We start from the raw sequence: 72,089 nt of genomic DNA, 5'->3' as shown, positions 1-72,089 counted from the left end.
CTCTACCACTTTTATCTCTTTAACTCTTCCAGGAATTCTTGTTGAGTTGGGTCCAATTAGCATTTTTCTTTGAAGTAGCTATTTTCACATTGTTGCAATGTCATCTTCTGAGTTTATGTCTTGGTCTTCCCTGACACCATAGTAGCTTTTCATGGTCAATTTTTTTGGTCATTTACTCATTTTTCCAGTCTATTTCATAACTTTAAACTTTTTGTTAAAGTTGGGCTCTGCTCATCTGGGAATGGGGAGGCATTATCCCAAGCTTCAGCCTTTATCGTGCTGCTGTTTTCAGAGCTAGTTCTGGGGGTCTGCAAGTTTTTAGTGCTTCCACACAGGCAGTGTGACCCTGGGAGTTATGGTCAGTGCACTCCTGGTCTGCACTCTGGTCTTTATCCAGGAAAGGTCCTTGGTCCCCTGGAACTACAAGTGCTATCACTCCTCTTTGGTTTCATGAACAGGAGCCCTGCTACCCTGCGACCACCAATGCTCCTCTGTGACCTGCAACTGACCCAGAAATGTGTACCGGAAACAGTTGCCAATCAGCACTAGTTGTACCCAGTGCCAGCAGGGGGTCCTCTGTTTTCTTCGTGGCCTGACTCCCCTTAACTGTATCTGGGCTGAGAGCTCCTGGACCTGCTGCTCCTGTTGCAGACGTGAGGTCCTGCAGGAGGTCGGTTGTTGACAGACCTCCACCCTGGTGACAGATTTCTCCAATTTTCTTAGCCTGAAAAAAGTATTTCAACTTGACCTTTTGCTGGCTCTGCCACTCCAAAATTTGATTTGAGGCATTATTTTAAAGTTGCTTGGAGAGGAATATTGGGAGAGTTCAACTAGGTGGCTCCCCCTAACCCACCATCTTGGCTCTGCCTCCTTACTGTATATTTTAACTAGCACAACATCTCTTGGAACATGTTTTCACGTGGTCAATGGCAGGTTGCAATTTTTGAAAATTGTTCATAGTCTGACCACCTACCAAATGGAGATATATCCTAGTGTCATATTTGTACTAATTCTCCAGTGTTGTATATTTTTGCCAGCAGACTTTTATTGGTGATATTTGATGTAAATTTTTTTCTACTTTTCCTTTTTACTTTCATTGATTTTATTCATGTAAAAACTTGGTGTAATCAAAATCATCTCTTCTCTAACGATCTTTATCCCTTAATTCTTCTCCTAGCCATGGTTATGAACAGTATCTGACCTAATTTGTTTATGCTGTGACCATTTATATTCAGGTGATATATCCATTTTGCTTTTATTGCAATATATGGAGTCCTTCCCTCAGTAAATTGTGTTCATGGGACTGGATATTATTTCTACAATTCCAACTTGTAAAATAATAATAGCATTATGGCAGCTTATGTTTATAAAGTACTTTTTGTTTTTGTTTTGTTTTTGGTTTTTTTTGTGAGGCAATTGGGGTTAAGTGACTTGCCCAGGGTCATACAGCTAGTAAATGTCAAGCATCTGGTCTCAGACTGGATTTGAACTCAGGTCCTCCTGACTCCAGGGCTGGTGCTCTATCCACTGCGTCACCTAGCTGCCCCTATAAAGTACTTTTAAGGTTTGCAATGTATTTCATATAATTATTTTCAGTCATCCCTTATAACAGTCCTCTGAGGTAGATATGATTATCTTCATATTATGAATGAGAAAAACAGCTTCATTTAAGATATAATGACTTGCCATTTGCAGTCACACTGCTAATATAAGTCTGAGGCAGAATTCACAACTGGGGGCAGCTAGGTGGTGCAGTAGATAGAGCACTGGCCTTGGAGTCAGGAGGACCCGAGTTCAAATTTAGCACATAACACTCACTAGCTGTGTGACTCTAGGCAAGTCACTTAACCCCAACTGCCTCACCAAAAGAAAAAAAAAAAAGAATTCACAACTAGATCTTGCCTGATTTCAAAGTCAGCAATCTTTCCATGACACCACACTGCCTTCCCAAGTTGGAGTCTGGTTTCAGCTGAGCATTTAAGTATTTTTAATCTTTTGTTTTACAGCCCTGATGAAGTATTAAGGTATTATGTAGTCAAGAGTTCTAGATAAACTCCTTTTATTCCAGTACACAGTCTCTTAAATAGTGTTTTATCTATTACACTGATACGTGGTCACTATGGCTTATGATTGATAATGAATCCAAGTGTATCTGAGCTTCCTTAAGGAAAGATCTCTTTTTAAGATTTCTTTTTAACAGATCCACAGCAGATAGCCAGAGCCAGTTAGAGTGCTAACTTTTACAATGTAACAGAAATGTAGCTGCACTGCTGCTGAAGAATGAGTCAAGCATTAACTTCCCTGTTCAATAATCTAAGACTTCTTTTCAAAAATCTACACATTACACTTCATCAAACTGGCTTTCAAGGAACAAAGTATTTGAGGAGTGACATTAGGGCTCACCCTTAAACCATGGTTCAGGGGTTTATGGAGTCCCGATATCATGGAAAATTTGGAGCAGAGGAGGATCCTGCTGCAAATGCTATGCTTGACTGAACCCTCACAGGGTTTTTCCTGTTGCTGGAGAAATGCCAAATAAAGCCTAGACCATTTTGGCTCTTTTTGTGAATGCCGGCAAATCTGATTTGTCCTAGGGGACAGTGGGCAAGTGTGATTAGCAATGCTAGGCTCAAGAGAATCTAAACATGGATCTAAATGCATAGGATATTACTTTATAAAGAGTATGGAACAGAGAGACACAGTTGTGTGTGGAAGAAGGAATTGAGTAGGACACTACTCTAGTGCAGGGGTAGAGAACCTGTGACATTCCTGGTCCTTGCGTGAGGCTTTTGGACTGAGTTCAAGTTTTACAGGACAAATCCTTTTATTAAGGGGATTTGTTCTGTGAAGTTTGGATTCAGTCAAATGGCCACACTTGAGGACCTAGGAGGCCACAGGTTCCCCACCCCTGGTAGTCCAACCAAAGATCTTACCTTTGGGGAAAGACCCAGATGAAAAGATAGCAAGCCCAACTATATCAACTACCTGATGTACGTTAAGTAAGAAAATGGAATGGTGGCAAAGATTCCAGGGCAGTCACAGACACATGTAAGAAAAGGGATGTAGTTATAAGGGCCTTAAAATTAGGAAGAAATAGGAAGATATCTTCATTCTATTTTGGGGCCAGACATACAGGATACTGCTCCAATTATAGCATAAGGACACTGAAATGGACAAAGCGTAGGGATGGGCCTTGTAGGGTGCTTTACATATTTATTTCAAAAGAGAGGCACATCCAGTGTGATCATCTGTAGGAGTGTGCCCAACAATCTGAAATCCAATAAAGCCTATTTGTTCCTTTACCTTGTGACAGACCAGATAGCAAGTTACTGAGCCCATAGATAAAAAGTGGTTTTCTCCATAGGGGAGAGTTGCATTCTTGCATCCAATAAACACAACCATCAGCTCAGTTCTACTATTATTTATTTTTTTAAATATTTTTGAAAAAATATAATTTTTTTACAATATTTTCAACTTAAACACTATTCACACTGAACACGTATGGCAGCTTAACCTACCCAAATATGAAGTTTAAGAAGCCAAAACTGTTCTAGCTTTGTTAAAAGAAAAGTTGTTGTGCTGTAGACTATTGTGTAGTGATGATTAACAAAGCAAGGGAAAAGCACCACTCAAATCAGAATGCTAAGACTTCCTTGGTTCAATTTGACTAAGTGTTATATGCTAGAATTTACATAGACACAGCTATGAAGTACTAGGGAACTTGGAAGATGACATAATTTTCAAATTACACTCCTTGGATGTATAACTAGGAGTGGGTTTCAACATTTCTAACATGATAACATAATGCAAAAATCAGGGGATAGTTTTCATCTGTTTGTTACTTTGTAACTTCAGGAGCCATTCGAGACCGGCGGGCTTGCGTGGAGCTCTTTTGTTACCAAATCTATTCTTGAAGTACAATTTTCTCTCCGTGGGGACAAATACAATAAGTAACAATACTGAAATCTGAACGAAGTAATTTGTATAACAATTAGAACTTTACTTTCAAAATTGACTTTAAGTTAAGGCATTAACAGGTGTTGGTTAACACCAAGTGACCGGTTTAGTCTCAATTAAAACAAATCATTTAGTCAAATTTCTAAATCTCTTTCAGAGGTTGCCTGATTTGTCACAACTTGACTGGTGCTTCTTTCCTCACTGTCTTTTCACATCAAGCCAAGGTCCAACTATTTTCAGTAAAAGTTTGACAGCTTTTTACTTAATAACAGTCTCAGCACTTTTATTAAGCATGCAAGACTAACAAAACTTTGGCAATGCATAAGTGTAACACAGTGACAAGAAGGGAGAGCTTTTACAATTAAGTCTTCTAATACTGCCTTCACAGTGTGGAAATTGTGCTACATCCACCAAAAGAGGGCCCCGTCTACTCAAATATTTAGTACTTCACCCCAGGAACAAACTCCTTTGCATTTGGATTCAGATTACTCTTGACCTGGAAAGTAAGAAAGCAAGTTTACTAAAAGACTGCTCTTAAAAGCTCGTTAGTATTCATTATTTCCTCACATGCAAAAGTTTTAAGTTCAAGACAGAGAAACTCAGGGTTCATAATGAACATCAGTCATTAACCCCACATCTCTAGAACGACAAAGGAAGTGAGAAACAAATGTAATATTTTCCTGAGATTAAAACAATGTAAGCTATTCTAAACAGGTTGGAATTCAGGGAAGTTATATTTTAACCAGAAATACATACTCTATATTAACTGATGGCATAGCTTTGCTCAAGGCTTCTGGTGATCTAATCATAATGCCTGCTTTTCTTTGAACACCAAAAAACTTAGACCACAAAGTTACAGGTAGTGTTACCGGGTCTTTAAATATTATTAGCAAAAGTTTCTGATATGATGCATTTACTGGAAACAGCTGGCCTGTCAAGTAAGTAATTATGATTATGAAATCTGCAGATTATCTGAACCCTGATTTCTCTTTGCTCCTCCCTTTCACTGACTGCCTTTTAGGAAGCCGAAAGATGTAAAATTCAAAATTAGTCATTCTACTACTTGTGAGTATTAGGAACGAGAAAAATATTAAATCTGTTAAGTGAAAAGATTAATTGTGTTGTCTCCTTCAGTATATAAAAAGCTAATGCTTTCTAAATCTTTTAGGCAGTATTTAGTGGAAAGAAGCCTAAGCTGGGAACCAAGAGAGCTAGGTTCTAGTCCTTCTTCCCTAGTTCTATAACACTAGACTAATTGTGTGACCTTAGGCGCGTGACTTCCTTTTTATATGCCTTAGTTTTTTCTTCATCTCTAAAATGTGGTAGTTGGGCTAGATGATCTCTAAGGTCTTTTATAGCTCTAAAATTCTATTATTTTTTAGGCTTTCCTCAGTCCTGCAAGTGCACAAACCAGAGGACAAGGCATAAGGGAGCAAAGGGATGCCTCTGAATTCACAAATTCTTCTACCACTTCTTGATATGGCAACCGATGAAGAGAAAGGCATCAGGATTGCACTACAGGGCCTGGGACACCTGGGCCTGCTAGATGAAATCTGGCTTTTAGGTTAACGGCTAGAAGCTGTCCATTATTACATACACAACGATATCGTGTGGCAAGAGCTTAATACCATTTTCATATTCAGTACATAGTAAGCATTTCCTTGGTCAGGATGTATTCCCCCATCCCAAGTAAAAATACAAAAAAACTCCATGTCATAATAGTTTGAAATGCATACACATCTTTTGGCAACTATAGAGAAATAAGATCATTCATATTTTAAGTAATACCCAGAGGCATTCAAGTTGAAAAATTCAAACACTATACTGTAGAGTCATGAATGACATCCAAAATTGTATTCTTTATACCTAGGCACTTCCTTGCACAAAGAAGACACTTGATAAATATTTACTTATTGACTGAATTAATAATGTAGCTCTAAACAGGCAGACATATCAACAAAATACTCAGAATAAAAGTACTTGTTCCAGCAATAGCTCTGTGTTTATTATAACAAAGGACACACTTACACTGTAAATTTCAGTGTTCTCTAGTAGCCCTTCGGAATAGTACTCAAGCTCAGTGACCAAGCAACAGCTGCAAATGATGTTTCAGAGACTGGGAGTGAATTCCAGAGTGGCTAGGGGTTGTAAATAGGATAGAAAAGCTGGCATTCAGTCCTCACTAGGTTTCTAGTTTGATTTTAGCCTTATTAGTTATCTTAACCTAAAACTGAATTTAATCAAATAAAGATTTGATGGGCCCCATACTAAATGCTGTTATTTAGTTTACAACAGAATTCTGAGGGGTTTTCTTATTGCAAATATGAATCCTGTATATTAACAGCTGTAAGCAATGAAAAATGAAGGAAAATTTTAAAAACACACATTTGTGTAATATATTTTTGTTAAGGGATTATTAAATTCAAATCTAAGACCACAAATGATGAGTTGGGAGTATCTGAATCAAAAATTTTAGGTTATAAAAAGATCATTGATACTAAAATGACTGAATGGTTATGCAAATATTTAGAACCAAAATTTAATCTCTCAAATTTACATAAACCTGTTCTCAACCAATTAATAATAATCATGGCTCTCCTTTTAAAAGTTAATATAAATGAAGCAATTCCTTAAAGTCATTTAAATATCTTAGAAAGGGAAATGAGGCAGGGAAATTAAGTGACAAGAATAAATAAATGTTCAATATGAGACTAGAGTCAGAGACCCCAAACTTTACTCCACATTGGGGCTGAAACAGTTCATACCAGTATAATCCATCACAGAATCCCAAGGTTTGGAGAAGGCACCACAACAATTCTGGCCAACAGAACTACTTCTGAGAGAAAAATGAATTAGTAGGATCAGAGGATTTCAGAACTGGTAAAACTTTAGAGATCATCTAGTCCAACCCCCTCATGTTACAGATGAATAAAGAGGCTCAGAAAGATTAAGTGCTTTGTGTAAGGTCATACAACTATTAAGTGTAACAGGCAGGGTTAGAACCTGGGTCTTCTGAATGACTGAGATCTACTGCTCAGTACCTTTTCTCAGAGTATATCAGGTTTTCCCACAAATTAGCAAAAATGAACTAAGTTTTAAAAAGATGAAAATAGTATTTTTTTTACCACAAGATCCTCCAGAGAAGAACTGTCACTGATGACAAGGTCATTAAACTGGTCCTGGATTTGGTCCATAGTTTGTGGGAGGTCTCGAGCTGGAATGAACCACTCATGTTCTTCTTCTTCTTCCAGCATTTCCTGGAAACAGCGTTCAATAAACTCTTCTTCCCACAACTCCTCTTCAATCTAGCAGTATAAAATGAATATTTCAATTAAAAACATTAAGACACATTTTAAAAACAAATAATAATACTCCCTTTGCTTCTGTTCTAATGAGATTACTTTTTAAATTGTTGAAGCATCAGTTAAGGTTACTTTAGGAATCAGTGCCATAAAGATACTAATAATTAACAAAATATTTTTCTTTCCTCCACTGTTTGTGTTTGACAGAGAAGAAGTAACAAGACAAAGCAGAAGGCATTACTTTGAACATGCTCAACTGATGTGAGGAAGCCATACTGGTTTCTGGTTGACAATATCATTACTTAGAAGTATTCACTTGAAGATCAAGCCCTAAGAGGAACACTACCAAGCCTACATTGTTTTTTTAATGATAATGCTGAAGAAACTGGCAATGTCAAATGCAATTTTAAAAGGAGTACTGCATGTACCATTGTCCTGAAGTTCAACTGCCAGTGTTAAAAGAGCAGTGACTTAGGATGAATTGATAAAACATGTGTCTGATAACCCAAGAAACTCACCATTTTCAGAGAGACAAGTAGCTATGGTAACTAAAATTTGAACTTGAAGAAAATAAGGCTTTTGTGAAGTTGGCTAGGCTCCTGCCCACATGATTAACATGATATGGTAACCCTGGTATAATTAGATTGTGTCTTACCAAATTAAAGTCCAAATTTCAGAGAGTAAATATATATTCATAAAAGCCTGTGTTGTAGAGTAGACAGAGGGTCAGTCTGAAAGGCAGGAAGACCCATGTTCAAGTTCTTCTAAGAGCCTGCCTGTGTGACCCTGGGCAAGCCACTAAGCCTTTTAATGCTTCCGGTAACTCAAACACTTCAAGTTGCAGAGAAGGAGCTGACCTACATTGGTACAAGGAGTTCCTTCACCTTGGCATTCCCTATACCAATGAACCCAGAGCCGTATTTGTCTTAGTTGTAAAATATGAAGTAAGGAACTCAATCCCCAGGCAAATACAAGTCTATTTACTCCAAGGCTAGAGAGAACACAAGACTGGGAAAAAAATCTTTACACAAAACATGACTACTAACCTGTCTGTTGAATTCCTCTTCATTTTCCATCCACATGTACTCAGCAAATGGATTATCATCTTCATGAGAATGACCATTAATAATCACATCTTCATTGATGATGCTTGGGCTAGTACTGCTGCGACTTGGATCTTTCATGGTTGTATGTTAGTTGTTTTTGTAACCTTACAAGAAGAAGCTTAAAATTAGTTCAGATTGCCAAGGAAACACCCTATCAAATGAATTACTGAGGTCACGTAAGTCAACAAAGCACTTCAAAATGCTTTGTTAAGTTCCAAGAAATATCTAGGAATCGCGGAAATTTGCCTAAAACAATTCGGATAAACAGGTTTCAGGTTTTTTGGTTTTTTTTTAAGGGTATCTCAACATAGATTGCACTGGAATGGAAATACAGAGACTTGAGCTCTAGTCCATGCCCTGCCACTAACACGAAGCTCTGTGACTCTGGGCAAGCCCATTCACTATGCTTCAGTTTCAGTAAGCATAAAACAGAGGAAGAGGACTACATGATTTCTAAGGTCCCTCAGAGCTCTACAAATTTTTGTTCATTTTACTCATTCATTCCTTTGCTTTACAGAACTAGGCTCACCCTGGAAAACTAGTGGTCAAATTAATTTCTACAAAGCCAATTTTATTTTTATGATGATTCCTATTTTATAAACCAAAGATTTTTTTAATGGGGAAAAAACACAAAAACTCAAAACCCCAAATAAAACTGAGTTCGTGTTCAGTCCCATTAAATTCAGGTTGTTCTAGAAGTAGTGTATTTGTAGCGCTATATACTTTCTGGAGAATGCTATGATGTACCATTCTAGAATCCCTTCTCTGCTGTCACCTCCCTTTCTCCTAACACCCTCTTTCCCAGGACCTGGGAACTTACATACTTCACATTCAAGGATTTTGGCACATAACCACCTTCCTTCAGATGTTTACAATTTTTATTAAAGCTGGGATGTATCACAATCTAGTAATAGATACTATTATCTAACAGACATATGATCATAGATTTACAGATGGAAGCATGTTGAGAGGCTATGCATTCCATCCCCTTCATTTTATAGAAAAGAGAACTGAGCATAAGTGAGGTTAAGTGTCACACTGGTAGTATAAGAGGCTGGGTATCATACAAGCAAAAATCTTTTAAGTTTAAATTTTTATGTTTTATAGTCTTAAGAAATTTTACAAGATTACCATGTTTAAAGGGAAATTTCGTAATAATCTGAGCAGTCATTTGAATGAATCATGATAAAAGGGAAAAATGACAGTACGCAGTTTAAAATACCTATTTAGTCCTGCCTTTCCTGAGGCAGGAACTTAAGATTTCCTACCAGAAATGTGGCTCTTTTGGGTAAAATTCATAGAAGTTGATCTGCCATGTGTGACACCTGGACTTTTAAATTCAGTCTAGAGCTTTGTCTGTATCCCCAAGTATTAATATTCCCAAGTAAACCTGAAAGTTATTCTTAATAAACAAATGTTTACCTTATGACTTCAATCTTTTGTTTTATGTAGTTTTATGTTGGGAGCAAGGCACTGCAGGTGATTTAAATGATTTTTTTTCCCCCAATCAATATCCCCCAGGCTTTTTGTGGGTTACTGCTCACAATGTAGCCATACAGGTCCTCCCCCATTACCTTAGAGCCCCTTAATTCTAGTTAGTTTTAACTGGGGTGAGAGAGGGTGTTGAATAGTAACAGAACACCTATAAAAAATTATCAACACACTATGATACAGAAAGTTCATTTGCCTCTTTCACTATGATAAAACCCAAACCATGTAGTAGAAATCTATTCAATTTTTCCTTCCAAGTTCAGGATTCTTTAGTCCACAATAGATGACAACTACAGAAAAAGAAATTTCAGTATCAGCTGGGGTGGGAAGCATGGTACTCTGAAAGCAGATAAGACAAGGATTCAGAAAATTAATTTTTATGGTGGAAATATTTAGCTGTTGTATTTATAATTAAAGTCAAAGGAAGCAAAGATAATTTCAACTGCTGTATTTGCAAGCTGAGTTCAAATGTTTAATAAAATCCTCTAACTAGGAAAGAAATTCAAAGAAAATTGCCTATTTTAATTTTTGTCAAATACCCAATATGCTCATGAAATGTACTTTTGACCTGACTCAAAAATACTGCTAATAACCAGGATCTAGCCTGTCTTACAAATGGACTGAACTAAGTCTAAATGGAGAGTATTCAATATCCTCTGTAATTAAGTTACATTTAAAGGTAGCCTCTAACAATTTTTAACAGTATCTAACTTTTTCATCCTCCTACCTAAAATTTATAGAAAACAAATCGCACTTTTCCAAAAACTTCATTATTAACATACAAAGATATCTTATCTCTTTGAATAATGCAACACAAAATTCATAAGCTTAGGGCATTAAAAGAAAAGACCATCCAGAATTAGATCTGTACCAGTCAAAATTTAACTTGCCAGAAACCACATACATGGGCATGAGATACAAGTACTGAAATACTTAATTTGGTTTCAAATATGCTTTAGCTAACTCACTTGAGTATCATACAGAATCAGATCTAGCAAAAGCCCTGAATTAAAGCCTTTTTCAAAAGTGTTATGGGCAAGTTTGTGCCAACACAATGAGAAACCTGCCTAGGCAAGTTCTGGAGCCTAGAAAACATAAGGGGACTCCTTTCCTTTCTTGATGGCAAGTAGTAAAGGACAGCTGGGTAAGGAAAGGATTAGGAAATAGGTCTTAAGCCTCAAACAATGCAGTTAGACAGGAGGTCAGCTTTTTGACCATTATCACTTCATCAAACCACCTCTGACTTTGAAGGCCATAAAAGAGAAGCAGCTGACCAGGATCACTTTTAGTCAAGTAGGGCTGTTCAAGTAATTAATAATTGCAATAAGCAAGAATTAACAAGCAAGAAGTGACAATACTGACGATGATGACGATGACTACTACTACACCATCTTCCCATAAGGGAAAGAAACAATTGCTGACTAGATTTTGGTCCCTAGACACAAATGGGAGCCAGAGGGGTGAGTGTCCCCTACTCCCAGAATATGCTATACACGTGAAGGGGCCTGATATATGATGAGACTGATGTTTTACTCCTTCCTACAATCAATCCTTTACCGTCCTGGAACCACACATATCCTTCAAGGTTACTTCCATTGAACCTCATCAGTCTTCAGCTTCATGTTCTCAGCTTTGTCAGAAATTGACCATAACTATTATTAGAGGACATCTCCAATGCACTTTACAAACATTTGATCTTGACATCTGTCCTGTTGTGGAAGGAAGGGAGGTAGAAAACACAAATGAAGTAACTGGAGCTCAATAATTTTCCTTTTATCTTCTACTCCCAAAGTAGGCATGACTAATCTAGATCTCCCAAACTAGATAATTAAGTGAGTAATATTAGTACAATAGTGCAGGGCTGGCGAAGAGTAGTTACAGGAGACAATTCCCTAAATTAAGTTCAGATTTGAATGGCCAGTACAAACTTACAAAAGCTTTTAGAACTGGAGAAAAAATATGTGCTGGAAGTAACAAATTCTAACCAAAAATAAAACTCCAAACCTGGACTTTTGAGTTGGAAGGGACTCAGAGGCCATTTACTCCAATACCCTCATTTTACAGTTGAGGAAATTGGGAAATTGAAACTTGCCCACTGTCAACACAGCTTAAGCAGGTATCTGAGATAGGATAAGAATGCAGGTCATCCTGGCTCCCAAGTTCAGCACTCTATCCATTACATAATTTCTTCAATTTCAATTAGGGAGAACTTTTATTTGGTCTTTAGATTTCTAACTTGATAATTTTAGTTTAATTGAAATATGGGTATGTGCTGAATAACTGCAATTATACAGAATTAAGGAGATACAAGACAGGGCATAAAGCTATTATCAAACACTCTATAGTGTGTTTGCATTATAATTTTATCCAGGGGCTACTACTGCATAGAGAAAATTTCCTCCAGAACTTAATTCAGATATATTACCAGGTTAGCATATCTTCCTAACTAAATGTTCTTTTGAAGAAAAGGAATAAAGATTAAAAGAAAAAAAATACCAAATCACACTGGAATGTAGGGTCATTTGCAGATGATACCATGCTAGTAGTAAAAATTCTATTTTCAAACACTGATCTGTTGTTATTTTTTCATCAGTATACATGACTTAAATATGACCCACTTTAAAATTTGAGGGAAGATTCTTAGAAGAAATCCCAAAATTCTAAATGGTATAATTTTTAAAATCCTCAATTGTTGAGAATGAAATTATGAGACTCATTTTTTTCTTTGTTGATTTCAGGGGGAAACTATAATTTTGACAGGATAACACTGACTTTAAAAAAGTATTCAACCCCTTTGCTACTTCCTGCAAGAAATGTTTCCTAAATGACTACTGCAAGAAAATCTGAGTAATCTTTACTAAATAGCTTAACAGACTAACACCATGTTAGATTTTATCAAAGACAATTAGTCAGAGTGCAAACATCTGAGATAAAATTTATTTGCATTAATGTGAAAAACATGCAAATTGTACATATTTCTGTCTGAAAATGTAGTAATAGTAGTAGTACACTAACATTTTACAAATTATAATATTTCAGTTCTATGTTCATTTGAATAATGTGTTTTGGGTCCATTATCAACTTAGACCATTACCTGTTATTTTAATGAACGTGAAATTTTGGTCTACAAAGACAACTCCATTCATTCTGTAGCAACAAATCTGTACCCCTAACAGTAGTTCAACAAGTGGGGGACCATTAAGTATATGGATAGCTTGGGACTATAAGTAAGACTCAAAGGACACATCATACTAATGAAGAACTACATTACATAAATAAACCACAGATATCAGCAACCCAATCCTACTGAATGTAATGATAACTGAGATTTTAAAAGGGATGAATTAAAATAATTTGAAGTGTAAATCAAAGCAAGTGTTTATGTCTAAGGTTGTAGTGCTGGAATTCTAAACACTGGAACCAAGTGCACTCAAATTTCTAATTCTGAGGTATATATTTATTTATATGAAAAGTTCACTAATGAGCCTAAGTTCCTTGAAGACAAAAGTTAGATCCATTTCCCTGACTTCTCCAGTGTCTATGAAATACTCAAGAGCGAACACTTTCTATCAGATCTTGTGTCTGGTTCTAGAGAATTAGTACAGATAAACTCTGATGTAACTTACACTCTCCTAGTTCAACTCAATTAGCTTCTCAGTATCCAGCTTTGCACAGGCAATCTGTGTGTGTTTCCAACTATCCTCTACCCCCAAACAGAAATATCAAAATTTCTTTATCTACCATTATTCACCTCATCCTTCATTTTTTATGCATGTGCACAGGGCAGGATTATCAAGAGACCATCTAGCACTATAATGGAGCTTAACCAAAATCACTGTCATATTAACTTGAAACACATCCTGCTCTATCCAAATCATGTCTTCTCCTAACTATAAGGTGCAGTCAAGTTTATGTAAGTCACAAGTTTTCAAGAGTGACAGAGGAAAGAATTCCAAACACTCCCCACAAAAATGCTTGTTGTTCGTAAATATAATCCTTAATTCCACAAAGGTGGCAAGAATAGGTAGAACAGCCAATTACACTAAAAACAACCCCACAAGATTTTTGTATAGAGGGCTTAATAAAAATTAACTTGAAAAAGTTATTAACAAAGCCAACCTTCTTCCCAAAATATTGTGTCTGCATCTTTCACAGAAAAAGCTCAGAGTTATTGGTGAGTAGTCTTAGTGATTTGCGAAATCAGCTGAAAACTAGAAGCCAGCATAACTAGAAGGTCCTCCGGAAAATGCCCAGGCTGGTTGCTGCGATTCACTGTGTCCAGCAAGCCTTGTCCCAAGTGAGGGACAGAAACATACTGCAGCAGCTTGGGGAACCACAGGTACCACTGGTATGTGTAGCACCTGTATACATACCCCAAGCATGTGCTACAATCGCCAAATTCTGAAAGAGTGGTGGGCGGGGCAAGAATGGGCTCAGAGAGAACAGCAAAGCTTCCAAAGGTCTACTAGCAGCAACTCTTATATTCCCCCCGGAGTACTTTGAGGAGTTCCCACTAGGACGCCCACCCTTCTCCGGTTCAGCAGTAACTGCGCAGGCGCGGCAAGGGTGGCGGGGAAGGGGGGAAATGTTGCGCGTGGTGAGGCGCAGGCGCAGACAGGCACAAACAATGCGCTTTGTTGCCCGGGCGGCGGTGGGGTGCGGAGGGAGTAGGGGAGAGAGGTGTGTGCGGAGAGGGGGGAAGCGAACGGAGGGAAAGGTTGGTATCCCGGCAGCCCCCGCGCGCCACCAAAGACCCGGATGGAAAGCCGCGAGAACCCAAATAATAAATCATGACAATAAAAAAAAGTCACCGCCATTTCGTGGGGGAGAAGACAGAGCCCTCCGCCCCTCGCACCCGCGAAGGCCAGGAGGGACCGGGGCTCCCTCAGCCCGCAAGGCCTCTCAGGCTCCCTCAGCCGTCATGGAGTCCCTCTCCGCTGCTGCGCCGCTCCCTCCTCCCGCCGTTCCGCCCGGAGGGGGCCCCCCTCACCCAGTGCACGGCAGCGGGGACGGCAGCCAGCGAGTCCTGTCGGCCTCAGCGGATCTCCACAGGCAGCGCCGCTCCCCCCGCTCTACGTGCGCTTCACCCGCCGCCTCCCTTCCCCAGTCCCAAACAAACACCCAGCCCGGAAGTGACCTCACTTCCGTTACCGGCCCCGCCCCCATTCTCCTCCTCCCTCCCTCAGCCTCCACTAGAGCTATAGCGCCAGCCTACCCTTCTCCTCTTACTTAGCTCCTCCCTCCGCACGCCAGTCTCGGGCCGCAAGGCGGGGGTAGATCGACCTGCACCCGACTCCTTCAATGCCCATTCCTAGGTCGGGTGGTATGAGGGGAGTCAGGACTTCTGGGTTCCGCCTAGGGTAAGGCAGTAAGTATCCGTGTGTCAGAAAATCCTCTACGCCCATTCTGCAGAAACGAAGACTGAGGACCCCGAAAAAGAAGGAGGCTGGGCGGAGCTCATCCACTGGGCTGGGGAGACGATGCTCTAACCTCTTATAAGAGGTAGCCTGGGGGAAGATTGACAAGTGATCGACTCCGAGATGACTGACAGGTGCACACAATGGTCAGCGTGTCAGTATTGATTCAGATAACTTAGCCACAAAGGGAGACCGTGACAGGTCTTCAAAAGGCTTTTGGGAAGCCCGATCGGAGGCCTCAAGGGCGGATGGGATGCACCTGGCTACGGCCCGGGAGGGTCGTTCTCACTCCGGATCGCCCCTTTACTGTCTAATCGTTCCCCTTGGCGGCTGATGATGTGCCCAAACAGGGCCCTTTTCATCCTGTCTATTCCGAGTAACGATAAAGAACTTGAGTCTTTTTTCTGCAGCAGCAGGATTTTAATGATGCTTTTTAAGTCCAACATCTTGGGTAAAGTGTGACCCCATAATGTAGGGAAAAGATCTGGTCTCTCTAATCTGGAGAACACTGGCAAAGAACCCATCATATTTTATTGGAGAAATGAGGTGAGGTCGTCCTACCAGTCTGCGGAATGGGTCATCAGGGAACAGCTAAGATTAGGTGGCAGCCCAAGTCTTGGAGGTAGCAAAGGATCGGGTATGAAAAAGCTGAACGAAGACAGCTGTGACTGACAAACCTAGGGGAGGGGAAGGGCTGGGCAGAGTCCCTAGTAGCTTGGTTTCAACCCGTTAAAACTTGTCAAGAAAGGATATGCAACTACTTATGAGTATCTGAAATAACCTTATGTTAGATTTGGCCATGTTAATTCTCAAAGCCCACATGATCGTTTTCAAGCCTTAAAGGCACTAAGGAGCTGAGATTTAAGTACTGAAATGTTACTTTGTCTCCTTTCACCTGACTAGCTTAAAGCCTTTGCCTTGTCCATTGTACAGTTGAGTTTAGGACCACCCAGTTGGTTCTTTATTTGACTAAGTGCTTGTGTCTGCTACCTGCAAAAAGGGAATACTTAAGATATTTGGACAACGGTTGCTGTCCTAGTATCCCAAAGCCCTCTCATGTGAAAGCTTGACAAACGTGCTTGATAAAAGTATTTGCTCAATGACACTTTCCTTCTTGTTAGATCCTTCATTTGGGGAGGACTGCAACTTCAGAGCAGGAAACACTAAGGTTTACTTCCTTTGGCAATGTTTAGACACAATCCAGGTATTCACTTGTATCTATACTGAAGTGCCAAGCAGGAAAAGAACCTGTGGAATTTTAAAGGACTAGGGCTATTAAGGCACATGTAGCATAGGGAACTGGGGATTGAGGGGTGGAAGCTGGATGGTAGCATTTGCAGATGTCTTTTCTGTGACTTCATTTGCATGCTACTGCATAAGACCATTTCTAACAACATTTTGGCAATGCTCTGTAACCCAAAACCAGTGTAATTAAAATTTCAAACACCACACAAGATATTGTCACAACAGGGGCCAGTTCCACACTTCACATGTTGGACAGAGAACAGTTCAGTTGCCAGTATGTTACAGCAGTTTGTCAGAGCTGATAAGAGTTTAGGTAGGAAAAGACAAAAAAAATTGGTGGTGGTGGTGGTGGTGGTGGGTTTGAGAACAGAATGCTTGAGGAGTTCTTCTCCTGTTTAGTCAAATAACTTAATAAAACTATGCCCATTTCTGACTCATGCCACCCCACTCCCACCCAACTGCAACCTCCCATGAGGCCAAGGCAGTTATAATGGAAGTTATGTGAATAACTAATTTCTCCCCTCCCAAACCATCTGAGTCCGTGTAAGCAAGTCTGTGTAGCTCCTTAAATGGCAGCAGTTATTCCTCTCTTTGTAGTCTGAGCCAGTCCAGAAATTATCTCGGGTTTGCCCAATTCAGTTCTAGCTACAGAAAGGGGATAATCCAGACAGACAAGTCCAAAATAAGTAGGAATAGCCAGATAGGTCCACATGAACCTGTAATTAAAGTGGATGGGCCATTTCACAGAAATTTTTAGAGTTAGATGACTTAAAGAAAAATAAGGGACTAGAATTGTTTTCTTTCTGTAATAACCACACAGATAAAGAATGGATTACCAGTGTACTAAGTTAAAGCCACAAGGAAAGCTGTGGAGGAAAATAAATCCTTTAAAATAACAGAATATTTGATTATTTTAGTGATTGGACACGACTCAATTATTCTCTTGAGTAAGTGCAAAAGTCATCTACATCCACTAGATTAAGCTCTTTGTGTGGAAGAAGTTTAAATTCTGAGGAACAGAAAAATAAAAAAAACAGTGCCCTACATAAAAGGCACCCAATTAAGTATTTAGATTTTAATTTATTTTTTAACCAGTGTCTTTTCTTTCCAAACTTCTCAAAGGGTTGCCCTTTCAAAGTACTATCATGCATAGTATTTCATCAAGCCTCAACTCTCTGATACTGAAATGGGAATTATGGTCACCATTTGTAAATGGGACCTAAGTCAGTGGATTATCTGTACAACTATTGTAACAAGTGTGGTGCTATATGTATTTTCAAATTCTCAGTTTAATCATTTGAATATTCCCAGGGTTGCTGACTTCTATCCAAGCCCACAGGATGAGAATTCTGCCAAGAGAAGTTTAAACTAGAAATGGAAGGGAAAATAGTAAATTAGTGAGACCTGGGCCAAAAAGTAATTGATCAGTTCCCAGACTGTCATTCTTCTGCAAGCATTAAACTAACTGGACTAATAATTTCCAATATGCTTATACTCAAATGAGAAATCTCAAATGATTACATAGTTTTCAGAACACTAGCCTAATTAAAAAGTGCTAGTAATTTCTGTAGAAATAGTAATTTATGAAGAAAATGGAGAAAGCATTACTGGACATCTTGTCCACACAAAGCAAAGGGGAGCTTGAATTCTAGAATGGTCAGCTCATCTCCAAAATGAAAAATCCAAAGCAGTAGCAAATAAGTCTAAGCTTCTGTTTAAATTTCTTGACAGCCTTTTTCACCAATTTGAATAAAGTCAAATGCATAAAAATTGAATTTTAAACTTGACCCTACAGCTCAAAAATGGCCACCACTTAAAATACCTGATTATTAGTGCATGTTTACCATTTTGCTTTCAAACCAGAAGCACAGATTCAGCAGGTCATTCTCAATCTATTCTACCCTCCCCTTTTTGTTTAATATATATGAAGGACCACCTTCTATTTGGATGTCACTTTACCATATTTAGGGATCCTTCTTGCCTTAAGTGACCTCCCATCTAGCGTGGCTATCCAATTTTCCCATAAGGGAAAACATTTAAGAATTTAAATAGCAGACCATTTATCTATTTGTCCTCTTCCTACAAGGATAACTTAAAGTTCAATGAAGGACAGAACCAGATGATCTTAGTTTTTCTAATTATCTCTCTATTAAAAAAGGTGTACAGTTGAATAAATCAATAGCTTCAATAAATACAGGTAAATTCTGGAAAACAGCAAATTTTCAGAAGTCAGAATCCACTGTTTCTTATGGCCTAATTATGGCATACTGCTACCATCTATGGTAAAATAAAATAAAAAAAACACTTCCATCTACCTTTTTATACTAATCACTACAAATACAAACTCAAAATTGCTACTAAAAGAAAGGAAACCTTTTAAGTTTCAAGGTTCCTTCTAGCCTTAAGTATCATGATCCTGAGGTCTATGATCAACTCTGCAGAAAAGGAAACTGAGTTCTAAAGGTCAAGTGACATGATCAAAGGTCAAAAACAGGTGGGATTGTCTTATAATTGAAGGTTCTTCCAATAATCCCAACACTGCCTATCTATTATGGACATTATTGCTTTATTGGCAAAATTTGCCCCAATTTTAATTATGAAAAGTATTTTCACCAATAGCCCCTCTACACCCTTAACCATATTATAATGAACATTTATTTAGGGCTCATTATGTTCTAGCTATTAAGATAATGAAATTTTCAACTGTCCTACTGAAGCGTGACATCCAAACACTAGCTTTTCATTACGTTCTCACCAATGGAATTTTAAGCTCACAAAATAATTTTAACATTAGAAAAAAACAGATCCAGCTTACTGGGACCATAAATTCAATGGCACCAAAGAAATGAACATTTTAGTAGCAGACACACCCAGTTTTAAGAGTAGTATTTCAACTAAAAGCATGCAGAGGAAGAGAAAATCTATGAATAAGCCACAACTGACGTACATTGGTTAATATTCCAAACATATATAACCAATTATTGTTGCCTAGGGTTTGTTTATTGGTAATCACTTCAGTAACTTGAATCCACAGATATAAGCAGTATATAATCAGAAAATTACAAGTAAACACAGATTATACATGCAAATTTCTGTTCACAAAGGTCACAAGTGCAGGTACATTAATTAGAAGCGTGCTTCTGGGATTATGACCAAACTGTTTTAAAATGCAGATATGTAAAATTACATTTAAAGAATATGAAGAGATGATCTACACACTTCAAAAATCAAATTTTGCTTATACCAGAAATGTATGACAGCTACAGGATTCAAGTAACAAGCAATAAGAGCTCAAGAAATTAATACTGGTCAAAGAGAACGGGACTTTTTTGTTTTTGTTTTGTTTTACATTTCACTGAAAATACAACGACTACATGAATGAAGAAAAAATCTAGTAGGAACTTAGAAAAAAAAATTACAAAATTTAAAGCCAATTACTTAATAGTTTTCTAACATCTAAGTAACAGCAATGACATTAAAAGAAGCTGCACCTGCATTTTTAATTTGCCAACTTTACACTTAAGGACGTTTCCAGAAATGAAATACAACTAAATAGCTTCACACTCCAAATGAAAAATCTGCTAGGCTCAGATCAGAATGTGGAATGTTTCAGATAAAATTAACAAAAATACAATGTAAGTTTTTTGTTCTTTATTGAATGGAATCAAAATGACAATTCTTTGAAGCTGGAAACTAATAAAATTTCATTTCTTTGAAGGTTACTTTTCTTCACACATCCACTTTTTTCGTAACGGTGCAAAAGTTATCTTGAGTGGCTCGAAGAGCCAATCTCTACAAAGCACTTCTGTCTGTTGCCATTCTCATAAAACAAAAGTTATTCTGCATTAACTTAACCGTATATGCATTTTTATTGTAACACTTAACACATGAACAGACTATTTTTCACTAAAACAAAAGAGTACAATATTTTCTTCTACTAACTATCTGTACTGCGTTTAAAAAAGGTTAACGTTAAAAACAAAGAACCACTTTTCCTTGGAAACCCTTAAGCGTCTTGCACATCTTAAGCTTCTTTCTTTTGCCTGCGATCTTCTGCCAATTTATTCAGAAATTTCTGGGGGAAAAAATAAAACCAATTCAGGGACATATAATTCTATCTAAATTAGCAAGATTAAAAGACAATTGTAAATTGTAACTGATTTTTGGACCCTAATATATAATTTAATGTATCTCTGTAACAGGCTTTTGCAGACTAATGTAACTGCTGTAAATACTGAGCAAATGGATCAAGAAAAGACAGCTTTATTAAAGTATTGTGATGATCAGAAATAGAAAGTATTAATTTAATACATTTCAATTGATCAGCACCCTCAATTTATAAGACTGATGAACAAGGCACAAAAAATGATAAGGAAAGCAAATTAGTAGCTCCTTGAGGTATAAAATTATTTCAAAATGTCTAGACCAATATATCCATTAGTTTAGGGGTGGGGAACCTACAGCCTCAAGGCCACATGTGGCCCTCTTAGTTCCTCAAATGAGGTCCTTTGACTGAATCCAAACTTGACAGAACAAATCCCCTAAATATTTGTTCTGTAAAACTTGGGACTCAGTCAAAAGGCCACAGGTTCCTCACTGCTGCACTACACTAAGCTATAAACAAAAAATTATTTCACAGGATACGCATACATCAGCTGAAACCTATAGTAACAAATGCACTGTAACAAAACTACTGTAACTACAAATTTAGAAAGATTTATCATATAAAACGAATGTCAGTGTTCCCGTCACTGCAAAAACTCAACATTTAGTATTGTTTCAAATACATGCCAAACCTTATCTTGAAGTCTAGTTTATACAATAAAATCCAAGTGTGGACTTACAATATCTGGTTTGTTTCATTGTGTGCTTATAAATCGACGAAATTTCCTTTATTTATTAGCTCAATACTGGAAAATCAATTCTCATTCTCCTAATTTATAGATAGTTAATGAAATCCCATTGAATTAGAACATGGATGAAATTCAGAGTCATTTCTAAAATTTCATCTTTTTTTACCCAGAAAATTTCAATTCTAACTTTAAACTACAAAACACTGAAGAAAACTTCCCAAAGAGCATTATTCAACAGATACTAACATAATAACTCTTTTGGTAAAGCTGTGTGAAAATCCATTCATTTTTAACGAAAACTGAATTTCCAGTCAAATTAACAAGCATTTAAAGTTTATGTACCAGGTTTTCCTCACTACCAGCTACAATTTTAAAAGAACCTTCTCTGTATTTTTTCCCCATGGTTTTTTCCTTTTAGTATGTTTCTTCTTTCACATTACTAATATGTTGCACATATATGACCTATAATCAAATTGCTTTACCATTTCGGGCGGGAGAAAAATTTGGAACTCAAATTTAAAAAAAAAAAGTTTAAAATTGTCTTCACTTGTTATTGGAAAAAATAACATACTACTTAAAAAACCGAAAACCTTTGATTTCAGATAACTGCTTCTTTGATTTTGTTAAAAGGCAACCTTCTTAAACTTGGGTTCCCCCTTTACTTGCTTTCCTAGTATAACAATTTCATTTTTTCATGCCTTTGAACAGATCTGACAACACACAATGTTGGAAGGGTTCAACATTGCTATTATTTCAAATCAAGACATAACATTAAATACTGAATGAATCTTTCAATGTTAGTTCCTTTAACACTATAAAAAGTTTATATAATTTCATTTTTGAGCTGACTGGCCTACTAGAACTTCCTTAAGCTTATGAAATAATAAAAAACAAAATCCTTTCATTGTACAAAGGTTTTAGAACTGTTTTTAGAACTAAGGTTAGATTTAGCAATTTCCGTATGCTAAATATCATTCTATCCCAGATAAAGTCTGCTTATATCTCTAATTAGCATTTGTTAGTCTCTCACCCCAATTTTCCTTAACTTCTAAGAATTTGTTTTACCTTTAATTTCTGATAATGAGGCAAGCTGCTGCAGTGAGTATTTTTTGCAACTTCCTCATTTGTGTAGAAGAGAGAACAGAGTTTACAGTAAAATCCTGTCTTGGGTATCACATAGTCCACGCCTTAGGAAAAAAACACAAATAATCTCATCAACAGATTAATTTAAATATTAAGTGTGAAGTAAAACATTTTTATTATTTAGCATTATCCAAGTAACATTCAAAATTACACTGAGAATGTATTTCTTGCGAATAGGTATCTTTAAAACAGCATGAAGAAAATTTGTCCAAAAAAACCAGACATATAGCATGAAGTCCTACACAGCTTACTTAACATCTCAACTAAAAGGAGACTGGATTAATGCTAAGATAGCAGTATAACGCAGAATTAAGTTCTGAGACTCTTGGGCAAAGACAAGTTTACAACAATAAAGAATACGTGTGCATATATGTAAGACAAATCAGAACAAGGAAAAATAGACAACAGAAACAAATCTCTTCTAAAATTTAGAAAAATTCAATTCTCACCAACAGGAACATTGGGTTGATATGGTCCAATTCTATACTCATCTGGGATATCCTCCCTCTTAATTTCGTTTTCACCATCTGTATTTTCACTTGTCTCTTGGTTCGGATCCATTCCCTCAAGATTCTCGGCAGATTCGGCACCTCCAGGCTCTGTACTGTCTTCATTTTTAATTCCATTTTCCAACGATCCATCATTCTCCTGATCAAGTTCCTCCATCTTGTCCACCTTAATTTCAACCAAACTATCGTCATTTTTGTCACCAGATTTAATTGCCATTCCCGATTTACGAAGTTTCTGAAGTTCCGAATCTTCCTCATCACCAACCTCATCTAGAGTGACAAAACCTTCCATACTCCCTGGAAAGCGACGCTGTTAAGAGAGACAAAGTTTACTCTGCAACAGTTAGTTATCCTGCAGCATCCCTTCCATTTGCATTTACTTAAAAAGGAAGGGAAAAGCGTCTTTTTCTTTCCTTCCTTGTCCTTTGGAAAAAAGTTGGACAACTAAGCTAAAAGCTTAATTTAAACGGTATGTTACAAGCAAGCAGATAAGCTGTAACACACAGATGCTACTTTTGTAGGGCAATGACTTTCTAAGGATATGGGGTAAAATTTTGTTTGACTCAGTTCCTTAAACTTCCCAATGCCTTCTTGTATTTTTCACCAAACCTATTTAAACACATCCAACCTAAACTAGGGCTAAATGTAAATTATCACAATATATACAGTACATATGGTGTGCCAAAATAATTGCACACTTATAGGTGGGGAAAAAAATGGATTTGGACTACAAATCATTTGAATTACCCAAAATACTTGAAGTGCTCCACGTAGAGGACTTTCTAACTAACCTTTGTAAGCTATAATTGCTCGGAATATACAAACTGGAACAGCACCCTTTTACTAATGCAAGTTATAAATTGCTAACACTGATTTGAAGAACGCCACTCTTGATCACGCAAAGGAAGAAGAACAGTATGTTATCTTTTCAAAAAGTGCATTTAAGATAATTTCTAGAATTCAAAAATAGTGGGCACAGCAAATTGTCTAAATTTTCACCTTCAAGTTTTAAAATTAATTCTCCTATTAAAATTAAAATATGGAAAAACTAAAAACAAGAAAAATTTTCTCTAATGTTTTTACCTTTTTGAGTTTCTTCTTTGCTGCTGCTGAAGAACCAAGACTCATTTCCATTTTTTTCAAGGCTTTTTCTGAAGATTCTTTTTTAATATCAGCAGCCACATCACCTAAATTAGCAAGGTCAGTTTCATCCCCCACTGAGCTGCCACTTTCTAGCAGTGCAGCTGCTTCTTCTTCATCTACAAGAAGCTCATCTTCAGATTCAAGAAGCAAACCAGGTTCTTGCTCTGCCTGTTCATCTTTTATATCTTTATCAGCATCTTCACTTTGTTTCTCTTCCTGTTCTTTTCCTTCAGCTCCACTATCACTCTTCTGGCTGCCATCAGTCTTGGACTTCTTATCACTTGGAGAGTCTTTGCCATCTGGAGAGTAAGATCGCTTTCTGCAATGGAATACTCCTCAATTACTTTCTAGTCAAATGTTTCAAAAAACACCAAAATACATTTTACACGTATTTGAAATGAACTTACCGAGATTTATCTTTCTTTAACAGATCAATTCCTCTGTTGGGAATCTATTTGAAAAAAAGTTAATACAATTAAGATCTTACAGAGTTAATGAACTAATAATTCATATATGACCACGGACTAGTAATCTCTTCAATAGGTGAATTTAAAGTGCTTGATTAATCCCTATAGACTTAAAATTCATACTATTTTATTTAGATTTGTTATCCCTAGCACTACTGATGCCAACAAGGTCATTTAAAACCTTGTTGATGTTATTTCAGAATGCAAAGTCTCTTTATTTTTGCTAACACCCTGGGTCTTTGGTGAGGTGACCCCCCCCATCCAAATAAATCTACTCTCAAGTATTTTGTTGGTCAATTTTCATTTCAAGGCTAAGGAGAAAGAGAATATAATAGGGAGACAAGAAAGCCCATGAAGAAAAAAAGCAGAGACCACATTGTTTTAGGGTTCTAAACTGAGGAAGAAAAATTGACAGTAAAAAAACATACCCGCAACACCAGTTTTTTATATTTCTCAGATAAGTCAACCTTCACATATCGGCCCTGGAACCAAAGTGCCTTTTTTGCACAGTGCTCGACCATGGCCATGGCATCCTCTCGGGTCTCCATTTCTATGAAAGCCTAAGGAAATTTTGAAAAGGAATTAAGGAGTACTAATTCCACAAAAAAACCCTTCAGCATCCATTTTGTAATTAGATAATTTTTAAAAAAGTAAAACAATTTCATCTTTAAATATTTAACAATTTTTTACTTTAAATGACAGTCTAGGAGTCAAGAGTACCTAGGCCCTAGTCTCAACTTTGCCATTACTTAAGGTTAAGTCCCTTAGACTCTGTGTGTGCAATAGGTTTTCCTTCTGTAAAATGGGAATACTGTCCTCACAAATTAAGATAAAATGAGATGTTAAAATATATTTTAAAAAAACCACACATGGCATTTTCTAAATTATCATTTCTATAGTGCATCAAGGCTTCCAGAGAATTTCTTTCAGTATAATATTAAGGCATGTTATGCAAATACTGTTTATTCCCCAATAAAGAAACTACCATTCAGGAAATTTGCTTAGGGAAAATCACACAGTATCAGAGCAGGGATTCAAAACCAGATTGCTCCTCACAACCAGTTCAGTTTTTTTTTCCCCCATTATACTACACTATCTCTTGAGTAAAGATTACTTTAAAAGTTCAATTATAAAATCCTTCATTATTGTACCTGGCTCTTCATCCTCATCAATATGTAATTCTTTATCTTTCCATAGGGCTCAGCAAGTTTGATGACGGCACTGTCAGAATAGCCAGAATGGGGCAAGTTGCTGAGATGGATCACCCGTCCAAGCTCAGGCTTCTGTTCAAATTTCTGATCAGGTTTTCCGCCTTCAGGTTTCTTTAATTAAAGAAATAAGAAAAAAGTCAACTATGCTGACCATGATATTAACTTTTTGTAAATTAAGTCAATCCACCAACCAGCATTTAGTGAACAATTTTTATGCCAAGCAGTTAGCTAGGTTGCTGAGGTCACAAAAAAAGAGATACAGTCCTACAGGGAAGACAACATACACATACAATGTTACTTAAAATATAAACAAATAGTGTGAGTGCATGTAGGAAAATCAGGAAATGCCTCAGGGATGACCCTTAAGATGTTTAAAAAAAAGAAAAAAAGCTAGGTTATTCTAAGTGTTGTCCATAAGGGAAGAGTGCATTCCAGGCATGGCAGAAGACAGTTTATGAAGAAAAGATACTAAACAAAGAACAATAAAATAAGTTCAGTGTAGCTAGAATACAGTATTGGGGGGGGGGGGAACCAAACACTAAATACGTACTGTGTGACAGGTACTATGCTAAGTACTTCACAATCATCATCCCAATTTTATAGTTGAGGATACTGGCAAGCAAAAATTAAGAAGTAACTTGCTCAAGAAAACACAGTCAATAGTGTTCTTATCTACTGTGCTACCTAGCTGCCTCCAGAGGATTAGAATAAAACACTTCAAAAGAAAGGTTTCTAAGGGCTTAAATGCCAAACATTGGCATTTGAATAAGAAGCCAATGAAGGTTACTGGGAAGGTGAAATGACATATACGTGCAAGACACAAGTTGCTGCTTTTGGAATACCACTCTGGAGGGACAGCTAGGGTGGTACAGTGAATAGAGCACCGGCCCTTGATTCTGGAGGACCTAAGTTCAAATCTGGCCTCAGACAGATAACACTTACTAGCTGTGTGACCCTGGGCAAGTCACTTAACCCCACTGCCTAACCCCCCCCCCCAAAAAGAATACCACTGTGATAGCTATACAAAGAATGGATTGGATAATAAAGAAATTCTAGGCAGTGAGATCAATTAGGATGCTATGGCAATAAGAATTCCAGGAATGAGAGGTGAACTAGGGTGGTGGCTACATGAAGTGAGAGTTTGTAAAGGATAGTGGAGATTATGGAGCTAATTAGAATTGACTAGACTTAGCAAATGACGGAACATGGAAGAGGGAATGAGAAGTTGAGGATAACCCCAAAGTTACAGACCTGAGTGACTAAAGAGATAAGGAAGTTCAGAAGGATTTTTTGTGGGAAGAGACCAAAGGGGAAATGGCATGCAGCTAAGTGTAAAGATAAGGAACTACATTTTGGACATAGTGAGTTTGAGATGGGACACACAGTTCAAAACATCTAATAAACAGGCACTGAAAGATGTCACTGAAAAATAGGAGACCATATGAGCCAGCTGTATAGCAATGATAACTGAATCTGTGGGCGCTGATGAGGTCATTAAGAGATTCTAAATTATGGCCTGTGGATGATGCCCCAAGAAAGGAGAGTCTAAAGAAGTAAGTCAAAGTGGCAGGAGAACCAGAAGAGAGTAGAGTCATGAAAACCTAGAAAGGAGAGGTTGGTCAGTGTCAAATGCTGCATTAGTCAAGAAAGATTAGGTTCACAAAAAGACCAGAAGATGGTGGAACTATGATGCCTGTAAACTTTGGAAAGAACATTTTTAATTGATGATGAGGTCAGGAGATAGACTATTAAGGACTGAAAAATGAAAAAAATGGGAGAAAGTGAAAGTAACAAATTTAAAAAGCTTTGGCTATGAAAGGGAAAGGGGATAACTTGAAAGGATGATGTCAAGTGAGGGTTTTTTTAAAGACAGAAAAAATATGACCACATTTGTAGGTGTCAGAGTATCAGCCGATAGACAGCGAGAGATTGTAAACTGTGTATTAGAGAAAGAGAGGGTGACGGAAGCATTCTAATAGAGGAGCTGGTGGGGGGTGGGGGGAAGAGATGAGATCAAGTACTCAAGTAATATGGTATTGCTAAAAAGGGCCACCTTTTCAAAAACTAAAGTACAGGAAGAGAGAAAAGGGAATTAATATTTATGGTTTTGGAGATGTAGAGGGAGGAAATGACATGATGGCAAATAGTAACTTTGTTTTGCTAAGTATTCATGAGATATTTAACTAGATTTTATTCAACTTAATCTTTGTGAAGTAATTCCAACTAATTGTTACAGATAACTTTGACAGGGGAAAAACATACCTTTATTCTTTTATACTTCTGGGATAAATGAACTCTTACTGGTTTGCCAAACACTAGTGCTGGAGTGGTTGTATAATAGTCCACTGCAGCTTGAGCATCTTCTGTGGTAGACATTTCAATGAATGCCTGAAATTAAAGGAACAAGTAATTTCTAAATATCCCAGATGTACTACTTTGTAAAAAGCCTCCCAGAAATACCTTACAATATTGTTCAAAGGTTATTGTTTAAGTTCATCATATATATGTGCCTGAACAATACAGCAATGTTTTTTGTCGACAACTATGATAACTCTAGGAAATTAAATTCCGATTATAGAATTAACATATTTCATATTTGTAAAGTACCTCACTTGCAATGCTCCCATAAGAATAGTGCCAATATTATTCTCATTTTAATAGGAAACTGAGGCTCAGAGAATAAATTATTTGCCCAATATCATGTAAATGGCAAGTACTGCAGCCAGGACTAAGGCACAGGTTGTATACCTCCAAATGCAAAGGTTCTTGGTAATGATGCTATGCTTCCTCTCAGACAAGGCCCCAATGAATCAGGAAAACAAATCTATCACCACTGAAAGAGTAAAACAGGCTTCACACTTTACCCTTTTGGAAATACAATGAGAATTCGCATTTAGGTGTAATCATTTCGTAAAATGCTAATGCAATGTATTAACCATTTTTTCTTACAGTACATCAATTTAACTGACAAATAGAATTAAGATCTAATATTTGAATTAAATCAGATTATTTATGTAGTAGCTAAGTAGTGTATATAAAGTGGCTTCCTAACAACCAGCCTGCAAAAAATATAAGCCATATAAATATTTTTATTCCCATTCTATGGTTGGGAAATCTAAGGTATGAAGTGACTGGGACTTGTCCATACTCACAAAATTATCATGTGCCTGAGGAGCTAAAGACAAACCAACTTCTTCTGATTCTAAACCTAGAATTCTTTTTGGTTTCACTAATAAGCATCTATTTACTACTATTCAAGGAACACAGTCCTTAATCTAATAGGGTTTATAAATTTAATAAGGGGGTAAATGCACTTTGTAATGCAAAATAGCGAAGAGGTCAACCAAAAAAATACAACATAATGTTAAAAAAAAAAATAGCTAAGAGGTTAAAAAAGACAGGTACACTGTTGCATTCATTTCCTGTCTTCATTCCCAAGAATTTAAAAATAGTTTAAGCCTCACCTCGTTGATTTTATTTAAGATCAGATGATTTGAAATTACTCCAAACGGTTCAACCAGCTGCAAAAGTTGGTATCTCAAGTTTTTCCCCCGCTGAAAATCCATAATGTGAACAACTCTGCTAGTTTCCTATCAATAAAAAAGAAAGTGTTGCAGGCCTCAACTTAAATCAAAAGTACATGGCACAAAACAGAATAAAGTGATTAAAATAATAACCAATAAACAATGTTTTAGTGAACTTAAAACTCACATAACAATTCTAGAACATTTATAGTATTTTCTTACACGTACAATAAATTTATATACAAATGTAACAGTGAACATGAATGGCATCCCTTCCAGTTCTCTAGATATGTGATCCTATGTATATAAAAACAAAATCAATTTTTACTTGGCTACCGTATAAAAGAATCTATGGTTCTATATACATTCAACAATTTTTTAAAAAATTGTAATCCTCATAAAAATTTAATCCAGAAAAATATCTGGGCACTGACAAGTACCATCGTTTCTACTTCAAGGGCAAAATTTGTTAATATCTTTAAAGTGAAAATGCTCAGATTATGTAAGCTGATGACACTACCTTAAGGAAAGGATAGATGAAGTAACTGCTTTAGCTATATAAACTGTTAAATTGTCATTATGTTTCTATAAAAATTTCCTATTAATTCAGAGGCAGATTCTGGTGTTATCTTGTACCAGTGTTATAGATCTACCAAAAAGTACCTTTTTAAAAGGGAAACATGGTCATGGTAACTGATGTCAATTTATATACTCCACCTCATCAGAGCCATTTTTCTGACCATATTAAATTCAACAGTCCTTTCGTTTCAGTAACATATCCGCAACCTTTTATATACTTTAATTACAACTATTAAATATCTTGACATCAACTTTTAATTAAAAAAAAATTGGCATACTTCTAACTTAATGCACTCAATATTTTACCCTAATTCAGAGTAATCTCTAGGAATATTAATAATTGTATCATGGTGTAATCCAGTGACACCATCATTAGTACTGAAGAGTATGGAGGGCAGGTTGTTTCTACAATGCATCCCCACCCCCCAATGTTGTTATGGCTATTCTCACACCTTTAAATTTCTGCTTCTGTCCACTCTCCCTTCCCTTTTTTCTTTCCCTTCCTTTTGGAAAACTTTTTTTTTCTATTGTCTTTCTCCCATTTTCTTGCCATTTGTCTCATGTCTTGGTTTTGACAGCCAATGCTATCCCATGAGAACATATTAACTTATATTATTTTTAATTCTCAGTTATTTTAACCAATCTCAGGTATTTAGGAGCTGAAGAAACTAGACATCTAAAAGCTAGATAGTAGATATCACATCATTCTAGACCATTGTTACTACCTTCTATCTTCACTTTCCAAATATTAGAAACTAGGGCCAAAAATGGGGATTGCTACTCGATATGAACAATGCCTCACTGAAGGGGGAAAACACAATGGTTTGATCCTGGAAATCTCATAAAAATATGAATCTCCATATATGAACTCTGTGAATTAGTGCAAGTGTTTCTTGATTTATGATACCATACAGATCCAAATACAGGATGTTCCCTTAAAATTCATTTACTTTGAAAGAAAAAAAGCACACATAGATGAAAACAATGGTTTTATGCAATATTAAATTTTATATAAGTCAGCTTGCAGATGGAGGGGTGTGGGATAAAGAACTATAGCCTATGTATTTCTAGAAAGCTATATATACAGCGTATTTCCCTGCAAAATGATGATTTCAAACAGGATTATCTTTATTATCTTTCATTGGTAGAATGTTTTTAAATTTTGCTTTTCTGCCTCTTTTAGTTTCTAAGTATTTCTCCACACAATTAACCAAGATTTATATGCACAAGAAAGATTCATTACTTAAGAGACTAAAGACTAAATACTTGGTATGATACATTTTAAATAACCCCAGGTCCATGTTTTCATACCGTAATACATCTGAGATTTAATACTGACCATTCTGCCTTTTTGCATGTGTCTTGGTCCTTGCATATTTCCATTTCCAGCACCTGTAAGAGAGAGAAAGTAATTTTTAATGCTTTAACTAGACATTCACATAAAGCATAACTGGTGTATACACCTTGACTGAAAGGGAAAGATGATCCAGGATAATTTTTAAAATTAGTAGTCAATTTTTATTTGATCATTTTTATCAGCCATATAAATGGCATTTTAATTAACCTTTCATCTAGTTGGTATTCTATTAGTTCACTTACTGTCTCTATCACTTAATGATTTAAAAACATACCCATATTTCCTCTTGGTCCAACAGGTGGTCCCCCAAGATGGAATGAGGGAGGAGGGGGCCCCAAAATTCCTGGTGCTGGGTTTGTAGACTGCTGCAACATGAATGGATCACCCCTAGAAATGTGAATACATCAAATATTAAACACTCAAAATAATCCTGGAGTGATTTAATAGTTATCAGGAATGCGGTAATCTATATGGCCAATCAAGTAGAGGAAAATCTTATTCTAAACCATACTAACTTAGAATAGTATAGTTATAAATCGACAAATGATCTGAACCAAAGACGAACCTGTATTTTGGCAATGAAACCATTCTTTAATATTTCTATGAAACCTTTCAGTATTTAATGAAATATACCTAAACTATTTATAATAATAAACAGTGTTGAAACAATATTGATTTGCACTTACATTCCATGTCCAGAATCATTGTCAGGATTCCATTCTGGATAGCTTAAAAAAGAACAAAAAATTGCATTCAAAGTAAAAATACTGGTTCTGCTTTTACTTCAGATTAGTGGAAATTATATATTGCAGTTACAGGATATCTATAAAATTTATCCCATTGGGTAAGAGACACTAACAGAATTTCAAACTTACCAAAATGAGTAAGGGAACAAACTCGATCTATGCTACCTGAGAATTCCGATTTAGGCTGAAAACTTAAGGTAATTTAACATTACCCCTACAGTATGATCTAGCCATGTGAAAAGTAGTAAGATCTTGGAATAGTCCTTCCTATGCTCTTCACTGGGAGGATTTTGTTGATAATCATTAGGCATAATCCATTCCATATATTAAAATGGATACCTAGGTATCCAACAGCTTTTTCATAAAATTTCCCCTAAGAATAAAAAGGCTTAATAATAGTTTTTCTATACTAGAAATTCAATAGATTATTTAATACAGTTCAACCAATCAAGCGTCTAAACTGTTAGTTTTATCTATTTCAGTAAACAACAACACACAAAATTCTGCATAGCTAAAATAGAATGCATTTTAGGTAAATGACAAAAATCAGATTAACTACTGTTCTTGTGCCATAAATAAGGATGCTTTTAAGAGATATTTCAAACTCCTACATTTCAAGAAGAAGTTGGCAGCGTCGACTGTGTGTTGCTCCATTGATGTGTTGATTCCACTCCTGCAGCAAAGTAAATTTGAAGAATTAACAAAAATAAAGTTAAAATATTTTCAAGTGAACCAAAATTTGGAGCACTAAACATCCAACATTAATGGTCACATGATAAATGCCACTGTCTTTTGGCATCTGACCTACCATCACATGAACTTGACAACTTTCCTGAGTTCTTCCTAGAGCTTAATCCTGCCCTCAAATATCTTACGCATATTCATGGATGAAAACTTACAGCTTGGTCAACAAAACAGGTGGCCTCTGGAAAAATGGCTCTTCCTAGTAATTGTAGACAATAACAGAAGATTCTGTTTTTTTATAATTTTAGTTAGAGTCTAGTTTAAGGCTAAAAAAAAAAAACCAAAAAAAGAAAACCTCCCTTGATTTATAAGATGTTTTGAAAATCCTATATACTAGGGAACATAATGGAAGGAATTTTTAGAAAACTTGTCAAAGACTGTCTTTTTATGGTAAGCTAAGGAGGATATGTCTACCATTTTTTACATTCTACCTAATTTCTTTGTTAATTCAAAGTATGACTACTTTTTTATCCCCTTTTCTTACACCTGGGGCTTGACACCATCAAATCCTTATCTTACAGTAAAATACTAATGGACTGTCATTTGGAAATAAAAATTAGTTAAGGTTATCTATCCCTTTATAATTACAAAACATGTTTTTTCTCAAAAAAAAAAAAAAAAAAACACCACATATTAAACTAATTTTATAACTTAAATCCTAGTTTTTCAGAGACATTTTCGAAACCTGAAAAATATTTCCATAAAGACAAAATGGGAAAAGCAGTATGATGAATTTTGAATTAGGAGCTGTGAAAAAGTGAGCTAAGTTTACTCATCTATAATTTAAGAGTTGGACCAAATGACCTCTAAGGTCCTTTCCAACTCTGAATCTGGGATCTGTGGCAAATTCTTCATTTACCAAAAAATTGAATATTTAAAGGGCTTGAAGATAGGGCCTATGCAATTCAGGGCACAGTGAATTTTATTAATTCTTCTAGGGAATATAGTCACTATAAACAATCCATTTGTGTACCTCAAAGTTGTATCTTCTTTAAAAACAAGATCAACAGTATTCAAAGAACTCTGGACACCACCTAGGTTATTTTTAGCTGGTCTGACATCAGACCACTATTGATGAAAAATATTGCTCCTGGCACAACAGGCATAAATCTTACCAGTGAATTTTTACATGTCTTATTTACTTATAGAATATGACTATTCGTAAATTAAAGCAGCGGGTAAGTAGGATTGGAGGAGAGAGTAGTGGGAGGATTCACCAACCAGGCATTTTATTTACACAAACCTACAATAGATGAACGAACATACAGAATGTCAATATTTTTTATTCAACTTCCCCACTCAACAGCTAACACAGGGACAAACTTCCAGTAGAATTAGCAAATTCCATGCAGGTGAAAAATATGACTGTCCCTGACCTAGCCAAATTTTAAACCCAAGAACACATTTTCCTTAACCATGATCTACAAAATCTAGCCCCAAGTTTCAGGAGAATTCTGCAATCAAATTCTGAGGGCTGGGAAGAATGTCTAAATGAATTTTGGATTTAAATTAATTTTTTCTGATTCTTCATCAAAAATCAAAATTAATGCTGAGAAAAGGTAGAAGTACCCTGATGTGTCAGATTAATTGAGTTCATATAAGGATCTTGTTTTAAGGTTTAAATGTGACCTAGGCTAAAAAAGACTATATTAAGTTTCAGTGCTCACCTATACCAGAGACAAATGGGAAGCCTTTTTAAAGAACTGAGAAAATAAAGAGCAAGAATATGAATGGTGCTGAGACTGAGGTGGAAAAAGTTAACCAGAAAACATCAAAGAGGGATGTGAAAATTGTATTGCCTAAACTAACATTAAAAATGAAATAGCAAGCTGGCAAGAAAAGAAATACGACATTTAAAAGTGAAGTTCTGGAATACCCTCCTCTTGAAGGAAATAAAAACAAAATCACTTTAAAACATTACAAAGGAAATCTTATAGTGACAAAAAAAAAGTTATCTTTTCTACTCAAAATTTGTTTTCTAATTCTTTCAAACTTTGAATGATCCTGATTATTTAAAGCCACCACCAAGCGATGATAAATTTTTCCAGAATATGCAGTGCATATAAAAGGGCAGGATTAAACATTTAAAGCATGATCCCCTAACTGCTTCATCTATGATACAGAAAACTAATGTTGATACAAAGGCATGTCACAACATGCCTCGATACAACAGTCATGTTTAATACAAACTAGAAGCATAAGGGAATGAATGCTTTTAATAATACATAAAAATTGGAAACAAATTTTGGGAAAAAACTAAGTCAGCAATTTAAATAGCTTTTGAATTTTTTTTTCAAATTCACACATTTTGATAGATTACAAAAGCAGGCTGGACACATGACTTGTGATTTTTAGCAATGACTGATAAAGCTATAATTCTTGTAATTTGTAAAATCCTTAACTTAGATTTACTTAAGAAGTTAAGTACTTAAAGAACCAAAAGGTGCTAATTATTTAGGTAAAATGCAACATATAAAACACACATTTCTTTAATAAGTTTCCTCACACATTCCTTTACTGCATTGTCCTGTTCTATGTACCAGCAGCAAATTTCTATTTACTGCTCTATGTGTAACACAAGGGTAAAAGGAAGCTTCCAAATACATGCAACTTTATGTATTTGTAGTTCTCTATCAATTGCCCTTAATAACAGCATTAGCAAAAAATGATGAAGCAGGCTCTAATAATACAGTGTAACTGGCAATTATCCTTGGGGTTTAGAGATCTTTTATTGATTTTCACCTTTAGTATTCACCCTTAGGAATAAATCTAAGAAACTTTTCCTTCATTGTATGAACTCACAGTAAAACTCAAGGTCTAGTTTGGATCATTGACCCTAAATTTAAGTTTCATTAAGAATATACAAGGAATATTTAACAGTAGGGGAAAAGGACGTGTGGGGGTGGCACCTAGTGTGGAATAAAAAATGCTGATTTAAGCAGTTAGAATTAGCATTCTGGAGGGAAAACCACAACATCAACAAAAATTTTAATACTGCTACAAAGTAATTTGGTATTTTGAGATATACTAGATTAGTGAAGACTTTTGGGTATTTTACCTAGTTAGTAGTTTAAAGAACCTTCATATCCTTAAACACATTCAACTGGTTAATTTTAAAGTTTAAATTTCCAAAGTGCTCTGTAAATTCAAGTATTTCAGATCAAAATTCTAATCATTTTAGTATTGTAAAGTACCACCCTTTATCTGGGTAAACCAAAATTCAGAGATTCAAACAGAAAGGGAAAATATGGGTGATGATAAGTAGATTTTAAAGTTTGTTTTTAATAGAAGTAAACTTAATTTGGGTAATTTTGATTATTTAAAAATTAATACTCCTTTTAAATGTTTTAATGGAATAGATGTGGATAGGAAATGACACTTTTAGATGTTATTCTAAATTCAATTCTTAAAAGCAGCATGTTCCCTGAAAGTGGAATGATCTTATATCAGACCAGGAAAAACTGATGGTCAGAAATTACACATCAAGGTAGGAGTGCCCTTAAAATCCAATTGTATTATATTTTGAAAATAGCGAGAATGGATAAAATTGAAAAAGTTGAAAGAGAAAGGACAATGTGTTCAAAAAAGGCATTTTGAATAAGTTGCCATTTTGCCAGATGTGAATGATAATTAAGCAAACAGAGGAGAATTAGATTTTTTTTGTTTAAAATGAATATAATAGAAATCTACACCTAAACCAGGTAAAGAATATGCTTACTAGGAACATAGAGCAGGATACTGCAGTAGCTGATTGAAATTTTCAAGTTTCTAAAGGGATAGATGCAACATGGGATAATAAAAAGTGAATTTTGAAGTGCTTAAGAAAAGTGTGGAAAAGGAGAAAAAAAATGATGACAAATTTCAGCCATAGTATGAGAGTTTGTGTTAAAGGAAATTAAAAAGTTAAGAATGAACTAATCTAAAATATGAAACATACTGAAGCAAACTCCAGGGCTCTACATTAACGCTTTCCCTTAGCCACGAATAAGGAAAAAAAGAGAACTGTGCAAGAACACATCTTTTCTATGTAAATTCAGCAATCAAGACAGATGTGGAGAGCTGAAATCAAGCTTCCTGAATAGCACAGGACACAGACTGCAAAAAAATATTCAAAACAACTCAACAAAGCAGATAAAAAAAACCTGCTTAAATGTATGGTTAAGAGGAACACATAGATGCAAAATGCCAACAAGATATCCCAGTGGATGACAGCTCAGTGGCCAGAAGTAATCTAGGCAAACAGAATATATTAATGTAAAGCCCTGGTTTAAAATGCTCAATAACAATTATCTTCCAAATAAAGCAAGTGCTCTCAAAAGTATATAAAACTTTTAGATCAACTCAATGTAATCAGACTATCGAAAGAGTAAGATATAGGTAAAAACAGATAGGTACTACAATGTAAAGGAAATTAGAAGTATCTGTTGCATTAACTCACCTTATTAGAATGAACTGGCATATCACATATAGAGCACAGATGGGGATAACCCTTCGGTAAGAATCCATGGAAGTCTTCAATATTGCTACTTGGAGGAGCGCCTCTCTTTTTCTCAAAGAGAGATCTCTCTTGTAAAGGACCAGGACCACGACCCATTCTCTCATACTCACTGTCAAATTTATGATAGTTATGTGAGGGCTCACCATAAAAAGATTCATCCCTACACCTTTCTCCATCTCTTAATCTGTCATCTTCATAATCCATTCTGTCATAATAACCAGATTCTTGAGAACGACTTCCATGGTCATAATCAAGCACTGGGTTGAGACTAGGACCACGATCATCAAAACTATCTCTTCTAAAGTGCCTTTTTTCTTCCCAATCATCCCTAGGTACTCTGTATGGTGGCTCCCGTGTAGCAGATCTGCCATCTCTACCATAACTCAATGAAGGGCCTTCTTCAGTTCTCCTCCTTTTAAGTTGTAGAAGGATCTGGGGCAAATTCTCAGGAGTAATCTTGTCCTCTGGATAACGACTCAGTTCATCTAAGTCTCTAGCAGACAGACCAAAACTGGCCAAAATGTTACTGGCCTGGTCCGCATCTCCACGGTGTTGAGAAGACAAAGGGAGTGGACCTCTACTTCCAATGTTAAATATAGATTGCAAATTATGGGAAGAAGTACTAGCAGAAGACAGTGCACTATGAGATCCTTGTTGATTCAATGAAGAACTCATTCCAAGATTCATTAAACTAGCAAGGCGTGCAGTACCCTGGTTCATCCTTCCAAGAGATGCTGGCATACTTAAAGACTGGGTAGCAGCAGCAAGAAGGCCTATTCCTGCAGATAGGTCACGCCCATGACCTTGTGAGTCCCTACTGAGAGATGACTGCTGGAATGACTTGGACATTGTAGAACTATCTCTTGTCTACCTTATGGATCAAAAAAAAAAAGTGTTTTTAAAGACGGCCAAAAAGAAAGCTCAAACTAGAAAGCTAGTTAACTTTGCTTCAAAAATGGTAACGCCAAGAAAAAAGGATCAATAAGGACTGTAGATTCTTCTTCAAGCTGAGAACCAGCAGACAACTCTGTAGAAAAATAAGCAATTTTAGTAATAAATCCCTTTAAGCAGATGCAGTTTTTTTTAAAAAAAACATGCATCATGTTGATTTAAAAAAAAAAAGAGAAAAACATTTAAGATCTCAAACTTACAAGGCTTTTATTACATATCTTAAAACAGATTCAAGATGTACCCAGAACCTATTTTTATGGAAAAAAAAAAGGTCATCTGTCAAACTAAGCTTTTAACTATTAAAGTGAATTTCATACTGAATTTAAATGAAGTGCTGGATCTCTGCATGTATCTAAATTTTGGTAAAATAATCTAAGATGGGTCTCTTCTTTTAGAAGAATAAATAGGCACCCTATATGATGCTTAAGTTCCAGGAGAAAGACTACCAAAAAATAAAGTCAGAAAGTCAAAGATGAATCTGTTGTATACTGTTCTGAAAATGAAACCTCTAACACTACAGGAAAGGACCAGACCAAGTAACCAAAAGTAACTGAAGCTTGGGTAACAAGTATCTATTATAAGAGTTAAGACCAAATACAATAGGAGTATGCAGCAAAATTAATTTACCGAGGTGAAGACAGATGTGAACAAGAAAAATAAGTTATTTCCTATTTTAAAGATCTCTCCCCACATTAAAGTCATACTGCTCTTTGTGCCTTCGTGCTGCCAATTCTACCCTAGGTTGTGCTTATTCTTATAAAGTAAGGAGAAAAGGGAGATTCCCAAGAAAAAACCCAGTGTAGGAAGTATATAGGAGATCCAGGAAAGGGCACTTTTCCCAAGTTAGCATTAAACAAAGCTCATATGATGCTTGGGGATTACAGCACCTCTAGGAGCTTCAAAATAGAGGAAATGAAAAGGAGATCTTGAATACTCAGAAATCCCATAATTTTTTTCCAAAAGATTATTTTTTCCTGGAAAAACTGAATTATGAATACTATCTCTTCCCAAGAGTTCTTCTTCAAACATGGATGATGATGTTGTCATTTCTTTCCCTAAACTGATGCCATCTTCCATCTCAGAAGTGATTTCAGTTAACATAAGAATTTGTAAAGCACTTTGGTGCGAGTCACTTAAAACAATTTCACAGTTCAAAGAAACACATCACAAATAACTTTAACTAAATACCGATGGTTTTATACATCACAGTAATTATATATATATATACATACATACATATAAAATAAAGCCTGAAGTTCCATATTAGAGTCAAGAAATTTCTTCCTTACATGAGGTACTGCTCAAGTAGATACATGAACACTTTATCAACCACATACCTATATATAGATATATAAATAATCTCAAAGTTTCATAAATTAAAAACTTCAATACAGTTAAAAATCAAGCAGTAGTGTTAACTAGTTACTAGTCTATTATTATAGGACAACCTACTTTGGCTAATTTCAATGTTAGACCAAAGCTAGATATATACTGTATGAATACAGTAGCAGAGGAAGAAAAAATGGTATAGAAAGAAGAGATTTTAAGACTAGATAAAAAAAAAAAGGATGTAGCAAAGGTAAAGAAGAGACACAGAAAGGCTATCAGAGGTGGCTTGAGTTACAGAGAATGTTCTCACATCAAAAGAGATGAATTTGAGAAAAAGACATTGAAGAAATCAATGCTAGATGAGATCCACTAGATATATGAATTAAGTTTTAAAACAAGAGACAATTGTTTAAAAAGAGGTGTCAGTAGACGTTGAGATGAAGGGGATAAGATAATTTCCTTAGTCTGTTTAAAGTATGCAGATAGTTATCTATGATTTTTTTTAAATGCCAGAATAGTAGCTGAACTAATTAATTTGTATGTGTAATCACAGGCAGAACCCTTTTCACATCATTCATTTATACATATGTAACAGAGCACAATTAAAAGGGGTTTCCATTATCAAAATTTCAAAATATTAAGAGCAACATTAGTTTTAGCCATGTGCTTTAATTCTAGCATTAAATGTATTGGTAGTTCAGTTTAACAACTTTGTTAAATAAATTTCCCCTCAAGGAAATCATGTGGCTTGACCACTACAGGAGCCTGCCACATTTTCCAAGAAATAAAATAAAAACCAACAGCTATCTCTAATATTCATTTAAAAATATATATATTTCTGCACAGAACTGCAGAGGAGTTATGGATCTGCAAAAAGAAAGTTAAGTGTTGGAGGAGGCAAAAGATGACAAACAGAAAATGGATGCTGAAATAACTGAGAAAAAGAACAAGACACGAAAACGATATTGAAGTTCCATGAGAACTTATGCTCCCATAAAGAGTTGCCTTACATATTTATAACCTATTAAAAAAGACAGCAAGCAATTCAAAGTGCAATACCAGTATATAAGTGCTGCCATAAAATTTAAACCTCTATCAAAACCACAAGTTGAATCAAACTTTTGTTATTTTTAATAACTGTAGTAATCCAGCCACATAATACATATTGTTGAAAAGTACATTAATGAAAGCATTTCTTTTTAATAGTTTTTTTTCTTGACTGGACATTAAGATAATTTAAAAATTAAATTAGAATGAAAAGAAATCTCATCAATTAGTGTTTTATTAAAATATTCCTATTTTCAAATTTACCAAATACTACAAATGTTAAAAGTTTCATTCTATTAAATGCCATCACTATATATGTATATACATATATATATATCAATCACTAAAAATAAATTTTATAATTTTCCAAGGTAACTATTAATTGTGCTTTTCAAATATCTGCCAAAATTGGAATATCTAATGTCCTGCCAACATAGTAAACCATCCTCACATTTGGAGTAACAATTACTAGATGAAAAAGACATTTAGGAGAAATTACTGAAATAAATATTTTAATGAGATACAAATTTCCTCATGATTTTTTCTCTACTAGAAAAATAGCTATGATACACATTATTTTGAATTGATAAAAATGTTACCTTATACACAATAATTTTAAAATCTGGTTATCAAATACATTTGTGTACTTTAAGATATATCCTTTTAAAAAGGAGACACTTCTGAAATCTTATACATTTTCAGAAAGTATAGTTACTTCTTTTCCACATTAAAAGTTTGCATTAACAGCAATCTAACATCAGAGAATACTACAAGTTTTCTTTAATAGTTGAATCTGCGAAGAATATATACAGGGGTACTCCATATCTAGCATACGGATATACTCATCATTCAAATTAAGGATTACTGAAAACAAATGTTTTTAAACCAGCTTTGTTTTCTTACAGCTATAACTTAAAAAGAGCCCTTTAGCTTTTACATTCAAAACAAATCAATATTTTATGGGCTAATGCTAGTTTTATTAATGTTTATTTATATACTACGTCAGATGTGTAGATATTTGTGGTATATTCTAAACATAAGGCGGTAATTTCAAAAGAAAAGCTTGCTAGAGCATTTTTGGAGAGCTTCCTTAAATCTAACCCTTATTGTATTATGTATGCTAAGAAAACAGATTAAACCATAAAGTTATTAAACAAGTGTTTTTATTTTCTAATATTGAACTATGGTTTCTAATAGTATCTCCTCCAGTATTTGAATTGCAAATTATTTACAAGCATTTCAGATTTTCTCAATGTTATTAAAACCCGAGTTGCTAATTTTTACATAGGTCAAAACACATTTTGAAGATATATTCTAACCAATGATTAGAATATAATTGCATGAATGCCGATCTGATTAGCACAGTAATAATGTGCTTACAGTGCTGCAAGTTATAGATGCCTAAACAAATTAGCTGTGGTCTTCTACTGCAAGAATGTGAAACAAACAATTAAACAAATCCTTTGAAAGGGTTGCTGCCTGATATATGGAGTATTCAACTTCATTTCCTGCTCAGGTCACCAATTCAGATCTGGCTCCTTTTCAATTCATTTAAAAGGTTAGATTGTTCTGATTCATTTAAATGGATTATCTTTTTGTATTTATGTTACCTATATTATATCTCTATAACTCATACAGATATAATACAGATATCTATATTATAAGTTTTTAAATTCTATTTTTGTATAATTTATTCAAGGACCAAAACCTTGAAATTAGCCATCAGATGTTCAAATCAGAAATAGTCACAATATGTGAATTTTAATTTTAGTAATGCTTTTTGAAAGCAGCTTTTACTAGTTTTTCTATTGCTAAATGGTTTATAATTCTGGGTTTTTTTCCCCCCCAAATTTTTCCTTTTCTTTTTTTTAGATGAAAACTCAACTCTCAGTTTGAACCCCATTAGAACCTTGCACTATGAAGTTCTCTCAAATATCATTACCACAAGCGTGTCAGTATTTCAATATGGTACATACCTTTGAGTGAATTTTAATGTATTCATTTTTTTAAAATATGAAGACCAAATTAATTCAAATTAGAAATTCTTTGGGGATAAAATCCTAGAGCTTTGTTTAGAACATTTTACAGTTATGTATAGTAGCGCTATATAGATATACACACACACATTATGGTACTTTACAATGACAAAATTTGTAATTTAAAATATCAGGCAGATTGAAAAGCTACCTAAAATTAAAAAATATGCAAGACTATCGCTCTGCACATCCATCTGACAGACCTGGATTCAACTTCTAGCCCACTTCTTGATCCTTAGGCCAGTGATATATAAAGACTGTTGCAGAGTGCATTCGGCTGCTGAGAAGATAAAAAGCTTCATGTTAATCAGTTGAAGGTATTTCTGTTCAAACTAGGAATAACTTTTATTCTTTTACAAAAAATTTCCAGAACAATTTAATAAGGCCAATGACTTTCACATCAGGTACTGAATGAATTTCAGATAATGAGAAGGAATGATGGCAAAGAATGCATAGCACAAAAAAGTATTTTTCTCCATCTGACCCATCACAAAATAGTCAACTACCCTTTCCTACCATGACACTCCAAATTTCTCTGACATCAAATTACATCAAACTCCTTGGAGGTTGCCTCAACCTTTCTTTATTTTCCAGTGCCACAGCTCACTGAGCACTCTTCCCCAAAGGTCTTTTGTTCTACCTACCCAACCTCTTCCCAGGCATCTGGGGTCATTTCTGTGCAAATAGCTTCCAAATTCACAACTCAAAACTCCAAGACCACACCAGAACTTATTACTAAATAGCTACAGTTCTCCTAGACTTCAAACGTCCTTCCTCCCTACCCTAATAAATGTATTTTTTAAAAAAATTCTCCCCCTTCCCCAAAAAGCTCTAGGCTTTTTTCCTACTATGGCATCACCCTTTTTCTACTCTCCCAAGCTGAAAAATTTTAGATTATCTTTGCTTTTCCTTCTCCTTCATCCACGTGAATATGTACATGTGAGGCACCATGATGGACAGAGAAGAGAAGCACTATCACAATAGTCCGAGAATCTACTTTGAAATTCTGCCTTTGATAATTACTACCTATGTCACCTCCACCACTAGGTGGCGCAGTAGATAGAATGCTGGGCCTGAAGTCTAGAAGACTCCTCTTCATGAGTTCAAATCTGGCCTCAAACACACACTAGCTGTGTGATCCTGGGCAAGTCACTTAACCCTGGTTTGCCTTAGTTCCTCATCTGGAACATGAGTTTGAGAAGGATATGGCAAAACACTCCACTCACTATCTTTGCCCAGAAAACCTCAAATGGGGTCACCAAGAGTTAGACACAAATAAACAATAAAAATGTCACTTCAAGCAAGTTATAACTTCTCTGCATATCAGTTTCCTATTTGTAAAGTAAATAGATGTTAGATTAGGTGGACTATGAAGTCTCTTCCTGCCCTAGATGAGACTAAGTCCTATTAATTTCTTCAAAAACATCTCTTGGGGCTGGTGAGGTAAAGGGGGCAGGAGACAGAAAAGGATGAAAAACTGGGAAGACTTGTATGAACCAATGCAAAGTTAACAAAGCCATTTGTGCAATAACAATACTGTAAAGAAGATAATCAGCTTTGAAAAACATAGGAAATGATCAACATGATGACCATTTACAATTCCAAACATGCTATCCACCTCCAGACAGCTGATGGATGCAGTGTAGACTGAAGCATAATTTCTTTTCTTTCAACTTGACTAACAGAGGAATTTGTTTTACAAGACATTTGTAAAGACAAGACATATACGTATTTGTAATGGTTTGTGTTTTTCTTGAAGGGTGGGGGAAGAACGGAAAAGAATCCAGAAAACAAATTAAAATTTTAAAATGAAATTAATTAAGTTATATTAAAAACCAAAAACATTTATTTTGATTAACTTCTTTCCCTGCAAGACCACTGTAACTCCAGGCTCTCCTCCTTAAAACATAGCTATCATGATGTGTCCAACTCATGGTGACCCCATTTGGGGTTTTCTTGGCAAAGGGAGTAGTTGGCTATTTCCTTCTCCAGCTAATTTTACAGATGAGGAAACTGAGGCAAATAGGGTTACACAACTAATGTAAAGATTCTGAGGCCATATTCGAACTCAGGCAAATGAGTTTTCCTAACTCCAGGCCTAGCATCAGCCCGTGCCACCTAGCTGTAAGTGATTACACTTACCTGAATTTAAATTTCAATTCAGGCATCTCTTAAGCATATAAGTGTTTCCTTCCTTATTGGTCATCTTACTACATCAAATTTTTGTTTGCCTGACATTTATGGTTTTACCAACTCTTCTAAATCAGGCCCATCAACTCTGTAAACCAACATTTTGTTCTCCCCAATCCAACTCATTCTCTAACTCTATCTTTAATGCCTCTAACCTAATCACCCTAAGAGTACCTTGCAAACTTTTAGTATACAAATGATCTCATTACCCTTGATAAAATTTTTTTATGTTGCCTTTGTTCTACAAAATTTTTCTTGTTCAGACTCAAATTCTAAGGGACTGTATCCTTCTAAGGGACTCAAATTCTAAGGGACTGTATACATAATCCTTTATGTATTTTCCACAGCCCGTAGCACAACCAGTATTTCAAAAGTTTAGCATTTGAAAAGGCTGTTTCTAATATGCTAACCCTTTTAATAAAAAGTAGAATTATATACATGTATACACACACATATACACATATGTATTATCTTTCCAAGGACAATTAAAATATTTGATAAAGTGCCTATTCCATGTGCAAGGAACTGCGCTAGTATAGTGGAAACAAAGATATTCTAAAGTGAAGGACTCTCTGCCCTAAGGGAACTTACATTTTACTAAAAGATAAAATATGTACACAAAATAAAGCAAAGCACAAAGAAAACTGAGAAGGGAGAGTACTAACTCAAAGGGAGATGAAAAGGGAAAGTACTCCAAAGGCATAAGAAACAGTTATTAGTCTGTGTGTATGAATGGGAGCCTAGGATGGAATAATTAATTCAGTTTGGCTAGAATACAGACCATGATAAGGAATACTAAGAAATAAGTCTAGAAAGGCAGATGGTAGCTAGACTATAAAGAGACTCAAATATCAGGCAAATGATTTTGCATTTTATCTATTGGCACAGGGATGCATGCCACTAAAGGTTTTTCCAAGAAAATGGAAAGCAATATGGGGGGGGGGGGGAATGAGATTAGGTCTTTATACCATATATGAAATTCCAAATGATAATCCAATGTATTTCTAAATTATTTTAAAAAATGGAATGGAAAGGAAGAAAATTATTTTCTCAATGAAAGACATTATAGAAGACTGAGTTGCTATTGAAAACGGTTCCTTACAACAAAAAATAATGCACCCAGAACAAAGAATTGAACAGAATGAGGAAAAAAAGCATGTTTTTGATTTCTAAAAGTTTAAAAATGCAAAAGCTATGAAGAAACAAATTTGTGAGAAAGATATATGATCTAATAAGAAAATAAAGAGGATACATGATGCCTAAAATCATATTAAAAAAAACTTCAAAATAATAAGATTCAGAGGGCAATATGGAAGCAAAAAGGATAATCTTATTAAATAAATATGCACATTTAAAAATCAAACCACAAATAATGAAGTCTACCTCATGTACAATTCTTTTGTAATTCTTACGTATCCGAATTTTTAAATGATCATTGCCAAGTTCAAATTACCACCTCCTCACAGCATCCACTCAAGAAAAAAATAATATCTACGGAAGAAAAATATATTGCAAAATTAGTATAATCCTCAAACAGTTAAGCACATCTTGGCAAACAATACACCCAGGAAATTGTAGCTGAACTTTAGGATATGGTCCTTTATGTTAAACAAATTATTCCCTTTCCAACAATAATTCCCTTTCTCTGTACAAAACAAAGTATCATCTGAAAACCAGTGACCCTCTTGTATAGCCAAACCTCTACCCATTTCTTCCCTTTTCTATTTCCTCACTCCCTTTTCCTTTTCTTTGCCTTAAATCACACTCACAGGTATTGCTTAACTTAATCCTGATCTGGCGGTAGTTTTAGAGTTTATTTTTAAAGTAATTAATATTATTTTCCAGAAAAACTCCAATTAAACAAGTATTTGAATAAGCAGCTACCAAGTACCCAGCACGGCACTAAGCTGTGTACTGTCTGATTTAAGCAAATCTTATTTAATAAAAAGTAATGACACCCTCAAGGAGTTTACATTTGATGAAGAAAACATCTACGCATTAAAGTAAATAAAAATACAAGGAAAGGGAGGAGGAGGACAGAATGAGAAAAGGCCACTCAAGTAGGAAGGAGCATTGGAGCTAAACTTCAAATGGGGGAGAGGAGGGAGGGTCAGCCAACCATTCCAGGGATAAGAATCAAAGAGATGGAATGTCAATGTAAAGAAAAGGAAGGAAAGTATTTATGAGAAATGTAGTACTCTAAATTTACATATTAAAATAAAAATAACTTGCCTTTAGTCCTTAAATTATCCAAGTCATTCTTTAACTTCATTACCTACTCCCACAAAAAACCCAGGCGTGAGCAGCCTTCCTCATCTAGGAACATTCTAACCTCTAATACAGTTTGATAGAGATTAAGGAAAGTGGAAAAGGATGCATACCTACAAAAATAGTTATAGCAGCTGTTTGATAGTGGCAAAGAACTGGAAACTAGGGGATTCCCCTTCTGTTGGGGAATGGCTAAGCAAACAATGGTATATGAATGTTATAGAATACTATTAAAATATAATAAAAACGACAAAAAGAACAATTTTAGAAAAAATTGAGAACATTTTATGAAATGATGCAGAGAAAAATGAGCGTTCTGTTTAATGGGAAAGTTACACTTTTATATCAAACCTGGTACATCCTAAATTGGGCATTCAAGACCCTAAGTGAAAAAGTTAGGGTTGTGAAAGGCAAAGTTTTTGCTGTCTCTGGGGAAAGGCAAAGTGTACAGAGACACACGCCCCTCCCCCCACATCACCACTTCAACTATTCAACAAGTCTTCCATAGCTCCCAGGTGGCTCAAAGACCTAGCACTGTTTTCCCCCCTATAACACGAGGGCTCCCTATTCTTCCACCTTCAACCCCACCACCCCAATCTGTGAAACAGTGGGGTGAATTTCTCAACTCTTCCCTCCACCTTGCCCTGAGCTCTCTACCACTCAGGATCAAGGGCCTTAGTTTTTACATATGTAACATGAAGACGCTAGACTATATAACCTCTGAAGAAATTCCTTCATCATCTCTGACAAAGGTGTCCCTTCTGGAAGGAATTTTCACTACTTAGGATTTTGTATGGTTAGGTTTTTGGTCAGGATATAGTATAGCCCTGAAATTTCCTATCATTTTGACAAGTTTTTGAATGAAAATATGAATTTTAACATTATTTGTTTGATCAATTTTTCCTGAATTCTAAGGCTTCTGAACCAGTTCAACTGCTAAGAGCAACTACCTTGGACCTATGGGTCTACAAAAATTCCAGGTGTCAAAGTGTTAAAGTCAGAAGGCCTTGGCCCAAGTGCCAGTCAAAACTATTTGTGTAATCTTCTGGCAAATAATAAGTCGTCTGTGACAAATATGCAGATGATGTTATACTACCTAGTTCACTAAAACTATTGTGAGGTTCAGATATTAGTGTCCGGCATGTAAATAATCTGCACTGTACCTCTCAATATGCTAGATTATGTTCAATCTAAATGAGTGAATGCCCACATTTTGACTGCAGACAAGTAAAACAAGTCTAAGATGAATGAGAAATGATGCTTAGCAGTCAGAATAAAATTAGAATAAAATGTTTAAGTCATTTTAACTAAAATCCTCTCCCTCATTAAGTCAGAAAGCTTAGCTTAAGGAAGCTTTCAGCCTTTTAAGAAAAGGACTTATTTGTCCTTCTGGGGACATCTGAAGTGGGCCCACTAATTAAATGTGAACATTAAAGTCTTAAGTGTATTCATGGCAAATCTTTACCCTAGTGTTACTCACTCTAATTGGAAGCTCTAAATCATCACATAACCAAACACTTGACTTCCTAACCCCTCCCCTACAACTTATTGCTTGTTCAAGTATGGATTTTATTTACTGCTATGGTTTTATAATAAAGAATATTTTTAATGTGGAATCTCAAGATGGTAACAATCAGAAAAATCAATTTGCAATAATTAAAATAAGAAAACCTAGCAATAACCTCAAAGCTTTTTGACCATATTCTTAAAATTCAATGGTCCAAATTCAGGCACTTAAGTATATGTAATTATATAATATATAACAATAATAATTAGTAATCAACACCCCCTTAACTAAGATTCTATTACAATCCAATTTAAGTTCAAAATTCTTTTGAAACATACTGACATACTTTGTATTTAGAAATGTAAAAAAACAATTTGAGGACACTTGAATAAAGAGATTTCTACAATTTAGTAGTCATTTTAAGATTCTACCTTCAAAATGGAAAACACCTTTTCAGATTTTCTAAGATGTCTACCTATAAACCATAGAAACCAGAAGTAATATCGATGAATATTTTGTATATATCCCTCATTTTAAAGAATGCACTGGGAATTTCTGAATTACTCACCTTAAATTCTTTCATTTTTTAATACTACTGTTGTGAGGTAACTATGGAAAAAGCACTGGACCACAGTCAGGAGACCTGATGGTCTGGTACTGGTTACTGATTAATGGTGGGTTTTTTTTGGTTAATATTTAAATTACAAAATCAACTGTAACTACATCTTTTAAAAACAATAAGAGCACTCCATAGACACAATGTTGATAGGTGAATAAGTAAAGATAGAAAGGTCTGTGTCTTGTAATATAAATTTAGAAGAATCCTAACAATTTTTCATTGACCACTAGCTATCTAAAGATAGAACTGTAATTCTTTTGTGAACCTCATTTTTATAGCCAGGGGCATCTATATACAAATAAAAGCATCACAAAAATTCAAACCCATGATTTTGCAACATCACAGTAGTAATTATAAGAGGTATGTTAGTACAGCGGAAAGAGCACTTGTACCTGGACCCAGGAAACCGTGGTTCAATGCTCAGCTCTTATTCTTACTTAGCTCTCTGTGAATTATACCTTCGCTAACTTTCCGAATCTCAATTTCTTCATCTGTAAAATGGGAATAAAGGTAATGGTATGCTTTTTCTTTTGAAATTAATATTTCCATATTTTTTTTCCAACTGCGAAATCTACTCCCCCTTGAACTTCTATACCCAGGATGAATTACTAATAGCCATTAGTAAGAGGCACAACACACCAAGTAAGAAGGATTTAATAATAACTACCAAAAATTGACTATGCTCACCTTGGCATCTGCCACCTGAAATGTGTAATTTATCACAAACCTAGAGTCATCCACTGAATATTTTTAAGTACCGGAATAAAACTTTTAATATAACATAACAGTTACCTCCAGAACTGTGAGATGATTCACAATATCCTAATCAACTCAAGCCACTAATCTAATTTTTAAACATTCCAAGTTGAGCTGAAAATTAACTTGTCCAATAGAAACAATCTACCTCAGACCCAAAAAACAAAACCGTCACCTAGATGTCTTAGCACAGTGCCTCAAACACAGTAGGCATTTAATAAATGTTTACTGATTGTCTTCATACCACCTAGATTAAGAGTCGCCTCTAAGAAAACGTTCCACATCATGAACACTGGAAGCATACACTATCAGTTGCTGGTCCTAGGCCCAGCCTTTGTCTGGAAACCAGAAATCCTTAACATTCTTTTAAAGACTAATCCAGATTAAAAGCATTTAGGTTGATTTTTTTTTTGTCCTTTACTCAGTAAGACCGCTCTAGGTTAAATTAAGGACTTCCTCCACGGCGCGACAATAAAAAAATCCAACCAGCTTTTTCACTTCGCGGCCATTTCAATTGCAAGAGAGTAGGGTCACAAAAACCATTTAGTGAGATGCAGAGAAAGGAGGCGGCCAGAAGTCTAAGGGGGCGCTGTGAACCGCAGGAAAGGGGAGTGAGAGCCACCTGGAGGGGAGGGGGAGCGAGAGAGAGGAGGGAGGGAGAGTGGGAGGGTGGGAGCCGCGAGGGGAGGGGGAGTAGGAGCCGCGAGGGGAGGGGGAGTGGGAGCCACGAGGGGAGGGGGAGGGGAAGGGGGAGGGGGAGCGGGAGGGAGGGGGGAGGAGGAGGAGCAGGAGCCGGGAGGGAGGAGTGGGGAAGAAGCCTGCTTAAATCACTCAGATACTAGAAAACCTTTTCTTTTTTGGCTGCCATTTTCTTTTGCAAAAGGAGAGGTAAACACACCCTTTGCCGACATGGAGGGTTAATTGGGCAGGGGAAAGGGGAGCCAAAAAAAAAGTGGCAGCGATCGAAGCCGCCAACACTGTTCTCATGCTCGCTTGCTCGCGCACCGGCGAACACACATACATATATACACAGACACACATATATATACACACACACACACACATATCATGCGCAGTTCTCGTCTCTCCTCTCCTACCCGCCAAAACACGGCCCAGGGGCCCCGTGAGTCCACCTGCCCCTCCCCTCCGTGGCGCCCCGCGTGTAAGTAACGGGTTTAGCTTCCCGTACCCGCCCACAACCAAGAAAGGAAGGAATGAGACGATTCGGCTAGCCGCCATTCCCCCTTCCGATGAACCTCATAGGTGAAGGCTGAAAAAACATCCTCCGTACCCGGACCCTAGCCCGGCCCGCCCTCACCTCAGCCGCCTGAAGAGACTAGCTCTGCTGCCACTGCGTTCCCAACATGGCGGCGAGCAAGTGAGCGGCTCACATACGCAGCGCGGAGAGAGGGAAGGCGCGAGGCTGCCTGAGCCCCCCCCAACCGTCCCCGCCCCCGCCCGCCGGAGCCCCGATTCTCCCTCAATCCAGGTCCCCGGCATGGGAGGCGCGGAGCATCCACTCACCCGATCCTCACCCGTTTCACTGCTACCTCAGGGAAGGGGAGCAGGAGGAGGAAGAACGACGACACCTCTCTTCGAGCGGGACGCGAAACCTCCCACAATCCCCCGCAGCAACGGCGGTGTGGCGACGGGCGGACAGCAAGAGTAGCAAAAGAGCGATTCCACTCTCGCGAGAACCAGCCCCCAAGCGCGCGCCCGTCTGGCCCCACCTCCGCGTCTACAGCCCAGCGCGCGCCAGCTCCTTCCCTACCCCTTCAAGCCTGTACTCTAAAGCGTGAGCTCGCACACTGGGGCCGCTTTCAGCAGAGCCGCGCCTCCGCCTAGCCAAGGAACGCTCATGCGCGATTCTCCCTTCCTCTCAGCTCCTCGCCGCCCTTCCCCCCCCCTTCACTGCCCCTCCCCCACCAAAGAGGTGGTGAAGGTGGGGGAGGGGAATAGAGGCCTAATTGCGGCCTAGAGGCCTAGCAACCTCGGAGTGTCTTGTTATACACCCAGCACGTACGTGCTCGGGATACTGGCTGTTAAAGTTAGAGGCCTCGAGGCCGTTCCCATTGTTTGCCAGCTTGAGGATGGATCGGGCAAGCAGATACCCCTTGCTTTATTTTCTACCTCAGGAATTTGGGGAAGAAGGCGCAATAAAGGCTGGAGGGGCTCAACGGGGCCCACCCCTGTCGCTCGATTTTGGCTAAGGGGGGAATGCAGGCCCGAGGTCCCCGTCACCCCACCGTCCTCAATATCCTGCCCCCCGGGGGTGCAGCTGCAGGCTGCCGGCGCCCCAGGGAAGGCCCTGGGCCTTTCCCCTTTATCACATGGGCACATTTTCCCTGGGCCCTGCTCCGGATTCTTCACAGGTGGCCAAGGCCCTACTGCCATTCTCTGGTAGCACGATCGCATTTTACCTACGTATTCCCTCTTCCCTCCCCGCCCCCTTCTTTCCAGAAGGAAGCCATTTTTGTCTTTGTATCTCCAGACAGTTCCTTTACCAATTTGTGTGTGTTTGTTTGTGTGTGTGTGTGTGTGTGTGCGCGCGCGCGTGCCTGTGTCTGTGTGCGCGTGTGCCTGTGTGTGTGTGTGTGTGTGTGCGTGTGCGCAGACTTGTGATTTTATTGATGTAAGGAAAACCCCTTCGACCAAGCATCTTGGCAGCTATTCTGCACCTTAAGAGTCCTGAAGACAGCGGCCCGGGGCGTTCTCTAGAGGTGAAGTGATTTTCCAGGGTCACCGGCCTCTATGTGTAAAGTGGGACCTGAATTCGGGTCTGCCTGACTACAATAGCCTCCCTCCTACTGTGTAATCCTTCCTCTTGACTTGCAAGCCATAGATGCTTAATAAAAATTTATCCTATTCAATGGAATTGAATTAAAGGCAATACATGTATGTCCTAGCCCAAGAATTTTGTAGTCATAGGATTATAGAGTATTAGAAATGGGAGTAAATTTAGAGGTCATCTAAGTCAAATGTCACTAGTTTTCCAACTGAAAGAAGAGGCACAGAGACGTTCATTGACATATAAGATTATATATTCAGAGTTAGAAGGGTCTTCAGATATTTTAACTGTTATAACCCACTCATTATACTGATGAGGAAACTGAGGTACAGAAAGGTGAAATCAGGGTCACTGTAAGGACCTCAGTAGCTTCCCTGAGCCACTAATAAAGCCCAAGAGGAGCTCAAATATTCTAAATCATCCCTATGAAGTAAGGCCTGTAGGAATTATAAAGGCCAAAAAACCCTTTTCCCAATGGAGGGGAAAGTACTTTAGACTACATTAACCCCTACTGTGAAGTAGCAAGCTTAGTTGAGATTCTGCTTCCCACAATGGCTTTTTGGTTCTCAGGTTCCAAAAGTTGCAAGTTCAGACAGGAGTCGTCTCCTTCCCATTTTTTTTCCAGTGAAAATGAAGTGGCTATTATCCTCTGCCAGTTACGGTTTATCTTTTTGTAGGCAAATTATGACATCATATCAGATTTCAATCCCCAGTTATACCTACCTGTGTTCTTGTTTGAATGCTTTGGTCAAAGAATATGAACAGGTGATTTTCAGAGAAAGAAATCAAAGCTATCAAGTCATATGAAAAAATATTCTAAATTTTTATTAATTAGAGAAATGCAAATTAAAACAACTCTGAGGTACCACCTCATACTCATTAGATTGGCTAATGTGATAGAAAAGGAAAATTACAAATGTTTGAAGGGATATGGGAAAATAGGGTCACTAATGCATTGTTGGTAGAACTGTGAAGTAGTCCAACCATTCTGGAGAACAATTTGGAACTATTCCCAAAGGACTATAAAACTGCTTACCCTTTGACCCAGCAATACTACTACATGGTCTGTATCCCAAAGAAATCAAAGAAGGAAGAAAAAAGATCCATATGTACAAAAATATTTATTGCAGCTCTTTTTATGGTGGCAAAGAATTGGAAATTGACAGGATGTTCATCAATTGAGGAGCAGATGAACAAATTGTGGCATATGATTGTGATGTGGCAGAGAACAAAACCCAGATATTAAATAATTTAGAAAGAAGTTTATTAAGTCATTCGGCAGAGGGAATGACAGAGGGCAGAGCCCAAAAAGGGGAGGTCCATTGCCTTTCCCCACAGTGTCAATAAGTTACATATTATATAGGATTTAAACAAAAGAATAAGGAATGAGTAGTTGATTGGCCAGCATAAAGGCAATTTCCAGATAAAATATATGGGTCTCTTGACGTGTATAGCAGGAGAAAACTCCTTACATTAATCTTCAGATATGACTAAGTTTCTGGTCAGTGTAACCTAAGTCTTGAGTTAAGCATTAAACAAATCTGGTCTCTAAGCAACAAGTCCGGTTTTTCAGCTGTGAAGGGCTAAGTTTGAACAATGTAATAAAGTTTTCCCACAATTGTTATGGAATACTATAGAGCTGAAAGAAATGACAAAGGAGACAATTTCGTAAAAAGCTGGAGAGACTTATATAAACTGATACTAAGTGAAGTGAGCAGAACCAGGAGAACATTGTATGTAGTAACAGCAATATTGTAATGATAGTCAACTGTGAAAGAGGTAGTTAAGATCAATACAGTGATCCACATCAATACCAAAGGACTCGTGATGAAAAATGCTGTCTACCTCTAGAGAGAGAAAATGGATGAACTCAGTGCAGAATGAAACTTTTTTTTCACTTTTAAATTTTTCTTGCTTTTTTTTCTTAACATAGTTAATACGGAAATATGTTTTACATGACTTCACATGTATGTATGATGTATATTATATTGCTTACCTTCTCAATGGGTAGAGAGGGGCTGGAGGCAGGAAGAGAATTTGGAACTGCTCTTAACCCCAATTGTCTCACCTCCCCCCCCCCCCAAAAAAAAAAGAAAAGAGAATTTGGAATTGAAATTTTTTTAAATAAATGTAAAAAAAAATATTGCTTTCTGGTCAGAAAAAAAAGTCAAGAACTTTTCAAATCAATATTTACTGACAGCCAATGAATGTCCAACACTATGCTCTAATGAAAAACAACACAGTCTCTGGTTTATAAAAAAAAAAAAATTAGAATACAAGTTGGCACGAAGTAGAAAGAGCTAAATTGAATATAATCCAAATCTAAAATTTGCCTATATGTAATAAATATCAGGAAGGGGAAAGAACAATGTTGGCTTTATCTGGGGCCTCAAGGAGAGCTACTGAAGATTGTTCAATGGGGGAGGTGCAAAGATAGGGGGAAGAACATGTAGATTTGGAGTAGAAAGGGACCATAGACATCATTTAGCTCAATATTCTCATCTTACAGATAAAGAAAATGATCCAGACACATGAAATGACTTACTCAAATCACACATGTAATAAGGTGATATTTAAACCCAGATCCTCTGACTCCAATTCCAATTCTCCTTTTCTAGATGGTGTGGTCTCTGAACCAGGAGAGATCTGTGTCTGAATCCTCCTTCTAACACTTTTTGGTTATGTGACCATGGTAAAGTCATTTAACTTCTCTAAGTCTGTTTCCTCAACTGTAAAATGAGGACAACAACATCTGAATTACCTCACAAGGTTTTTGGGGAGGTCAAATAAAATAATATGGAAAGTACTATAATATAAAATGTCAGTTATTGTGTTTATACTACATTGAGAGGCTCATTACTAATAAGGTTTGGTAAACAACTTTTTGACCATGGTTAATAAAAAAAGTCAGCATGGCCCTCAGTCCCTGGAAACCCCTTTCTGCTTCTGCAGTGATTGTGGAAAAGTGGCAGAAAAAGGGCTAGAATATCCTGAAAATAATACAGTTTTTAGACCAACAATAAACATTAACTTAGCTGTCATTATTTTAAATGGGAAATCCTTATCCAACAAGAAATAGATATACAATTCACTGAATCAAAGAATAAAGAAAATAATAAGTAATTATGTTAAAGAAAAGGATAACAATATGACAACATAATAAAATTTTGAGATACAGATAAAGCAATACTTCTGGGAAATTTTATACCTTTAAACACCCTAATCAATCAACAAGTATTTATTGTCTGCTGAATGACAGGAGTTGGACTAGGAATTGGGAATATAAAAACAAAAATGAAGTAATTCCTACCTTCAACGAGTTTACATTCTGTCAGGAGGCGACAACATGTACACATATAAATATAAACAAAATAGATTCAACTACTCAAAAGGATCTGTGATTTTATTAATTCTGAAGTTCCTTCTGGTAATGCAGATAGCAACAACCGATCTACGGCTGCCCATCCTGCTCAACTCTTTTTCCTGTGCAAATCTTTTTCTCATCTTCCCATAAATTAACCGGAAGTAGTCTACCTAATATGCTGATGCTTTCTGTGGCAGAAGAAATATCTTTTTCTTTTCATTTAAGATGTTTTTTAATTTTCAGTATCAAATTCTTTCCCTCCCTTTACCCCTCCCTCACCAATTGAGAAGGCAAGAAACGTGATACTTATTATACATATGAAGAAAAACATATTTCCACATTACAGTGTTCTAAGAAAAAAAAGGTTAAAAAAGGGCAAGAAAAATAAAGAAAAAAATGTGCTTTAATCTACACTCTGAGTTCACCAGCTCTCTATCTCAAGGTGGGTAGCATTTTCCATCATGAATCCTTTGGAACTGTTGTGGGTCCTTGTATTGATCAGAGTAGCTAAGTTTTTCACAGTTTGTTATCATAACAGTATTGCTGTTACTATGTACATTATTCTCCTGGTTCTGCTCAATTCACTAGGTCTTCCCAGGTTTTTCTGAAACCTTCCGCGGTATCATTTCTTATAATACAATAGCATTCTATCATATTCATGTACAATACCCTGTCCAGCCATTCTCCAATTGATGAATATCCCCTCAGTTTCCAATTCTTTGCCAACACAGAAAGAACTGCAATAAGTATTTTTGTACGTATGGGTCTTTTTTTTTCTTTAATTTTTTTGGGATACAGAGATAATAGTGGTATTGCTGGGTTAAAGAGTATGCATAGTTTTGTAGCCCTTTGGGCGTAGTTCAAAATTGTTCTCCAGAATGATTGGACTAGTTCACAGCTCCACCATCTGTGCATTAGCGTCCTTATTTTTCCATATCCCCTCTAACATTTGTCATTTTCCTTTCCTGTCATGTTAACCAGTCTGATGGATGTGAGGTGGTACTGTTTTATTTGCATTTCTCTAATTATTGGTGATTGAGAACATTTTAATATAACCATTGATAGATTTAATTTCTTCCTCTAAAAACTGCTTGTTCACATATCCTTTGACCATTTATCAACTGGGGAATGGTTCTTATTTTTATAAATTGTATAAATTTATAAATCTGGCCCAGTTTTCTACATATTTGAGAAATGAAACTTTTATCAGAGATATTTGCTATAAAATTTTTCCCCCAGTTTTCTGCTTTTGATAGAAGAAATATCTTAACCTCCCTACCCCAGCTCCTGCAAGTTAGGCTAGCTTTTTTGTTAACTGTTGAATGACCTATGAGTGTCTCATTTTGTTCCAAGACTGAACCTAAACTACAAGGGAAATGACTTGAGTCAAGCCCAGGTCAGAATACTTTCCTTACTTTCTCCTGACATGACTTGAGGGTACTAGTGGCAGTACTTTGGGTGTCTAACTGTGATGCTTTGATCCTACCCTATAACCAGTCAATTTTTTTCTTCCTATCATAAATTTCCTTGATGAAGTCTTTTGTATGTACCTCTTCTTTGGAGTTCTTCACTAGTTCTATGTTGCAGCCTGCTCATACCTACCATGTACTTCTCCATTTCCCTCTATGTAATATTCATTTTTAATTCTTCAGAGAATGTTGCATTTCATGTCTCACAACTATACTGAAACTGTGATAGATTGTTGATATTAAAAAGATGAGTCCTTGTTTTTTATGGGAAGCTTCAAACCTATAAAGAAACTCTGAAATTTCCCTAAGGCAATCCAATTTCCCCTTCCTATTCAACTATTGGCCCAACTAATTTTCCAACTATACCCTCTATCCCAGATAGACATGTTGATGGAAAAGCTCTAGGGGTTGTCCATCCAAATAAATGCAAAGAGTCGAGCAATAGATAATCTTCGTCCCTTTGATCTTTCTCCTGTGCATGTTCAAGCCAAACTCCTTTCAGTGATTATAGAACTCTTCTTCCAGGAGACTATGCAATATTCTAAAACTAGGCAATCAACATAATGTCATCTGCAAACAGGAACATCTAAAGGATCTCACCATCCACAAGAAATACTGCTTGGACCTAGACTCTGTGCTGGATCTTCTCCATCACAGTCGGGAAACACTTTTGGGGAGGATATAGTTCCCTGTAAGAAATTTTGAATGATGAGATAGTTTGCTGTTAAAGAGCTTATAAGATGGCATTTTGTTTTATGGAATCAAATGCCTTTTTTATTTTACTTTTGGTAATTAACAAACAATAAGCACAGTACCAACTTATATTCTAGATCTCTTTCAGTTAGCTGTGAAATTGTAACGACATGGTACATTGGTGTATGTTGTTTGTGAAAGTCAGCTTTTTCCCTACTAATACCTGCATTGAAGACTCCTCAAGTCTCGTATAGATGTCATGATTTAAATTGGGCTGGAGGGGAAGTCTACTTGTAATAGAGATATGACTCCACTCCACTTCACTTCCCTAAGATGGACCACCATTTTTGCCTTTGAGGAGAGTAGGAAGAGGGCTGTTATGGAAAAATCATTCCTTTACTTTCCTATTTTCAAGAGGAATACTGGGCTACAAGTATATCTATCCATTATACATCAGATATTTGCATTCTAAAGGCAAAATTATCTTTTTTCATAGGTTCATGATAAATGCCACTTTCCCTGGTCTTTCTGGGTACAAAGAAGACCCAGCCAAGCAAGAGAAACAGTTAGTTTAATCTAGGCCAGCTTAACAGCCCTCTTCCCAAACTCTTATTACAGAAAGGGATAATTATGGATAGCAAACAAAATATTTATCAAAGCAAGAAGGTAAAAAAATTGAGGGAAGCCATACAGATTAGTTTAGGCAATAGATGACAGAAGTTTAAAGGAGTTCTATGACTTGGGGATGAGATGAAATCTCAATTCAATCAAAAAGAGAATGATATCCCCTCCCCACCAAAAAAACTCACTTAACACCCTTGGAGGTTCAGGCATTAGGAATCAAGATACGTGTTTTAGTATCAGATCCTTCCCACATTCCAGTGGCTCTGGAAATCTCACACTGGTAATTCAAAATCCATTAGCTTCTCTCCTACCTTAGTCTGTCTCCTCACTTTCTCTCTGAAGTCTAACAGCTGATCTAAAGTCAAGTTTCCCTCCATAGAGGCAACAGACAAAGCTCAGGGGTCTCTCAGACAATCAGGAGTCTTTCACTTTGACTATGCAGCATATAAGTAAAAAAAGTTTAAAAGATTCACAAATTAATAATCCCCCCAAAGCAGAAAAAATAGAAATAAAGAAAATCAAAGAAGAAATAAAATTGAAAAAAGTAAACTTCTTTTAAATAAAGTATAAAGAAAATAAAGAATAAAGAAAATAAAATAAAGAAACCATTAACCAATTTGATGACAGGGAAATAACAAAATGGCTAAAACAAAAATTGAAAAGAAAAAACCTGAAAAAAAAATAGAGAGGAAATAAAGTCATTTTTCAACAAAACTAAAAATTTAAACAAAAAGGATGAATATTTATAATAATATAAAATACCTAGATTAATAGAGCAGAAGAGAAATTGAGCATAATAAATAAATAAATGAACTGCCAAAGGAAAAAAATAATTAGGTTCAAATGAATTCTGTTTAACATTGAAATAACAATTAACCTCTATGCTACATAAACCATAAGCATACATTGAAAAATAAGACAGTTTATAAAATTCTTTTTGTGAAACAAATATGGGTCTGAAATCCAAACCAGGGAAACATAAAGCAGAAATAGAAAACTATATTACTTGACAAATACGAACCAATCACATGACTTAAGTTTCTATTCTGGTTCTGAGGTTTACTCTCTGTGTGACCTTGGGAAAGTCACAATCTTCTTGGGTTCCAGTTTCCTCTTCTGTAAAATGAGGGGGTTGCCTGGATGGCCTCTGAAGTACCATCTAGCTGTAAGCCTATGATCCCACTAAATCTTACAAATGATAAATATAATAAAACAACAAAATAATTAAATCATCATGATTATTATATCCCTTCTCTGAGTGACTGTAGGAAATCTCAACCTCTCAATGCTCCAGGTTCCTCTTTAAGACTATAAGTTTTAGAAAAGGAGCCAACTTGCTTTGTAAAGGAAGTTACTTCGTTTAGCAGATCTTTTTCAAGGAGTCATAGATACAATCACTATTCCTATCCTTATTCTCATGATTGTATCAATAGTACATTTAAAAAAAAAATTCTGACTAAATACAGCATTCATTTATCTTAAAATACTAAAAAATCACAGGAATAATGATCTTTTCTTAAGATGATAAATGTGGTTACTGCTTCTGGGAACCAAGATGGTAGAATAAGAAATCACTCTCACCCTCCCTTATTAACCTCTGAAAGCCCAGAAAATATTGCCCCAGGAAAAACCCTGGAACAGCTCAAACAGCAGAAAGATGAGGTGCAGCAGTCCAGTAGCTTTTGAGGGATTAACAGAAAAGGCCCCTCTTGCCCTGGGGGAGGGGGAGCAGTACAGAACAAGAGGCTTCCGGTCCTAGCAAGCAGCAGAAAACTTCACCTCAGCATACCAAGGGGAGATCCTGAACCCCAGGTGGTGGAGCAGGCAAGCACCAACACCAGGACCCCCAAGTGTCTCAGTATGGGCAGGGGAATGAGTGGAAACCAGCTTGTAAAACCACCATGTGCCACTGTGTTCTACCGCGGCCAAATCTGCCAGTGCCTCAGCAAAACTCTGGAAAGCACTCCAAGAGGGAAAGTCCCAAGCAGAGAAACATCCCACAGCAGCAAAACATCCGTCTGAAAGGAGCCCAAGAAAGTGAAAGGAAGGAAAGGCCTGAGTGAGCAGGCAACCTCCAGTGGCCAGACTACTGACCCCTACCCCTAAAGCTCCAGTGTGGCTGATTCCAGCCCAACACCAGGTAAGCTGCCAGAACCCTACAACCTCCAACTGCGAGCAGGTGAGGCTCCAACACACAAAGCCAGTGACTAGGCCCCAGGCTCCCAACACAAGAAGCTTCAGTCAGTGCTCCTTGCTCCCCAGCAGGAGAGCTCAATCTTTTTAAAGGCCAGGAAATAAGCAAATACCATGAGCAAAAAGAAACGTAAGATAGATTCTTATTATGGAACAGTGGAGATCAAGGCAGAAATTCTGAAGAAGACAACATTGCCAACAAACCCACATCTGGAACCTCAAAAGGGAATATAAACTGGTCTGAAGCCCAAAAAGCCTTATCAGATGAACTCAAGAAGGACTTTAAAAGTCAAATAAGAGAAGTAGAAGAAAAATTGGGAAAAGAAATGAGAGGTGTGAAAGAGAAAGTCAATAGCTTGGAAAAGGAAGGACAAAAATTAACTGAAGAAAACAACTCCTTAAAAAGCAGAATTGGCCAAACAGAAAAGGAGACACAAAAACTCACTGAGGAGAAGAATTCCTTAAATAAAATGGGCCAAATGGAAAAGGAGGTACAAAATCTAATAGAAGAAAACAATTTGTTAAAAATTAGAATTGGGCAGATGGAAACTAATGATTCTAGGAGAGATCAAGAATCAATCAAACAGAAACAAAAGAATGAAAAAATAGATGAAAACATAAAATATCTCATTGGTAAAACAACTGACCTGGAAAATAGATCCAAGAGAGACAATTTAAAAATTATTGGTCTACCTGAAAATCACGATGGAAAAAAGAACCTGGACAGCATCTTTCAGGAAATCTGAATCATAGAAAACTGCCATGAGGTCATAGAACCAGAGGGTAAAATAGCCATAGAAACAATCCACCAATCACCTCCTGAAAGAGATCCCAAATTGAAATTGCCCGGGAATATAGTAGCCAAATTCCAAAATTACCAGGTCAAAGAGAAAATAATGCAAGCAGCCAGAAAGAAACAATTTAAATATCATGGAATCACAGTCAGGATTACGCAGGACCTTGCAGCTTCTACATTTAAAGATAGCAGGGTGTGGAATATGATATTCCACATAAGGCAAAGTTGCTTGAATTACAACCAAGGATCAACTCCCAGCAAAAATGAGCATAATCCTTCAGGGGAGGAGATGAACATTCAACGAAATAGGGCGCTTCCCAACCTTTCTGATAAAAAGACCAGAGCTCAACAGATCTTCAAATAGAGGACTCAAGAGAGACATAAAAAGGCAAACAGTACAGAAAAAAAAAAACATGTTATTAATAAGAGCAAATTGTTTACATCCCTACAAGGGAAGATGACACTTGTAACTCTTGAGAACTGTATTGTTATTACACCATATTAAAGCGTATATATGGAGGAGGTGGGTATAAGTTGACTTTGATGTAAAGATAAAAAAAAATCTAATCAAATGGGTTAAATGGATCCAAGCAAGTGGATTAATCTGATCTAACTAAGGGAATGTTGTGGGAGAAAAGGAAATGAGAAGGCAGACAAAGGTAAATTACATTACAGGAAAAGACATAAAAATCTATCACAGTAGAAGGAAAGAAGACAGGGAGTTGAGCATTGTTTGAACCTTACTCTCATCAGATTTGGCTCAAGGAAGGAATAACATAATCAATTAGGAATAGAAATCTAACTTGCCCTATAGGCAGTAGGAGGGAAAAGGGGAAAGAAAAGGCAGGGGAGATAGAAGGTAGAGAAGAAGTAGGGTAAAGGGGAAGAAAATGGAGGGGCTAATATAAGGGAGGTGGGACTGAGGGAGGCGGTGGTCAAAAGCAAAACTAGCAAGAAGAGAAAGGGAGAAAGGAGAAAGAAAAGCATAAACAGGAGGGAAATGGGATGGAGAGAAAGACACAGATAGTAATCATAACTGTGAATGTGAATGGGATGAATTCTCCCATAAAACGGAAGCAGATACCAGAATGGATTAAAAACCATGATCCTACAATATGTTGTTTACAGGAAACACATTTGAAACAGAGGGACACACACAGGGTAAAGGTAAAAGGCTGGAGTAGAATATATTATGCTTCAGCTGAAGTAAAAAAAAAACAGGGGTAGCAATCCTGATCTCACACAAAGCAAAAGCAAAAATAGATCTTATCAAAAGAGATAAGGAAGGAAACTACATCCTGCTAAAAGGCACCACAGACAATGAAGTAATAGCATTACTAAACATATATGCACCAAATGGTATAGCATCTAAATTCTTAGAGGAGAAGTTCATTGAGGTACAGGAGGAAATAGACGGTAAAACTATACTAGTGCAGGACCTGAACCTCTCTCTCTCTGAACTAGATAAATCTAACCACAAAATAAACAAGAAAGAAGTTAAGGAGGTGAATAGAATATTAGAAAAATTAGGTATGGTAGACTTCTGGAGAAAATTGAATGGGGATAGAAAGGAATATACTTTTTTCTTGGTGGTACATTGCACCTACACAAAAACTGACCATGTATTAGGGCATAAAACCCTCACAATCCAGTGCAGAAAGGCAGAAATATTAAATGCATTCTTTTCAGATCATGCTGCAATAAAAATTATATGTAATAAAGGGCCATGAAAAGATAGACTAAAAATTTATTGGAAACTAAATAATCTAATCCTAAAGAATGAATAAGTCAAGGGGGGCAGCTAGGTGGCACAGTGGATAGAGCACCAGCCCTGAAGTCAGGAGGATCTGAGTTCAAATCTGGCCTCAGACCAAACACGTGACACTTACTAGCTGTGTAACCCTGGGCAAGTCACTTAACCCCAATTGCCTAAAAACTTAAAAAAAAAAAAGACTGAATGAGTCAAACAACAAATCATAGAAACAATCAATAACTTCATTCAAGAAAGTGACAATAATGAGACAACATACCAAAACTTATGGGATGCAGCAAGAGCAATTCTTAGGGGAAGTTTTATATCTCTAAATGCTTACATGAATAAAATAGAGAAAGAGGAGATCAATGAATTGGGCATGTGACCAAAAAAACTAGAAAAAGAACAAATTAAAAATCCTCAATTAAATACCAAATTAGAAATACTGAAACCTGAAGGAGAGATTAATAAAATTGAAATTAAGAAAACTATTGAACTAATAAATAAAACTAAGAGCTGGTTTTATGGGAAAAAAAACCCCAATAAAATAGATAAACCTTTGGTCAATTTAATTAAAAAAAAAAAAAGAAAGAAGAAAACCAAATTACCAATATCAAAAAGGAAAAAGGTGAATCTACTACTAAGGAAGAGGAAATTAAAACAATAATTAGGAACTGTTTTGCCCAACTGTATGTCAATAAATTTGACAATCTTAGTGAAATGGATGAATATTTACAAAAATATAAATTGCCCAGATTAATAAAAGAGGAAGTAAAATGCTTAAATAACCTCATCTCAGAGAACTCCCCAGGAAAAAATCTCCAGGGCCAGATGGACTTAACAAGTGAATTCTATCAAACATTTAAAGAACAGTTAATTACAATACTATATAGACCATTTGAGAAAATAGGCAAAGAAGGAGTCTTACCAAGTTCTTTTTCTCATGCAAATATGGTGCTGATACCTAAACTGGGAAGAGTCAAAATAGACAAAGAAAATTATAGACCAATTTTCCTAATGAATATAGATGCAAAAATTTTAAATAAAATATTAGCAAATAGATTACAGCAACTTATCACAAGAATAATACACTATGACCAGGTAGGATTTATCCAGGAATGCAGGGCTGGTTCAATATTAGAAAAACTATAAGCATAATTGATCATACCAACAACAAAACTAACAGAAACCACATGATCATCTCAACAGATGCAGAAAAAGCTTTTGACAAAATGCAACACCCATTCCTATTAAAAACACTAGAGAACATAGGAATAAATGGAGTCTTCCTTAAAATAATAAATAACATCTACCTAAAACCTTCAGCAAGCATCATATGTAATAGGGACAAGCTAAAAGCATTTCCAATAAGATTGGGGGTGAAACAAAGATGTTCATTATCACCACTGTTATTCAATATCGTAGTGGAAACGTTAGCTTTAGCAATAAGAGAAGAAAAAGAAATTAATGGTATTAGAATAGGCAAAGAAGAAACAAAGCTATCTCTCTCTGCAGATGATATGATGATATACTTAAAGAATCCTAGAGAATCAAGTAAAAAATTACTTGAAATAATAAGCAACTTTAGCAAAGTTGCAGGCTATAAAATAAACCCACATACATTATTGGCATTTCTATATATTACCAACAAAGCCCAACAGCAAGAGATAGAAAGAGAAATTCCATTTAAAGTTACTGTAGACATTATAAAATATTTAGGAGTCTACCTACCAAAACAAACCCAGAAACTATATGAACACAATTACGAAACACTTTCCACATAAATAAAGTCAGATCTAAATAATTGGAAAAATATCAGTTGCTCATGGGTAGGCCAAGCTAACATAATAAAAATGACAATTCTACTTAAGCTAATTTACTTATTCAGTGCCATACCAATCAAACTACTAAAAATTATTTTATAGAACTAGAAAAAATAATAACAAGATTCATTTGGAATAATACAAGGTACAGAATATCAAGGGAACTAATGAAAAGAAATGCAGGGGAAAGTGGCACGAAGAAAAATCACAGGGGCGAGGTGGGAGTACCATTACCAGATCTCAGATTGCACTACTAAAGATGTAATCATCAAAACTGTTTAGCTCTGGTTGTAAAGTAGAAATGTAGTTCAATGAAACACCAGAAAGTTTGGCAGAAATTATGTTTAGGTGGGGCAGCTAGATGGTGCGGTGGATAGAGCACTGGCCCTAGAGTCAGGAGTACCTGAGTTCAAATCCAGCCTCAGACACATGATACTCACTAGCTGTGTGACCCTGGGCAAGTCACTTAACCCCAATTGCCTCTCCAAAAAAAAGAAATTATATTTAGACCAAAGTCTTACTTCATCTACCAAAACAAACTCCCAATGGATAAAGAAAAACATCTTTAAAATACATATGTTTATTTTTTGATACTTTAATTATTAATATCAAACCATGCATACACAGAACATATACACCCTATGTGCATTATTATTTTCCTGTTGAACACAAAATTAAAAAAAAAAACAACACATAATTTAAAGAGAACGAGTGATGAGGAATCTAGTGTCTGACTTCCATTTTTTTTCCTTCATTCTCCAGGAGTGGGTGAGTCCTTGAACACTGGCACAAGCTAGGCTATACAACAGAGTTAGGGTGAACCTGTATGTGGGCTTGTAGGATTGGATGCTCTCCTTTCTCCCCTTTGCCTATCGCATCTTACACCTTGCCATGGGGTGTGAGGCTAGAGATTGAGGTCCTTGGCTGATGCTAAGTGAAGCCAGGCCAGCTGACTGCCAGGCTGATTAACAGCAATTAAGTTTAGGGAATCAGATGGAGGAATCTGATCAGGTGCTGCGGCTGCAGAGAGAGGACTTCCTAGCAGCCATTCAGACATAGGGACAGGAAAGCTCCAGCTGTCAGGATGGGAGCGCTCAGTCCCACAAGTGGGACCCTAAACAGAAATCCTATCTAGGGATACTTTGAGTGATCCTGGAACAACCATCAGGAACCAGTGTACAGAAAATAGAGTCCAGATTCATTAGGGTAAGGGCAGCTTTAGAAAATCTAAGCAATTGGTAAAGAGGTAGGAGACTATTCCAATCCCCCAGCACTTGGCAGGCATCCTCTTTTCAAGCTTTCCTTGTGCTATGAGTCCCTGTCCCCAGTCTCCCCCAGCCTTACATACAACATTCCTTTTCCCCTTTTTCCCTCTCTATTTTCTTTGGTAAATTTTTTAAATTTTAAACTTAAATACAAAATGAGAAAAGAAAAGAAAAAAACGCATTGCCATGTACACAGCAGACCATAAGAGAAGATTCAACAGAAAACAATAAATATCCATTTCAAGAAAATCTGTATAATAAATACTACACATTGTTTTCAAAGCTGCCCAGCTTTTCTTTCTTCCTTGTTGGTTCTCTTTTGTTCTCTGCTGTGCACTTTTTATTTTATTTTTTTCCTCTCCCTCCCTCTACCACCCTAAAGAAGCTACAATTAATCTTGGAGATACAGATATATATATAGATATATATTATATGTATATATATATATAATATACATAGCTATCTATAAACATACATATATATATACACATATGCATTCATACACATATATGTAAGACCATACTATGCTTATTTCCTCCTATCATCTGTTTCTCTGAAGGTAGATAACATCTTCCTTCATAAGTCTTTCCATGTTTTTCCTTCCCTCTCTGTTACTGACATCACAAAAGGGTTAGGGAGGATAGGGAGCTAGAAGAAAGTTGGAGATGACTGAATGAAGACCTCCATTATTATGGCTAGTTTCCTGGCATTATTTACTAAGTTCAATAAACCATGTGATCACAAAATCAATCAATGAACACTTACAAAGCACCTACTATGTGATTGATTGATTGGCCTCAATTAATACTGAACCAAGGTCAGTGAGGGTTTCTTTGTAGCTCAGCGGTCTAAAGAGGTGTTATTGATGTGTGGACAGCTGGTGCAGGCTACAAGGAAGATCTCATCAGCACGTAAGGAGAATCTCTCTTACTGGTTACTTAATCAATATGCGACAATGTCCTTTCCCCTAGGCTGTTCAAAAGCAGTACAAAATTGAGTGTGGGCTGCATTGCTAAAACAAGTACCTTTCAGCCTGAATCAAGTTTGTCACATTTAGTATACTTAGCTCCAAAAACTAACAATTTGGGGGGGGGGGGCGAGGAGGCAATTGGGATTAAGTGACTTGCCCAGGCCCACACAGCTAGTAAGTCTGAGGTCATTTTGAACTCAAGTTCTCTATGACTCCAGGGCTGGTACTCCTCTATTCATTGCACCACCTAGCTGCCCTGAAACTAACCATGTTTTAATTCTGTCAACCATTTGTTGCTGCCATGCCCATAGGGAAAAATTTCTTAGTCATGACTTTCAGAAGTAAGTTCCATAGATTTTTATTAATGATATTTACAGATAACAGATATCAAAAATTCTCCACATATCTCAGTCCACAAATGTCTCAGACTAAAGAGATAACAACTGATATGAACATCAAAGAAAAATGAACAAATTCTTTTTTTTCAAAGTTCATGATAGGTTTCATTTCTACTTTTGATGACTTTACTGGATATTAGTAAATAAAAATGTTTAGAAATTTGATGTCTTTTGATGTTTACCATCTGAAACCCATCATCTACCACAAGATGAAAGAGACCTGAAGTGAAGGTAACAAGAAAAATAATGACCACATGTTCAGAGTAGCTGGAGTGACCTGGAATAATTGGGTTGCCTAGGATGTGACTAGATGGAAAGTGGAAAAATACAGGTATGACAGATCTTAGGGATTTCAGGGAGTCCAAAACTTCCTTTTGTCCATTTGGAAAATGAATGAGAGTGTGTGTGTGTGTGTGTGTGTGTGTGTGTGTGTGTGTGTGTGTGTGGTGTGTGTATAGCTTCTAAAGTTTAAAAAAAATTTTTTTTTAAAGAAAGCACAGGTGTAGGCAGACCAGTATAGCATCAGTGCAGGGTCTTTTTAGGGAAGTGATGAAAGATCAGGCTAGAAAGGTAAGATAGGAAGAGCAGCTACGTGGTGTAGTGGATAGAACAGTGGCCTTCGTGTCTGAAGGACCTGAGTTCAAATCCAGCCTCACTAGCTGGGTGATACTGGGCAAATCTCTTAACCCCAATTGCCTAGTGAAAAAAAACCAAACAAACATGAAAGGTAAGTTAGGGCCAAATTGTGGAATGCTAGGTTAGGAAATGGAGACTCATATGGTATGGAAATATCATTTTATTTTGGATAGATTAATCTGTGGTTGGTTTAAGCAAAATGGATTGAATAAAGGAGAAGTAGAAGATTGGAGGCAGAAAGATCAATGAGAACATTATTGCAATAGTCCATTAGTAAAATAAAGGCCTGACATTGGACACAGAGGGAGAATGGAAAGTGGTGTTTCAAAAACACATGAGTGGATATTTTTATCCAGTACCTCATCAAGACAGGATAGGGACTGAATTTATGATTTCATTGGCTTGGGGAACTACCAGGTGAGGAAACTCATTCTACCAATACAAGTTAGGACTTTTGCTGAAATTTAGTCTTGGAGAATTGCCTAGAATACTAGGAGGTTAAATGACTTGCCCAGGGTGTTTGACAATGACATCATGTGTCAAAAGCAGGACTTGAATCCATGTTTCCCTGACTTTGAGATCATTTCTCTCTGCCTCTCTCCTCCTCAATCTCTCTATTGTGAAGTCACCAGAGTAAAGTCCAGAGAGTCAAAAGCAGAACCAGGGAAGAAATGAAGGATGGATGATCTGGCCCTTTCTCAAAATGGAAATTTTGAGAGGAACTCACCAATGGGAGAAGCAGGCCATTTTTTAGGATAAGAAAGCCATCGTGGTGGAGGAATCTTCCAGGTCCAAAAGATGTCTTTAGATCAGCCCTACCGAATTGGATGTGCAACCTCACAAAAATGATTATGTAGTCTTTTTGAATATCTAGTAGTCCCTTATTTCCCTCCCTTGGAAGGAGTCATTCTTAGCCTGTGGGGCTGAATATTCCCTTGCATAGTGTGAAATCATATTGCAGGAACTGACTGTTCTGAATCCAAACTACTCAGAATCTGAATAGGATTAAAACGAATTAGACAAGGCAGAACAAAATTAACGTCACCACAAAAGTGTCCTACTCTTCTCTCAAAATCCTCTCAAAGTCTTTTAAATATCAACATAACTTAGGTCTGTGGAGATGACAGAAAGATTTGCAAAGCTAGGATGAATGAGAGAGAGATGCTGGAACAAAGACTATCTCCTCCTGCCAGAAGGCAATACAGCCTAGTAAGGAATGAGGGAGGAAGAGACTGGAGGCAGCATGTACCAGGAAAATCACACCATTACCAACAGTTCGAACATCATTTTCTCTGCAACCTCTACCTCATTGGCAGTCACAGTTAAGTTCTCGTCACCAAAGAAAGTCCTTGGCACTATCAAATCAGCATGAACAGTGATATATATACATATATATATATGTTTTTTGATCAGTAGAAATGACATTAAAGTAATGCTTTATCATGCACTTGGCCATTAGATCCTAAAATCGACAGCGTATTTCTATTTGACTTGCCGTCAAAAACTCCTATATATTTTGTTTCTCTCTTTAGTTAGGGACCATCTATGCTTTTTCATTCATTCGTTCATACATTCATTCATTTCCTGGGGAAGACTTCTCCCCAGCAGATGGGCAGATGAGAACCATCTGTCCCACAGGCCATAAAGCAGGCACTATTGATCCATTAGAGCTTGGTCAGACATCAAAGATGTTGAAGATGCCAAAGTCATCCAATGCATCCTGGGCCATCAACAATTGTTTTGACTTTGGTCTTGCCATTGGATCTTGACTCTGGAAGAGAGAGGCTGAAGACTTTGTGCAACTCTGCCTCGCTTAAATCCAGTTCACGAATGAGTCAAGACATCACCCCATGATATCATTGGTCCTCTTCAAAAATAAAGGAAAAACAACAACAACATTCCCTGGGATTCCATGATAATGGGGGAAAGGGGGAAAGGGTATAAGGAGGGTACCTCTAAACATTTTGCAAATTTCTAAAATTTTCTTTGTTCCTAACAACACTTTGTTTGCAGAATTTATTTTCATAGTCCCTTGAGCAGATAATTCTTCCAGAAAGATACTATTCCAATTCTCCTGTACCTAAAGATTTCTCTTGCCTCTGTCTCATAGTGCCCAAACTTTGCCACCACCATTTTTACCTGACATAAGCATTATTGTGATGATAAACCATCTTGCCCCAGATAAACTGGGTCATAGATTGATGCAAAACAAATTCATTCATTAGCTGTCTTAAAATGTATGACTTACCCTATACCTCCAGTTCTTCTGTGCTAAGAGGTGGAAAGCATAGTTCATTGTTTAGTCTTCTGGAGTTTAAATTGGTCAGTGGATTGATCATAATTCTTAAGTTTTTCACAGTTGTTTTTCTTTACAATGTTCTAGTTGTTGTACTGTATACCTTGTTCTCCTGGTTCTCCTTATTTTACTTTGTAACAGTTCATACAAATCTACCCAAGTTTCTCTCAATCTGTCCGTGTTGTTATTTCTTATGGCACCATATTTGTTGTGGTTTCATGATGTGTTATGACAGCACCATCTCAAAGAATTCAGAGTCAGAGAACCTCTAATCCAAGTATACACATTTATTGAGGATTGATGCCCCTCAGAAGTGGGCTAGGTTCCAAGAAGAACCAGCAACTTAGTAAGACAAGACAGGCAATTTTATAGTATAATGATGCTGATTACACAACAGAAATTATGAATATTAAAAAGGCAGGAGGGCTTTTTCAGGGATTAGGTAATTGGGGGGTTTCCTTCTATAGTTCAGTGGTCAAATGTCCTGGTCATGCTGCTTTCTGATTGGCCAGCTATTGTGGTCCCACTGGTCAAGATGGATAGTTAGGTATTGTGGTCCTGTCTTGGGCTAAATGGATGATGTGATTATGGTTGAGTATAAGCACAGACCTGTTCAAATATGTGAATTGGATCTGGGGGCACTGGCTAGCTAGGGGCAGTGGCTACACTGAGTCTAGGGGTAGTGGATCTGCTATTCAGTGAGGCATATGATTGAGTCTGGGGGCTTATAGTTAAAGCCAGATAGTGTGATTAAATCAGTACATATCTGCTGTTCAGTGGGGCCCATAAGGAAGTTAGAATATTGGGACTAGGGGCAGCTTTATCAGGATTCCATCAGTATCCATTGTCATCTTTAGATAGATGATTCCCAGATCTATATGCCTAGCCCTCATCTCTCTCCAGAGTTCTAGCACTCCATCAATAGCTGCCTGGTGATGTTCTTTAGGAACCTAAAATTCAAAATGGTATACCCAAAGTGGAGCTCATTATCTTTATTTTTAAAATTACATTTCTTTTTTATTATGA

General features: G+C 36.7%; 3 protein-coding genes across 12 annotated transcripts in view; 1 reads left to right on the top strand and 2 right to left on the bottom strand.

Moving 5' to 3' along the window:
- PROB1 (proline rich basic protein 1) overlaps window positions 1-682 on the top strand; it is a 6,370-nt gene extending 5,688 nt beyond the window's left edge. Inside the window, exon 2 of the mRNA XM_027856557.1 lies at window positions 533-682. Within this exon, the coding sequence (XP_027712358.1) occupies window positions 533-682 (150 nt within the window). The remainder of the gene's footprint in view (window positions 1-532) is intronic.
- Window positions 683-3,406: 2,724 nt separating this feature from the next.
- PAIP2 (poly(A) binding protein interacting protein 2) lies at window positions 3,407-14,958 on the bottom strand. Of its 3 annotated transcripts, none has more exons than XM_027856560.1 (5): window positions 14,847-14,958; window positions 8,306-8,469; window positions 7,083-7,262; window positions 5,986-6,095; window positions 3,407-4,453 (listed from the first exon to the last, which is right to left on the bottom strand). In XM_027856560.1, the coding sequence occupies exons 2-4, from the start codon at window positions 8,441-8,443 to the stop codon at window positions 6,006-6,008; spliced, it is 408 nt and encodes a 135-aa protein (XP_027712361.1). In that variant the 5' UTR covers window positions 8,444-8,469; window positions 14,847-14,958; the 3' UTR covers window positions 3,407-4,453; window positions 5,986-6,005. The 3 variants fall into 3 exon arrangements, with proteins under 3 accessions (XP_027712361.1, XP_027712362.1, XP_027712363.1); XM_027856561.1 differs by lacking the exon at window positions 14,847-14,958 and adding an exon at window positions 14,668-14,748; XM_027856562.1 differs by lacking the exon at window positions 5,986-6,095 and having other exon boundaries at window positions 14,847-14,951.
- Window positions 14,959-19,496: 4,538 nt separating this feature from the next.
- MATR3 (matrin 3) lies at window positions 19,497-51,656 on the bottom strand. 8 transcript variants are annotated; one of them, XM_027856509.1, is made up of 17 exons: window positions 51,520-51,655; window positions 46,229-46,336; window positions 42,859-42,935; window positions 37,233-38,319; window positions 32,662-32,723; window positions 31,991-32,032; window positions 31,579-31,691; window positions 31,287-31,339; window positions 29,309-29,434; window positions 28,107-28,232; window positions 25,785-25,955; window positions 25,062-25,193; window positions 24,574-24,617; window positions 24,107-24,485; window positions 22,964-23,333; window positions 22,437-22,558; window positions 19,497-20,593 (listed from the first exon to the last, which is right to left on the bottom strand). In XM_027856509.1, exons 4-17 carry the CDS (start codon window positions 38,139-38,141, stop codon window positions 20,543-20,545), a joined length of 2,700 nt encoding a protein of 899 aa, XP_027712310.1. In that variant the 5' UTR covers window positions 38,142-38,319; window positions 42,859-42,935; window positions 46,229-46,336; window positions 51,520-51,655; the 3' UTR covers window positions 19,497-20,542. The 8 variants fall into 8 exon arrangements, with proteins under 8 accessions (XP_027712310.1, XP_027712309.1, XP_027712311.1 ...); XM_027856508.1 differs by lacking the exon at window positions 46,229-46,336; XM_027856510.1 differs by lacking the exon at window positions 46,229-46,336 and having other exon boundaries at window positions 51,531-51,655.
- Window positions 51,657-72,089: the final 20,433 nt, after the last annotated feature.

The sequence above is a fragment of the Vombatus ursinus genome, unplaced genomic scaffold (assembly GCF_900497805.2).
Source record: "Vombatus ursinus unplaced genomic scaffold, bare-nosed wombat genome assembly UNPS02011572.1, whole genome shotgun sequence".
NCBI classification, from domain to species: Eukaryota; Metazoa; Chordata; class Mammalia; order Diprotodontia; family Vombatidae; genus Vombatus; species Vombatus ursinus.
Note: the sequence above shows the minus strand (reverse complement) of the source record. Positions and strands in the feature narration are given on the sequence as shown.

Coding starts and splice junctions, on each gene's coding strand:
- PAIP2 (XM_027856560.1), bottom strand. CDS start 8,443: ATGAAAGATCCAAGTCGCAGCAGTACTAGCCCAAGCATCATCAATGAA. Junction 7,263..8,305: donor AAGAGGAATTCAACAGACAG/GTTAGTAGTCAT, acceptor TTATACTGCTAG/ATTGAAGAGGAGTTGTGGGA. Junction 6,096..7,082: donor CTTCTCTGGAGGATCTTGTG/GTAAAAAAAATA, acceptor TACAACCCCTAG/CCACTCTGGAATTCACTCCC.
- MATR3 (XM_027856509.1), bottom strand. CDS start 38,141: ATGTCCAAGTCATTCCAGCAGTCATCTCTCAGTAGGGACTCACAAGGT. Junction 31,692..31,990: donor AATGATTCTGGACATGGAAT/GTAAGTGCAAAT, acceptor TCACATTTCTAG/GGGTGATCCATTCATGTTGC. Junction 22,559..22,963: donor TCAACCCAATGTTCCTGTTG/GTGAGAATTGAA, acceptor TTTTTTCCTAAG/GCGTGGACTATGTGATACCC.